Source organism: Vanessa cardui, chromosome 3 (assembly GCF_905220365.1).
Source record: "Vanessa cardui chromosome 3, ilVanCard2.1, whole genome shotgun sequence".
NCBI lineage: Eukaryota > Metazoa > Arthropoda > Insecta > Lepidoptera > Nymphalidae > Vanessa > Vanessa cardui.
The window spans coordinates 14,592,363-14,664,451 of NC_061125.1; positions in this window are offsets into that span (position 1 = coordinate 14,592,363).

The window sequence follows — 72,089 nt, forward strand, 5'->3', positions numbered from 1 at the left end:
TAACAGACATACGCAAAAAGTAAATTCATGCTTTTTAAATATTTACCTTAAAATTTCGCTAAAGCAATGCTTAAACGAATATTATTCATAAAAATATTTATTGATATATTTTACAAAGTATTTAATTTAAATGAATTATAATGTTTTACTATTAATTAAAAATCTAAATTATTCATTGTTTAAATTCAACAAAGCTGATAACAAAGTTAAACAAATTCTAAATATAAATAGCAATACATTTGAACAGTTTGACATTGTATTGGTATATTGTGTAAATTTTGGGTTTATCGTATAAGTTATGTCGACTACCTCGTCTACCTCCGGCTGCAGATAATGCTCAGTGTGCCAGGTTCAAGCCCTGGGCTAGGTTAATAGAATTATTTTGGTTTTTATTAAAGTTATTTATTTCGGGATATTTACTATGTTTGTAAAATGTCATGTTCAAGAGACTCGTGTACAAGACATTCGTAGATAATGTCGAAATATCGAGCTCCACCGAACAAAAATAAAAAACATGGTAATATACCGAAATTAATAACTTTAATAATAAAAATCACCATGTTAATTTAAAAGCTTATATTTTGGTTTTTATCTGTTAAAATATTAATAATAGCGATTTGTAGTCAGAGTTACACTACAATCTCATGCCTCGTAAAAAATTCTGAAGCTCTCGCGTCTGGTCTCTTCCAGTCGTGACTGATTACCATTTCATTAAATTACGAGTGTTGCGCTTTCGCCAACATTTTTATAGTATAATACGTCTTGCACTCCATTTGGTTAATATTTCTATCGTCAAAGTCAAATACAAATCTTATTATTATTATTCTAAAATCTACCACTAGTTCGGAATTTAACTCCACAGACCTGAGAAAACCGGCGAAAGAAACACAGCGGGATCTATTTTTTTAATATCATGTTACATATACAATAACAAACTGATAAATAATGATAAAGACTGTCGTGGTGAAGATGGTTCCGGAGGACATCCTTCTATAAAAAGAATAGGATATGCTAAGGGTAATTGTCTTTAAAAAAATACATTTGTTGTATATTCTTCCACGTTGCTCCAATTTTTATTGGTTGTGAGAGATTGACAAATGTGGAAGACTTACAAGACACGTAAATTTCCTTAGGAAAAGTTTCTACACCGTCCAATATGAAGTGAATTATACACACGAATAAGCACATGAAACTTTGCTGACTGTCCGTGTTTAATCTTCGATTAAAATTGACGTGTTCTAACCACCGGACTATATCGGCATACGTTGAAATGTACACGGATGTTTTGAACAATTAATCCAATTGACATATTCATCTAATCCTCTTTGTCGTTGCCGCAGTGTCTGTATGCATTGGATTTTCTGACTTTGAAGGATTTATTCGAGCATTTAAATTTATGAGTATGAAGGGGCAGCGATTCCATTTGAAATTTCAATATGTCATTGATGTTCTATTCGTTTTTCATGATTGCTCAAAAACGAGTGCATTTTTTTTGGGGTCGTATGTATATGTATTTGTTTTTTATTTCGGCCAGAAATATTTACTTCCTGAACAGATTAGGAAGTATAGACTAATATTTCAATTCAACGTCCAAAATTACACTCATCATCATCAGTCCGTTTTTGTCATTTTTGACATAGGCCTCTCCAAGTATACGCCACTGTGGTCTATCTCTGGCTACTTGTATCCAGCTCCTGCCTGTCGCAGTAGGCCTGTCCTCAAGGTTGTTTCTACCCAATCGCAAAGTCTGCCCGAGGTAGACATATTTTTTAATAACTTCGAGGACGGTATGAACATGTTCATTGAACATGACCTTGGTTTTATCCAAGTTCATCTGTAGGCCGATACGCATAGAAGAATCAGCCAGCTCGTTCAGCATTTGTTGTAGGTCCTGCGGCGTTTCTGCCACGATGACGATGTCGTCTACGAATTTAAGTGAGAGATGTATTCGCCATTGATGTTGATGCCACGTCCTTTCCAGTTCAGCGTCTTGAAAATATCCTCCATGGCATTAGTGAACAATTTGGTGGAAATGATATCCTTAAACGATTTGTTTGCTGATTTTGTACTCGGACGGACATGGTGGTAGCTTCGTAGAGACATCTCATCACTTGGATGTATCGCCAATCAACTTGGCTACAGGGACTCCAGAACAGCCCAGATTTCAACCGAGTCCAACGCCCTCTCATAGTACACGAATGCGAGACACAGGGGCCGATTATACTTATGGGACTTCTGTATAATCTGCCGCACTATGTGGATGTGGTCTATGGTACCGTATCCGGTCCGAAACCCGGCCTCTTCCGGGGGTTGGAATTTCAAATTACACAAGCTAAATAAAAATTTGTCCATTAATTCAGGGCTATCAGTTTATCCAGTTGGGTGACATAATGGATCTTTTTTTTTTTTCAAATATATTATCGTTTGAAAACAAATGATGCGACAAAGTATATTATACTATTTCACATAGACATGTACAGAAAAAAATGTAATTATAAAATATAGCTGTGCCTGCGACCTTGTACATCTTTTTATATAACAGAAAAAATAGTATTGTAGCCTAAGTTACTCCCAATTACATCAGTTATCTGAGGTTCCAGAGATAAGCCAGAACAAACAGACCTACAGACAGACCGACAAAAATTGTAAAAAATGTTATTATGTTATATGTACCGTGTATAAATACATATTATGTACTGAGTAAAAAGGGCTATTTTAATATTACAAACAGAAACTCTAATTTTATTATATGTATAGATTTTATAAATGTTGCTTCTATTTGTGCCGAGAGGGCAGATATTGTTTCGCCAAAGTCACGTGCGATGGAGAAGACAAAAAGGAGATTGTCTCAGACGAGATTATATTTTAATCTACAGATATTACTGAACCTAAATGATGGTAGCGAATAGCAGACTAACCAAAAATCAAAATCAAAGTATATTTTATTCAAGGAGGGTTTTACAAGCACAATAGAATCGTCATTTCACAAACTATATTAGTGGAATCTACGATCGGTAAGGAATGTAGATTTTTTTGTTTTTCTTTTCCTAATAACATGTTTACACTTAAAGCAACTAAAAGTGTGAGTTGAGAAGGATGTCTTACTCAAAATATAATCAAATAGTCTTTTTTTAATACTTATTGCACAACACATGAAGGCATGAGATAAACAAACACAAAATATTAGTAAAATGCAAAGGCGGTCTTATCGCTCATAGCGATCTCTCACATACAATCTTTGGCGGTACGAAGGCAGATAAGTGCAAATAGATAAAGAGAAGAGATAAAAGCTATAATATAAGTATATTTATAGATGACATAGAAACATAGCAGTGTCTCAGTCTCGCACAGTGGCGGATTTACAAATTTGCTGCTTGTAAGCTATTCAATTTTTGCCGCTCTTACTGACTTTTGAAATTTAATACGTTAGTTTTGTTCACAATCATAATAATTACATTTATTCTGAAATTGCATCTTTATGACTTATGTTCTTATGTCCTCATTACATCGGCTTTTTACCGTTATTAGTATGATTATAAACTAGGTGATATGATATGATTTTTTATTTCTATAAGATAATAACAAATCTGGGCTAAATTTGCCGCCCCTTTAAATCTGCCGCCCTAGACTCCAGCCTACTTAGCCTATTGGTAAATCCGCCACTGGTCTCGTGGATAAGACAATCGTAGATAATGTCGAAATATCGATTTCCTTCATATAACAATAAAAAACATGGTAAATATTCCGTCTTTAATAACTGTAATGATAAAAATAACCATGTCAATTTAAAGTTTTATACACCCACTTATATTCAAAAGTATATTATTTTAAATTTAGAATTTATCAATAAACTTATTTACGTAAACGTATAATTTTGTTCGAACTATTTTTACAATTTTCCCAGACCCTCGTTTCATCGGAGAATCCGTGTTCTCTGTAATTTTACATTCAAATCGATGTTTATTTTAATACAGCTTCCGTCGTAACATAAATAAGTCCCAAAGGATCGAAACGTTTGACATACAAATTGAGTCTATAGGAAAACATTTTCTAGACAAAACATATATTTTTAAAATCCATATTGCAGCTTGACCAGCTAAATAAGGTTAACTCTTGTTTGTATATTTTGCTGAGAGGCAATCTGCATGTGTCTAATTCCATAGAAATTCTGCCACATGTGTATTCCAGCAACATGTGGAACAGCGTGGTGGAATATGTTCTAAACCTTTTCCTCAAAGGGAGAGGAGGCCTTAGCCCAGCAGTGGGAATTTACAGGCTGTTGTTGTTGTTATAATATTTACAGATAGGTAACAGATAAACATAAATGGGAATTATTAATTTGATTTAATATTAAGCGTGCTCACTACAGTACTAAATCAGAGTGGCTGTAGTATTTGTCTAGCGACTGGCTCATAGGGATGCAAATATTGAGGTTTTGGGTGCAAACACCGCAGATCGGTGAGAGTTATTGGGTTTCATACCAATAAATTCTCAGTAGCATCCCGGGGTTTGGTAGAGTGTTTACATTCCCGTGTATCGGATATCGAGTGAAGTCATTGGTCCTGCAATTGAACTCTTTCCGGTTGTATCAGATGATCATTAATACAAAATCAAAAGCAAATTCCCGGTAATACTAAATTCTACATTTTCTTTGTTTTACCAATACATTCCTCAACAACAACAGCCTGTAAATTCCCACTGCTGGTCTAAAGGGCTCCTCTCCCTTTGAGGAGAAGGTTTGGAACATATTCCACCACGCTGTTCCAATGCGGGTTGGTGGAATACACATGTGGCAGAACTTCTATGAAATTAGACACATGCAGGTTTCCTCATGATGTTTTCCTTCACACCTGAGCACGAGATGAATTATAAAGACAAATTAAGCACATGAATTAGTGGTGTTTGCCTGGGTTTGAATCTCTCATCTCGACTCTTATACATTCCTCACATTTTTATTATTAATTGCATAAATATGTTAACTAAACAATAAATCCAACTCACATGGCCAAAAATATTAATTAGATTTAGAAACAATTGACGATTCAAAAACGCTTCATTGTGAAGTTTACTTGAATAAAATTGATTTGATTTGATTTACATTCTGATGTTGTCCATATTATAAATTCTCGTACCAAATAGTAGCAGCAGTTTATTACATTGATTCTATATATGCAGCTATCTAATTATACATGAGACCTTGTTTATACGTCGTAATGAGGCATATTGCAATACAAATCTGTTTGTGGTACTTACAGTTGTCGAGCCTCATATATTATTTTTAGACTTTTCATTTATGATTTAACGCATAAGTACTTCTGTATTTTCTTTTCAAATATGGATCGTATACGAGAATCAGTTATGTACTAAGATATATATATATATATATATATATATATATATATATACTGCATATAACAAACTGTGGACTAGTAGTACACGACATTGAAGGCGGATGCCTAATTCTAAAACGTTCCTTTGGTCCCTCCAAAGCCATGTCGATAATGGTAATTGAAGTAGATAGAACTCCCATATAACGACCTTATTCTATATAATTTAGCGTCTTCTATTTTCAACAATATTCCTGAGTATACTTGTAAAAATAAGAGAGGTGACACCCACTTGAAATAAAATTGCTTTCGATTTATTTTATGTGTGCGTTGTGCATAAGAGGGAATGCTCGTAATCGCTACGCTGGGCAGGCGTGTTGGAGATCGCAGAACGTAGCTTCTCGCACTGGTGACGCTACTGCCCGTCACCGGCCTGTGGTAATTAGCTACGTCTATTTTGATGGTTAAACAGCCATTAGTCGGTCGCCAGAGCCTCGTTTGCTGGTCGGCAGGATGCACCACCGCCAGGTGAGGTGGCCTTGGAGCACTAAGATGTAGTTTGCGTCCCCTTACATCCCGTTTAATATTTGAGTTAAGACAACAGTGTAAACCGTCTTTTAAAATTTTAAGTCGCAATGATTTCTATCTATCCTAATATTATAAATGTAAAAGCAAATATTTCTTAAAGTAAGTCTGTCGCTCTTTGACGACCAAACCGATGAACCGAATTTGATGAAATTCAGTATGAAGCAAATATGAACTCTTACTACTTTTCTGCCTTACACATGACAACCAACACCCTAAAACAGAGAGAAGCCGCGGGCGACTACCAGTATTATATAAATACGAATTATTGGATAATATGAAAGTGGGTGATATTTGAACTGCAACACATTTATTGGTACATATAAGTTAATTAATTTCTGCAAGATACGAAGTAATAGCGCAAGCTTTAATAAAAATCCAGCCAGTCCGTATTTTCAGACACCGTATTTTTTCTCACGTTTAATTAATAAAATACAGTTAATTGATTTATATAGTGGTTTATATTTTATTTTAAATCCAAGCGTAATTGAATAAAAGTATAACAATTACAAGGCTTGAACCAGGTGTTATAGAGAAACTTTAATTAATTTTAAATAGCTTAGTCGCGTAACTGTTTTGCGGGCGGTACTGACACTCGTAAATTGTAAAGTTGAATAACAGCGTACCCACAGACTAATAATAATATACATGAAGCATGTGTTGAGGCTTTACGTAATGGTATCATCGAAATTGATATTTTTAGGGTTCCGTACGTCTGAATACAAAAACGGAACCCTTATAGGATCACTCGTGTGTCTGTCCGTCCGTCGCTTACAGTCAATTATCTCCGAATCTATTAGACCGATTAAGTTGAAATTTGGTACACATATCAATTCCTGTAACCCAAACACAGAGGTGTGACGTGAGTAGATGAAATCTGTATATGGGGGGTCATTTTGGGGGGGAAGGGGAAAATTAAAAAAAAAATATCTGAAAACTGCATCGTGTGGCATATCAAATGAAAGGTCTTGTTGAGAAGATCTTAAATGTTTTTTTTTGTAATTTTAAAATAAATAGTTTCCAAGTTATTCAAGAAAATAGACGAAAATCGACCATTCCCCCCCCCTTATCTCCGAAACTACTGAACCTAAAATTTTGAAAAAAATACAGAAATTAGTTTTCTCCTTATAGATTATAGGAAAACCTATAAGAAGTCCATGATATTAAAATAACATGGTAAATCACTCAATATTGTGCGTACCAACTTACATTTGCAGGTGGAATGTGTGGGAGAACATATTTTTAACTCCAATGTTAAGTTTTGTTAAATCGGTTTGTAGATGAATATTTAACGAAAAAAATAAGCCCATAATGAGCATTCTACGACCAATGTTTTAGGAGATATTAATTAATTTTTTCAATTTAATTCCGCCCGCGGTATGACAAATAAATGCTTAGTAAGGCGCGGGCCCTTACTACGGCATTATGAGACATGACCTTCACGTTGCTCTACTTGAGACAGATTTGTGCGCTAGTGTCTTGTTTCAATAATATAGTTGTAAACAAATCAATGAAGACATAAAAGTGTTATAGTATGAATCGTTTAGAAAAATTAAAAATTTAAATGTAGAATTTATGGGAAAACCGATCAGGATGAAAATGTGCATAGAAGTAGTATTCGAGTCCATAATTAAACTTTTTTTTTTAAGTTATTCATATTTTTTTTTCTTTTAATTATAAGAATGTGACTGATTCTTTTTTATTTTTTATTATTATTTTTTTCCTTCAATTATTCGTAAATTTTAATTCATCTATTATTTGCAGTTAAAATTATAGGTAGGTGAAAAATAAAATGTAATGTGTTATACGATTTTTTTTTAATTTATTTAAAAATATTATTTAATTATAAATCATGATCAAATGGTACATGCTTCCGAATAATAATCATTATAAAATATAAATTGAAAATATTTCGTATGGGAGATTATATTTCATTTTCTACTTACCTCTAATTTTCACCGCAGATCATAAATAAATAGAAATTTACAAAAAATAAAAGGGAAAAAATTAATAATAAAGAATAACTAAGAAACAGTCATTTTTATAATCAATGAAAGAAAATATAAATAAATAATAATATATACATATATACCTATATTATACAGTATATACATATATACATATATTATACAGGTAATATATACATATATACCTGGAATACTACCTTTACGCACATTTTCATCTCAATAGATTTCCCCAAGGTCGTGCCCTCCACTAGTCAGTCCGATCAAAGTGATTAAAATATATTAAAAAATTCATCTCTACATTATATATATTTTCATTGGTCGGTAATCTTATCAAATACAAAATTTTCACAGTTTGAAAAGAAAACATATTTCGATTACACTCGATTAAAATTTAACATTCTCATTGCTTTATAGCGTCAAAAATTCGAGGTATAATTAATCTATTGTTATACAAATGTCTCGATCTCTGATAAATATATTACAAAATATTGTAATAAAATGATTGTTTAAGCAATTGGTTTTTTAAACAATAAGTCTTATAATTTTCTTCAGGGGTTGTTTGTTTTTCATATTCGATTAATAATTTAAAGAAAGAAAATTAAAAATCGAACGTTTTTGAAGCATTTAATGACGTATTGGCTGGAGTAATATTAATGTGATGCGCGCTGCGCTGCGAGTGTGGTGGGGATTTCGAGTCTATGTCACAGACACAAGGCCCGCGCGGCTCATTCGCGCGGTCGGCTCCCTATGCTGCAGACGTATCCCAGACTTCTATATATTGATGTGATAATTTTCGTCGTTTCTATCGTAGTAAGATTTATTACAAAAAAAAATATTTCACAAAAAATATTTTTCCCTATTGAAAATGACTTCTGTACAGTTATCATATAACTATCTGTTGGATAATGGTAGTTATGTTGAAGAAGATGTTGTGGAGGAGTTTAACTCCTTACTTAGAGTAGTTCATGGGTATCAAAACCGAAGTGTTTATGAGATAACAACAGAGAGATTGCGCCAAAAAGCTCTCCCTGTTGATCCGAACTCAAATTTTCTACAGGTTTTATTTCGTCCTGATTCTGACGATTTTTCGAAAGTTGGGCATTGGGTTTGTGTCTATTATTCATCTCATACGCTCAAAGTTTATGATAGTTTGTATAAAAATCTTAGTGAAATACAGGCAGAGTATTTGAGAAAATTGTTTCCTTACATTCTAGAAAATGAAATCATATTTCCTGTTGTACAAAAACAACCAAATTTGATTGATTGCGGCTTATACGCAATAGCATTTAGTACTTCAATTGTGTTAGGCCTTGATCCATGTAATATTAAATTCAATGTCGAGTTTTTAAGAAGTCATACTTTAAACATTCTTTTAACACATAGGCTAACAGAATTTCCGTCTACAGTTATTAATCGTGGTGGACGTCCCCAAAACAAATACTGTGGCACTAAGTTAGAAAGAAAACGTATTGGTGAAAGAAACAAAAAAAGGCGCCAAAAAATCAATAAACTATCGAACTGTAGTCAAATAGAGGTTTTAGGGAAAACTGTTCTCTCGATTACTATTCCTGTTTCCTATGAAACATTGGAAAATCCTAATTGTTCGTATGATCAGAACGCCCCTATAAATAGTAATTTCAGCCCAGTAAAAAGTACTTCGCTTATTGCTTGTAAAAGAAAATCGTCAAGGATATTAGAGAATAACCTCAAACGAGAAAGATTATCCAGATGTAGTGATGACACTAAAAATAGAAAAAAAGAGCGAGATAAAGAGTCGAAAAAACTGCAACGTTCAGTACCTCGTAGACGCAAGACGGAGCAAAAACGCAATACTGTTTCGCGTCGCATTTCACGTCAGGATCGTACTTACAGGGAACGCGAACGGGTACTTAACACTGCATCACACCATATTTTACGTCAGGATCCTGCATATAAAACGCTAGAACAGGAACGTGATACCATAGCGCATCGTTTATCACGTAAAAATCCAGAATACGCTACTCGTGAAACCGAAATTCGAAATATACGAAATCAGAATATTGAAAATGATTGGGACAAAATTGAAAAACAATTCTTTGATTCTATTTTACATGGCCACACAAGCATTTGTTCGTGCTGCGGAAGATTGTGGCATAGAAACTCCCTGAAGTCATTAAAAGTAAATCATCTGTCTTTTTTCCTAGATGAAGTCATGAGAAACATAAAATTAAGTACATTTTCTGATAATAATAATTATATGTTTTGCTACACTTGTCATAATAATTTGAAAGCGGGAAAAATACCGAGATTAGCAATGAGTAATGGTTTACTGTTCCCTGATATTCCTGACGTTTTACAAAAACTTACACCACTTGAGGAGCGATTGGTTTCACCAAGACATATATTCCTTAAAATAGTAAGAAAAGGGCAGGGCCTTGGTTATCAACATGGATTAACAGGTGGAGTTGTTAACGTGCCTGTGGATGTAAATACTATGATTTCAGCGTTGCCTAGACATCCATCTGATAATCACATTATTACAATAGAATTAAAACGGAGAATGTGTTATAAGCATGGTCGAAAAGAGCGAATCCGGCCGGACGTAATCAGAGAAGCTGCAAAGTATTTAGTGCAAACTGATTTGTTTAAGAAAATAGGTATCAAATATGATGAAGAGTGGATTTACGATGACCAATCCGATGACGAAAATTGTCTCGAAAAATGTACGTGTGATGTTTTGGCACAAGAAGAAAAAAATATTAACCCTGGAAATGTAGAAACTCTATTAGATAATGAAAAAGATGTTACTATTACAATGGCGCCAGGAGAAGGTAATCAACCAAGGTCACTAATTTATGATGAATATATGGAAGAATTAGGCTTCATTAAAATACACGGAGGGGTTGAGCGGAAATTCAAAATAAATTTGAGTAATTCCGAAATTATGAAATCAGAGATAACAAGATTTGACCGGAGAGCCATGAGGGCTGACTATTTATTTACTTTGTTGAAAAAACAACAAATGTTACAGCTGCGAAATAATATTTTGACCTGCTTACGAAAAAAAGTAAATAATTCTGTACCTATTATAGTTTCCAATCTGCTGAAAGATGAGTATTTGAATAATCTTATACAGCATGATGACGGGTATAGAGTTTTGTGCGACGTGAGAAATTCACCAGCTCATTGGGAAAACGAAAAAAAAAAGGTACTCGCTATGGTTCGACAATTCGGAGTGCCAACCCTTTTTGTTACTGTGTCAGCTGCAGAGGCCAAATGGCCAGAACTTATAAAACAACTTAAAAAAACTGTTGATAAGGGAGAAGTTAGTCTTAAAGAGGCACGATCTATCTCTTATGAGGAAAAGGCACGTCTTATTCAATCAGACCCATTTATTTGTGTCACATTTTTTGAAACAAGGCTTAAAGAATTGATGAAGACATGGTTAGTTCCATCAGGACCATTTGGGGACAATAAGATTAGCCATCAGTACCATAGGATAGAATTTCAACATCGTGGATCGCCACATGCACACATAATGTTGTGGATAGAAGGTGCACCAATATATACTCCCGAAGACGAAACTTCTATTGAAAATATCATAAAATTTGTTGATATGATCGTATCTTGTGACAGTAATGAAATAAGTAACGATCTTGTAGCAATACAAACACACAAACACACTCACACATGTCACCCAAAACCAGACCGACCATGCAGATTCGGAATACCTTTCTTTCCAATGGACAAAACAAGATTGTTGACTGAATTGTATAAAGACGATCCTTCCACAGCAAAATGGAAAAAAAATTCTAAAAAGTTAAAAGAAGACCTATCTAATGTTTCTAATGATATCACATTTGATGATTACTTGAAATCCACTGGATTAACTATATCCGAATATATTTTAGCCGTAAGAGCTACACTCAAACGACCAAAAATATTTTTGAAAAGAAAACCCAAAGATATCTTGTTAAATCCGTTTTGCAAAAAAATATTAGAACTACAGCAGGCGAATATGGATTGCCAGTTTATATTAGATCCTTTTGCATGTTCAGTTTATATTGTAGACTACATTAATAAAACTGACAGAGGTATGTCCAACTTACTTAGAGCTGCTGTAGAGGAAGCTAAAAATGGTAATGCAAATATAAAAGAATCTCTACGTGCGATATCTAAAGTGTTTCTCAATTCATCAGAAATTTCTGCGCAAGAAGCTATTTACTGCCTCGCAGGATTGCCTTTGTCTCGTGCCAGCGAAGCTGATATTTATATTAATACGGGTCATCCAAACGAACGAGTAGGTATTCTAAAGCCGATGGAAACATTGAAGTCATTGAATGCTTCCTCTACTGATATATTTCAAAAAAATTTGTTAGACCATTACATCAATCGACCACAGGATGATTATTTCGAAAGAATGAGCTTGGCATATTTTGCTGCCTATTATACCTATTCAACTAAGCTATCAAAATCGTACGAGAATGAAAATATGGAAGAAAATACCGAAGATAGAACAACTGGTAGCTGGATACAATTATTAAATAATGACGGCTACATACGAAGAAGATTAAAGCCTAAAATAATACGTTTTCGACGATATAATCGTGAGCAGGACCCAGATAACTTTTATAGAGAGCAGATTATGTTATATGTACCTTGGAGGAATGAAGAGTCAGAGCTTGTAAATGACGAATTAAATTTAGAAGAAATTTTCCTCAATAAATGTAATATGATAAAATCAGAAAGTATACAGTTCAATTCCTTAGGAGGGCCAGAAGAATTTGAAGCGTTATTAGCAGCGGTTCGAAATGCAGAAAATGATGATGAAGAAAATGATAACAATCGAGCTGAAGCAAGAGCCTGTGCTCTAGGTGAATATGAATTGGAGACCCAAGAAATTGATCCCGACCATTGTTTGCAATTACAAGGGGAACAAGGCAATGACTTGATATGTAGAGTAATTGCTCAACCATTATTAATGAACGAAGATCATGTGCTCGCATTACTAAGAATGTTGAATAGTGACCAAAGAAATTTTGTTTTGCACCTAGGAAATCTGTTCACGCAACAATTAGAGCTCCCATTTTATTATTTTGTCAGCGGCGGTGCTGGAGTTGGTAAAAGCTTGCTGATAAAGGCCCTTTATCAATATTTAATGTTAATCTTTAATCGTGAGCCTGGAACTAACCCAGATGAAATAAAAATATTACTTTGCGCCTTTACTGGCAAAGCCGCGTTTGGTATTGGAGGACAAACTGTTCACAACGCATTCTGTTTGCCAATTTCACAGTGTGGTAGTACTATGCCGTCTTTGTCGGCAGGCACGGCTAACACATTAGCTAGTAAGCTATGTAAAGTTAAATTAATAATTTTAGACGAAATATCTATGTTGGGAAGTAGGACTTTCAATCAGATTAATCGCAGATTACAGCAAATTTTTCATACAGACGTCCCGTTTGCTGGTAAATCTATTATTTCTGTAGGAGATTTTAATCAATTGCCGCCAGTTGGAGACAACTGGATTTTTCAGCCTAATACAGGACGTAATCCGATGGCAGTTCTAGCTGGTGCACCATTGTGGGAACCATTTCGGCTGTTTCCGATGACTAAAATAATGCGTCAGAGGGATGATCTCAATTTTGCTATTGCTTTGAATAACATGGCTACTGGTAATATGAATCACATTGATATTCAACTTATCAAGTCGCGGTGTTTCAAAATGAGCAGCTTACCTGCTGATGCTGATGGTGCTATACATTTATTTGCAAGTAACAAAGAAGTGGACAATTACAACAAACAAAAATTATCACTAATGAATACTGAAGGTTGTTCTGTCAAGGCTATAGACATAGTTTCCGGTTCACCCAATCCGATAGCAAAAAAAAAAGCATTACAATCAGTGAACGCATTACCAACAATGAAGACATACGGCTTGCCTAAGATACTGTATGTGAAAATAAGTGCCCGATATATGATAACAGTAAATCTAGATACATCTGATGGACTAGTTAATGGCACTACAGGATTACTGAAAGCTATAGAATATGGTCGCCATATCACTACTAATGAAAGAAGACCTTTGCGATTGTGGTTACAGTTTGATAACAATGTCGGTATTGCGACAAGGAATAAATTTGAGGTTCATACCCGGAATCACCATGCATATATAGAATCTCAGTGGACACCGCTAGAAACTTCTACGTATACAGTGAAACAATGGAAGTCATCGAACCTCAAGGTACATCGGTCTCAATTTCCAGTAGTACCAGCTGAGGGAATGACGATTCATAAATCTCAAGGCTGCACTATGGAAAAAATAGTTGTTCATTTGAGTAGAAATGTGAAGCGATCAATGTTATATGTAGCCTGTTCTCGAGCTACTTCAGCTAGTGGCCTTTATTTGGTTACATCAGATGGTAATTTCAATCCCCCAGCAAAGGTATCAGAAAAAAGTGCAGTTCATTTGGAAATGATGAGACTGTTAGAAAATAAATTGATACCCCAGTTCGAAGTTTTACAGTCACCAGGAGATGAAATTCAAATAATCTTTCATAATGTACAATCATTGCGTAAACATTTACTAGATGTAAAAGCTGATTGTATAATTCATTCATCTCATATTACATTATTCGTAGAAACTTGGGGCTCTCGAAGCGACAATTTTGAGTTGGAAGGTTTTGAGCAAGTGTGCAGAATAGACGGTCCCAATGTATTGAATGCAAATCCCGGAAGGGGTGCAATAGCATATATAAATTGTAATTACGTCAATGAATTAGATGACGGTTCCAATAAAGGTTTATTTATAGATAGTCCAGGAGGTGGACACTGTGAATGTCTTCAATTCAAAGCATTTGGTGTTCAATTTTTAACCGTATATAAATCACCAAGATGTCTTCCGAAAATTGCAGTCGAATGTATTAAAAAGGCTATTAGTGCAAACGAAAAGATTATTATTGCCGGTGACTTTAATATTGATTTTAAGGACAAATCAAAAAATGAAATATCAGAATACCTTCTGTCACTCGGTCTTACTCCGCGTATTCAAGAATATACAACAAGACAAAATTCAACAATAGATAATATATTTAGTAATATCCCTCTCCAATCAGGGACCATTCATACTTTTTTTAGTTACCACAAACAAATTTGGGTCAGATTTAAAAAAAACATATAGGTAACATCGTACGGAACCCTCTTCACGCGAGTTCAACTCGCACTTGCCCCCTTTTTTTTTTCTTTATCATCATTACTTAGTGTTTAAAATAGTTTGTATCATTTGTGTCAATTGTCAATTTTATTGGTCATATATGTATATATATATATATATATAAATCGCGCTGATGTTTTCTACAACAACAACAACAACAGCCTGTAAATTCCCACTGCTGGGCTAAAGGCCTCCTCTCCCTTTGACGAGAAGGTTTGGAACATATTCCACCACGTTGTTCCAATGCGGGTTGGTGGAATACACATGTGGCAGAATTTCTATGAAATTTGTCACATGCAGGTTTCCACGCGATGTTTTCCTTAACCGCCGAGCACGAGATGTATTATAAAGACAAATTAAGCACATGAATCAGCGGTGCTTGCCTGGGTTTGAACCCGCAATCATCGGTTAAGATGCACGCGTTCTAACCACGGGGCCATCTCGACTCATTTCTACAAATGATTTACATATGAATATTGTTTGCGAGTTTATAAAAATGAGTTTTCAAGAGAATGGAAGTTTAATTCATATAGTGTGATCAGTAAAATAGTGCAGTGTTGACACATAGTATAAAACAAAGTCGCTTAACGCTGTCTGTAAATATGTATGTTTAGATCTTTAGAATGATGCAACGGATTTTGATGCGTTTTTTATTAATAGATAGAGTGACTTGAGAGGAAGGTTTTTGTTTATAATCGACAATGTCGTAAAGAAAGAAGGAAAATTCTTTAGTGTATTTAGTGGCAGCATTGCACCAGTTCGAAGCCGGGGTGGGTCCGTAGTACTAAATAAAGCCTTCTCAAGATTTGTATTGCGACACATGAAAAATAGTATAGGCCATTGTTACTACTAGAAAATTTTATAATTGGCCAGATTGAAAAAAAAAAGTCATATGTGGAGCGCGAGGAACATTGCAGTGGAGCAATAAAAGCGAATACAAATTCCCAGTACTCGTCCTTTTGTTAAAACGCAATGTAACTCGTTTGACGTATTTGTAGTCGCTTCACTATAATTTTCCGGGCGCTCCAATTACCCTTTGTTTTATCATCTGAGATAGCAAGACTGGAAAATGATTAGCTATTCTGGAGTTCCTGAGACTTTTTTATACGATTCAATTGAAAAATTCTCAAATATAAATTTATAATTAGGGATTAAAGCAGAAATTTGTTCTAATCAATTTGTATCGAATGGAAAAGTTCGGATGTAATGCCATGGCAAAGCTCTCATATTTACAACTAAATGAAAATTTCTAATAAGCTTTATAACAAATTATTTAAATTAATTAAAATAGATTTTAATGCCACTTGATGGTAGGGCTTTGTGCAAGACCGCCTGGGTAGGTACCACCCACTCATCAGATATTCTACCGCCAAATAACGATTTGGATGAAATATTACAGTAATATATACATCAGAATAGCACATAGGCTTCAATTTACAATGGTATTATGTAATATGGTTATAATATAACGATTCAAATCAAGTATCCGTGTGAAGCCGGGGCGCTAGTACAGTTAATATTTTTCAGTCTTAGTTTATCAAAATTATATTATATTTCGATTGACTCGAAGAATATGAATAAAAATTCAAATTCAAATCGAACCACTGAATAATGAAAGATGCCCATAATATTAATAAACGTCTTTTCTGTCTCTTCAAATCGATTTTAAATCTGAGCAACTGATAATGTGATAATTAAAATCGACTCATTATAATTCTAATGAAATTCAAAATGTAATCGATATTTTGATTCAGTCTTTGAATTTCATTTAACTGTTAAATTATGTTAAATTATTACGATACGAGTACAAACCAATTTCAAACAGAACAATATGTACGATAGTGACACTCTCGGGACCGGTCGAGGAATACAGTATGGAATATCTAATACACTGCTTCTTCTGGATACAATGCACATTTATATTATAATATGTTATACTTAGATTTGTTCAGGGAAAAAATACAGCAGTGAATATCGTAGTAGAGTTGTATGTAAGTCGTATATATGTTCTATATTCTACAGCCAAATAAGTATCCTTGGTATCGATGTATTCCAGTTTAAAGGGCGACTGACCCTGTGTAAAAGCTCAAGGCTGGAGACGTATGGGTGTTGAAGAATTGCTATTAATGCCATTATGTATGGTTATATGTTGATAGTTACCATAAGATGTCGTACTCGTCAGTTCGCCTACATTTTCAATTAACTCAATATGTTTTATTTTCTTAATGAGACATATAATAGACCTACGGACTAAATATAGTAACAAAATTTAATATATTCAATTCAAATCAAAACGTTGCCCCTTAATTGATTTTTCATTCTACTAACACAACGATTCTGTTGTGGTGCAGCCACAGTAGTAAAATTATCCCCCGGATATAATATTCACCGCACCGAACAGAACCTCCTCTCCCATTAAGGAGAGGGTTTGGAACATATTCCACCACGCTGTTCCAATGCAGGTTGGTGGAATGCACATGTGGCAGAATTTCTATGAAATTAGACACATGCAGGATTTCTCACGATGTTTTCCTTCACTGCCGAGCACGAGATGAATTATAAACACAAATGAAGCACATATATATAGTGGTGCTTGCCTGGGTTTGAACCCGCAATCATCGGGACAGACAGACACGACAGAATAATTATTATCATGAAATAAGCCATAGTTATCACTGAGCCAGTTCAGCTAATTTTGGGTATACAAACTTTTTTGTTAAAACTTATTGCTAGGCATATTTTATGTCGGTGTATCTAACGTGAGCAAAAAAAAATAAGTTTATTATATTTTTTATTAAAGCCGTTAGGTCAATCTCGTCGGTCATTTTTGGGACGTTGAAAATATTTTAGGCCGTTTGGATTATCGGGCGATGATGGATCGTGCCCGTCATTTGCAGTCCCTTTTCTTAACTTTCCGCATTATTTTTTTACGATCTGTACATCTGAATTATGCTTATCTAAATACGCGATTAGGTATTTTATTGAGTTTTTAGAGCGATAAATAAACGTTCCTCTTGGTTCATAAAAGGCGCCCATAAATATTATTGGCTTTGTGTTCATTTTAATCAAAAAATTGGACGCTTGATCGAGACGTGTTTCCAATAATTATTGTTTGGCGGGGTCGTTTGGGGAATATTTTTTTATACATTAAACAGATAGGTACAATATTGTATCTGCAATTATACTGGCTCACTCGATTGAGTGGAGGTTTATGGTGCATACTACACGGGCTTGCCTTGACTACCTATTTTTGTATATACTACCGGTTTTGATGAGACTATAAAATCTCTTCAAAACCGATCCAGCCGGAACGCTGGAACCAGCGATTATCCGAAACAGACAGACAAAAATATTAAAAAATGATATCTACATAGGTCTATGTACCGCGTATACATACGCATTTAGTAAAAATTGATTATTTTGATATTACAGAAAGCCACAGATTTTATTATATGTATGGATGACAACACACGTCATTACAAATATTAAAAATGAATAACGCCTTTTTTGACATTTCTTTTTAATGATATAATGATAAGGATTTATCTAGCTGAGTCTTATTATTCATATCCTTCGAATTAATATATCTTAATTTTTATACGGTTGAATTACGAATTTCATTCATCACCATGGTTTCAAGACTTTGTATCCATCATTTAATGGAAAAGTTACATAATCAGATATAGTAATTATTAGATCAAAATAAACATAAAAATTTTAAACTAAAACATTAATTTATATATAGCACTGTTATCGTTATAGATCTATACAGTCTCTATGGCGCGTCCCTTGTCGTTAAATTATTGGCGTAAATTAGTGTGAATAAGTAAAGCAAATGCTTACATGTCTTTGTGTGCGTGAGATGACTAAAGGAAAAGACTGCAAAAGAAAACAATTTATATTATTTGTTAAGTTTATAGTAGAAATTTATTCACTTATTTGAACCGGAGGAGAGCGTCTTCGCGAGTGAATAGATCTTTAATTTTATGAGGAGTAGTTTGCTCAGTTTTAACAAATTGAGTGAACAAACAAATTTATTTCCTGAGCGTTGTTTCCAAACGTGATTTTATTAAAACACCGCGCGAACTCGTTCATGCAAAAAATTGCAAATGGTCTGACTAATCAACGACTATTGTTTAATTGTTTGTTCATTTGACAAATGACTTATGTCTGATCGCTTTATCGAGGAAATGTTTTGTTTCATTACTGGACAGTTCAGCATAAAAAAAAACCAAAACAGTATGGTATTGAGAGAAATTATTATTAAGTAAAGTAACAAAAAAATATTTTTCCTTTATTTTATTTTTTACTATTATATTACAACGAAGTATATAGTATACTTACCAAGTGTCCAGAAGAGAGCGTTGGCGTTACGGTATAAGACAGTATAGCAACTTCAGTCTATATTAGGCACTCTTATGACGCGCGTATTCTGAGCCCTTAAGTGGGTTCTCAACATCCAGGTTTGAGTCTTTTAACTTGCCTCCCGCGCACAAAATACTCCGTTCGAAAAAAAAGTTTATTGCCATTTGTTTTTCCATGTCTAAATGCAAACATAAATATCTCTTGTAAATATGAGAGCATGGTAGGACTTTTTGCTTTTCCATTTGGGTTGGAAGAGCAACTCATAACAATTTCTTTCGCCCAACAACAATAGTTGGTTTTAGTATCTTTCGGTTTAAAGTTTTATGTTTGCCAATGTTGGTGCCGCACTGGGAATGGATAGTATATCTTCTAGCACCAATGTATAAGTTGGTAGTGACCACTTGCCATCACTTGCCCATTTGACAAAAAATCAACTGCATAATATTTCTGCACAATATTGTCCAATTAAATGCGATGAGCAGTAAAATCAGAATTTTGTGCCAATGTTTACAAAATAGAGATTATAGTGAAACTGATAATTGAGTATTTTGAGTAATTAGTTTCGATTCCGAATTCCGATGAACTGAATTATCATTAATTACATATATAGTTCAAAAAGATATTCAGTTAGAAAATGCTAATAAATTTTTGATTATTATTTACTATAAATGCAAAATTTACTCTGTCTTTTCGTCTGCCTGTATGAATGTTGTTTTAAAGTAAAACCAATAAACCCAATTTGATGAAATTCGATATGAAGTTATCTTGAAGTAAAATAGGCTTTTGTTATGTGTAGTCGGGGAAAGAAAGGTTCATCACCTTAAGATCTATTTTCGTGTGCTCAGTGTGACCGATAATCTGCTTTACCGATCGAGAATGACATATTGCGTCGCAATGATTTGATGTTTAGATTCAAAAGGTACAAAGAGTTTAAGACTTGATAAAGAAATTAATTCGAAAACTGACGAAGGTTTCCTACCTAGCTCCTGACGACTACATTTTGATTATTTTCATTTTTACGCATAAGTTTTCGTTCAAATTTGTTATCTATTACTTCATTATACAAAAATAATGTCGTGTCCTCAGATAAAGTAACTCTCAATTTTTCGATTTCGAAAGTCAAAGTGAAAACTCTACTATCATAAACAATATAATATGATAACAGTATTGATTACACTAGCGTATTGAATATCGAAAGTCTAACACTGGTTTACTGCTTGTAATAACTTAAAATAATGACGTAAAATGTTCTATCAAGTTTGTATGAAGGTTGATAAAACACATCGATGAAGCTATATTGGCAAGGGGCACATAGTTTGCAGGATCGATGGGTCCCAAGGTGTTCGAACATTGACCACAAGGCGACAAAGTTTACATAAAAGCCTTCAATAGCTGGACACATGATACCATTAAGTGAAGCTAGCTAAAAGGTTCATGATCAATAAAGTTTTAAATGGTTCAAATTGATTATAAAAGTTATAATGATATATAGAGAATAGTTTTCATTACTGGTTTTGACCAACAGTTGAATAAGAAGATAATATATGATATATTTAAAGTAACAAATGAATCTTTTCATCGTCGATTTTGTTGTTTACGAGAAGCACTTGCATATATTTTTATTATTCACAATTTATTTTTCATTTAATAGAAAAAGGTCATAAAAAGGTACACATGGTTATATAAAGTTCTGAACAAAGTAGAAATAGTAACTCTGTAGGATAAATCCATATTGAATTAACAACTGTTCGATGCGACCCCAAGTCCCTGGGGAGAAGCTTGTGAGATTTCAGTCAATGAAATTTGCGACGCTGAATAAAATCAACAAAGAACGGATTCAATATAGAAGTTCTGCGTTACTGTAATTTTAGAAAACGTTAGTTTTGCGAGACCAGAGGATGAATAGAACGCAAGGATTATTTTATCAAAGACCACAACTCCTCATTCGATTGAGGACCAGTACTATTTTTTTTTAATTTATTTAATCAACATCCATGGGCTCGCAGTTCTTTTATACCTTTTTTCGTTTTATATTTTTATTTTTAGCAGGACTTCAAGCTTGTCTACTTGGAAGACGTGGCCCACACTGACTTCTTCTTCATTTGTAAAATGTAAACATAATCCTACTACCATTACTATATTACATCTTAATGTTTGTGTGAAAAATTTATGTGATGTATGGTAATTTCCAAGTTTTGCTTCTTACAGGAACACAGAAAATAAATATTATTTCTGATAAAAATTAAACCAGGCACTTAGAAGTCTTCTGGCTAACATCTTAGTTCCTCGAGTTAATGGAGCATTATTAATACACCAAATCTTTGGGAGGCAATAGTTCATATAGTACTTATCATCAGGTGGCCTATTTGTCGTCTGAATAATCATATATTAATGAACCAGAACATTCTTAAGATGACAATTAACGTAATTAAAATTCAGACACTTAAGACTCAAAATATGTTCCTGAAGCTGTGAGACAATGCAGAAAGGATACATAATTTCGTTAGTTATCTTAAGTAGACATTTTAAGTCCCCTATTAAGCCCAATAGACAAAATGACAAACTTTGAGTTTTTTTATGTTCGAAGTCAAAATATCAAATATTATATGAACGTCATTTTGACAATTAAAATATTTTATTACGATTATAAAATAAAATAGAAAAAAATTCAACAGCCATATATTTCATTACTTTTTTCTTATATTAGGGAAGATGCATTACTAAGTTTAAATATTTCAAACGTTAATTTTACATTCGCCTTCATTACTGTTTTTATTCTTTTCTAAATTTATGCTACATAGATATAATAAAGTTTTAATATTAAAATGATACACATATACAAAAATAGCTTTTATTTTGTCTGTCTTTATATGTTTGGATAGGTTTTGACGGGACTTTCACAGGCAGACAGCTGATGCAATAAGCAGTAACTATGGTTACAATTATAACTTTTTTATTAAATTCAAACGCGCATTAAGTCGTGAGCACAACTAGTTGACAAAATACTTTTCCGACAATGAAAAGAACCAATCTAAATGTCTATACGATACAATTGTTTTGAATATTAGCACCTTCATGCTCCACTGTTTTTATTACCACGTTGATGGATTTTCGGAATCCAATTTTAACCTATGTCACTCCCCGGTCCATAAACCATCTCTAAAAAAAAAACATGCCGATCTCTTCCTCCGTTGCGGCAACAAAAAGCAACAAACACTTTCACATTTATAATGGTAATAAGAAACTCAGCGTTGAAAATTATGGTGTAATTTCACGTATGATTAAACTCTTATTCTGTTGACTTACATTAATTAATTAAATACCCACTAAAAAGACGATATGACCTCGAACTTCTGAAACCTAAACGAAGATAACAACAACTACAACAGCATGTGAATTTCCCACTGCTGGACTAAGGCCTCCTCTGCCTTTGAAGAAAAGTTATGGAACATATTCCACCACGCTGTTTCAATGCGAGTTGATGGAAATGGAAGTTCATCGTGATGAAACCTGGTTATATCGAATGAAACGCTACTCTTTTGAATCTCTGAAGATCTAAGTGGATACATATATATATATATATATATATATATATATATATATATATATATATATATATATATATATATATATATATATATTATGTACCACTAAATATATATATCATACATATGATATAATAAGCTTCAAATGCCCTCGAAAGGAGAAGACATCCAACATTGAAATATTTACAAGCTATTAAATTACTTTTACTCGAATAACTGCTAATTGATTTGATTATCAGATTAGTTAACTGACGATTCAGCGGGGAAAGGATCGTGGATCAATTGGATTGTAGAACACGTAGAATGGGTCACAGACCGCTCAGCACATAATCCTTGGTCGATGGTCTTAGCCTAGTTGTACACATAGCTGTTTATAACTTTAATTACTTATATAAATGTCATATTAAATCTTGGACGAGTATACATAGATTAAGATTTATTTTCATAAATGGAATACTTGGCTGGAGAGCTTAATTGGTATATATAAGAATAGATGAAAATATGACCATTACGAAAAACAATATCGCTAACCCGTTGCATTTTTAATATTGTGTATTTATAGATGAAAAAAAGGGTGGAGTTAAAAAGACTTCCAAGCAGGATATATTAATTTAAATAATGTTTTAATTAACATGACTTTGTATTTTTTAAATATTGAAGAAGAGTAACTACTGAGTTTCTTGCTGGTTCTTCTCGGTAGAATCTACTTTCCGAACCGGTGGTAGCATCACTTAATTGTAAAATGACGATTCAAAAGTGCTTGTAAATGCCTACTTGAATAAAGTTTATTTTGATTTTGTTATTTACTACTTTACTAGAAGTAATGAAGCGGCATATGTTACGACGATTTTTATCTATTAAAATTAAAATTATTTTTTGTAATATACTATATATTTTAAGTTAACATACTAACATTAAGTTAGTTTCTTCATAGGAAATGTTATTTGAATGAGTCAATCAAAACGTTCATTTATTTGAGTATTGAATGCTCAGCGAAAGTTTTATTCTCAAAAACTCCTGCAACTGTCTTCCAGATCGATCGTTTATTTGAAGTAGGAACAAATTTGAATAAAGGTTGTTCTTAAAAAAAACAAAAACGTTTCTTTCTTGTCTTTTTGGCTAAAAATATACCGCTAAACAACAGTACGCAGTATTGTTGTGTTCCGGTTCGAAGGGAGAGTGGGACAGTGTAACTACAGGCACAAGGGACATAGCACCTTAGTTCCCAAGATTGGGGGCGCATTGACGATATAATAAGGAATAATTAATATTTCTTACAGCGTCATTGTCTATGGGTGATAGTGACCACTTATCAGGTGGCCCATATGCTCGTTCGCCAATCAAAAATTATGTATCGAAAAACGATCGCAATACAAAATCTATAACTATATATTATCATGAAGGAAAACTAGTAAATTTAATATTAATATTTCGATTCAACTCCCACTCGTATCTTGTCGGCAATATTTTAGGCTTAGAATATATTTTAGCACGTTTGGATTATCGAACATGACGGATAGCAGCTGGGATATGCCTTTTCCTTTCATATTCGCCTTGAGCTTTATTGCTATCTTCCTACATCAAAGTCACGATGATTCAACTGTGAATTACAAAGTACGTTTAAAAAAGGAATCGAGCATTCTTTCGAGAAATATATTTTTTATGTAAATTTAACGAACGTAACTGTCTCGAGTTACTGCAAAGGAATTTAATAAGGATTTGTCTCCGTGATTCGATTGGACTGATTTTGACGTTTGTTGCATTTAATATGTACATATATCATAATATTAATAATAAGGGGATTATACTGCAGATACATAAACAATTCATTCAAAGACTATATACATATTTTAAAAAGTAACCGATTTAGGTAAAGGAAACATTGTGTACACCCTTAAAAAAATCAGTTCAATTCAAAGGCAATACACTTTCCTAAAATACAACCAAATTGGTAACCTCCACCTTTCTTTGAAGCTTAAATACAAACTCCTGTCTCATTTTCCTCAACTCGAAGATTCACTCGTTACTTAGTGAAAATTTGAATTATACTTAATCAGGCTATGGACTTAAATCTGTTTGAAGCAAGCCTAAACAGTAAATTCAATTTGTATCGTTCGAATTATATAGAAACTTTATCTAATAAGAGATTATGTTACTAAATCGCAGAGGTTTCATAAAATCTTTAACAGCGACCCGTTTAACACATAAATATCGTAATAATAATTATAATAATGTCTTCCTTGCTACACAGTATGATGTATATAAATGTGGCCCTAAACTGGGAGACCCGTATCTTAGAGGCCAGAGACTTCTGAAACAGTTACATTTGTTAGACTTATTAAGTTTAGAAGTAATGTGGTTATTTTTTTATGTTTTGTATGTATATAATATAAGCATGGATGTGTGTTTATGCTTGTGTGTGTCTATTTCTTTATAGCATAGATGATTCAGCAGATTCTGTATATATAAACACAATTTTGGCTACTTTCAGCAACTGATACCTTACCTAAATTATTCCAATTATAACGACGGAATATGTGAGAGAATTGTATTCGATTTGCAGGTATACTTACGATGTTTTCCTCGCGCCATGGCACCGGGCACATGAAATATTATAGATACAAATTAGGTACACAATTGCGCTTGACTAAATTCGTCCAAACAACCCTCCTAGTCAAGTCAAACGTATTCTTTCTTAGATATCTCAACCAGAAAAATATTATTAAGATCGTACTACCATCGTGTTTTCTTTGCAGCTTTAAATATATTTCCGTCATAAAATATAATCAATCTGTGTGATCGCTGTATTACTAACCATCAAGTCATTGGGTGATTGATGAATTACGGACAACCGCCGACCGGAGAAGCCGTCATTCAAATCGCTGATTAATTTATAGCATCGCTATTTAATGAGCTTGTCCATAAATACATCGTTAATTTTTTTATTTTTTTATGAAATATGTAGGCGGACAGGAAATGGTCCTGATGGTAAATAATTACCACTTAAATAGATATAGGCGCACAATAATAACAGCCTGTAAATTTCCCACTGCTGAGCTAAGACCTCCTCTCCCCTTGAGGAAGGTTTGGAACATATTCCACCACGCTGTTCCAATGTGGGTTGGTGGAATACATATGTGGCAGGATTTCTATGAAATTAGACACATGCATGGTTTTCTCACGATGTTTTCCTTCACCGCCGAGCATGAGATGAATTATAAAAACAAATTAAGCTCATGAATATTCAACGGTGGGTTGTGCCTGGGTTTTAAATCGCAATCCGCATTCTAGCCACTGGGCCATCTCGACATATTTATTACTTGCACCTCTATTGCATCACCAAGCTTGGTAGTTAAGTAGATGTGTCTGTACACTGGTTTATTCACCCTTTATACCAGAATATAACAGTACAGAGTACTGTTCGGTGGTAAAATATATGATTAGAAGTGTGACTAGCCTTACACAAAGTCCTACTACAAAAAATCAAATGATTCGTGTATTTTATACTACGAGAACACATCAATAGACCAGATTTTGGACGACCTCTATAGTCGAGTAGCGTGTACACCGGTTTTCATGGGTACGAAAGTCAGTCAAGCCACTCTGAAGTCCCGGGTTCGATTCCCATCCGTGTTGAGGACGATAAAATTCATTAGATTTCTATATTGTCTTGGGTCTGGGTATCTGTGGTGCCGTCGTTACTTCTGATCTTCCATAACACAAGTGCTTTAGCTACATACATTGAGATCAGTGTAATGTATGTGATGTTGTGCAATATTTATTTATTATTTAAAGCGAACTTATATTTATGTTAACCACCTTCTCCGAAATGCACTACATCTGTTAGTAGTAGTTTACTTTAGTAGTTTTATATGTATATATTGTCTTAGGAGCTTAACATGCACAAATAGTGTTTATATTTCATATGATTTTTTTTATATTCGAAGCACAAAGTGCCAATACTAAAGCGGTAGGTATATTAGAAATTCTTATTTATCTCCTATTCGTATTGCCTTCTTGAATAATAATGGCAAATTTTTGTCAAGTCACTAGCCTCTATAAGGTCTATACAAAAGGAACTTCAAGAATTCGTAATTTTGTGCTGAAGTGAGTATTTGCTTTTGGAGTCAATTTTTTTTTTTTTTTGCTTACAGTTTATCTTTTTTTGTGACTAAGAACAAAATAATAATTTATTTCGAGAGAATATTTTATTGTATAACAGCCTTTTTAGATTAGATTGAAACCTTTTTGGAATATAAATAATACGGAAATAGAATAATTCTATTCCCGAAGAGTCTTGAGGGCGTATCTTTTTCTTAAATACTATTACAAAATTATAGTACTGTAATTTACCTTACCTTTTTGTATTGACAGCCGCTGCTTGTCCGTGGAGTAATATTTAATTAATTAAGGTTCGGCTACGGTTAGTTTCTCGTAAACCAAGATGCCTGTGTGAGTTGACGTTTATAGCTAAGATAAGAGAGTTATAGAACGATACAACTTAGGTGTAGCATCGGTAAAATTCGTAAAACCGATCACATCCGAATTAAGTACGCTATCCCAAATTATCAATATTTATTTCTTATGTGATTATGATCTTTACACAGACGTAATAACTTTTTTAACGTATTTGACACGTCGATTTACATACTCTTGATTTCTCGGGTTGAACTGACACGAGAATCTATAGCGACGAATAGCGTCGTATGGCGCGATAAGGAGCTAGTTTTATTGGTTGTATGAATTGGCAGTAATCGATTTGCCGATGCTACATCTAAGTTGTGTCGCACTATATGTGGTTTTAGGTTACGTGAACAACTTGAAAGTTCCCTAAAGGCAGTTTAAACAGTCCATACATTTGAAAGTAACGGAGTGACACTTTTCGTATTTGAGTCACTGATACCATATGAATGACTTATGAATTTCTGAATAGACGACCGGTTATAAAAGTTCTAGAAAACTAAAGGTAAGGCAGCATTTTATCTTACATTTTAAACTTGTTCGAGCTGCTTTCGTTTGGAGTCGTACGTGCATCGCTTGTGTAATGGAGATCACTCAATAATAGCAGGTTACGATAATGCTAAGGTGTTAGTGACCCAATAAAGGAAATTCTAGTATGTCCTTGTGAAATATAAATTTAACCTAGCTCTTTAATATTTCTTACTATAATTAACTTTTTTTAAAATATAAAACCGACTTCAAATGCGTGAACATAAAAAATAATAATCGTTCAAATTGGTTTATAATCGGTGGAGATATTGCGTATAACAAAGTTCATCCCCAATTTTCCACCCTTGGCGGTTGTTTTTTTTATTATTAAATTTAACCTATACGCCGAAAAAAGATTTGTTCAAATCGGTTTTTGAAGTCGGTTGAAAATATATTTCATTCAAATAGGCTTTTACCAGCACCACTGAATTATTTTAGATTTACGTACATAGTTATTATTATTCTCCTTACTAAAATCGCGATACTATTACTTCAGGCGTCCACAAGAAGGCCGACTATGCCAAATCCATTTTAACCCCAAAAAGACACACGCCTGAATATCTCCACGATTTGAGAATATTCCCGTTGTTACCACAGCTAGTATCGTAATACTTGGCGTTGATGTATTTGACAGCAATCTCGTATATTCTATCATATAGGCTGTTTATTTAAGGGATTATAAATATTATCATTATTGAATATGGAACACTAACTAATTGATCACGAAACGAATTGATCAAGAAATATCAATAATCCATTAAGTAGTACAATATTCAGTAGATTGCTGAACATAAATGAACGAGGATCGGTTAAGCTATTATACCTATAAATCACTTGCCACCTGTATTCTGTTGTAAAGTCCACAACGTTAACACGACTTCGGACAAAGGATTTAACAGCATTGTTGCGTCGCGTCGGTCGCTGTAATCGATGGCTTACAATTTGTACCTATTTATCTGGAAAATCACGTAAATTGGGTGAACTTTAACATTCATTATTTAAATATGCGTTATTATCGACTATAATTATATTTACATGCGATGTTTTTAATGTAAATTTTTTTCAATTATTGCTACATAACTGATAATTGTGTTTTCTAAGTATTCTGCGAAATTTAGTTCATTGTATTATTTAATTAGATGGATCATATTATTTATTATTTGTTACTGGAAATGTAAATGGGAATAAAATTGGCGGATAGAATCGCAGCTTACCAGTAGCAATTAAATGAAGTATTTTTTTTATTTATATCATTTATTTATTTATTTATTTATTCGGGTTTAACAAACAGCGTCACAATAGGTCTAAATACTAAGCTTAGATTTAAAAATACATAATTGTGAAACCAACACCGTTAACCACAGATTACTACTAAAGTTATTGAGAGATAGACGATACAATTTTTATATATTTTTCTCAATTTGTATGTATAAATAATTTATTTATTTAACTGAGGAACAAAAAAAAATAAAGAGAAATAACAAATTTTAAAGTAGACAGAATAAATTAAAGTATAGTAAATAAATAGAAGAATAACAATTTTGGTAGCTCAAAAAAAAAACAGAAAAAAATAAACAGAAAATAAAATAAAAAAGAAAAATAAAGTGGATTAATTACTTATTAGTTAAAAGTTGTTTCTAACTAGGAACTTACATAAGTTTATTTGACTTCTGTTATAACAGTGCATTAAAATCTTGCAACTTATCCAGAATAGATTTTTTATAACAACCAGGGGTGTTCATAAAGATATCTACATCATTGAAATATTTATTGTATATATTATGCCTCAAATAACTATATAACCTTAGCTTATACTTAACTTAAGTCAAATACTGTTGCGATGTTCATTGACTTGTTTTGGTCAATCTTTCTCAAGGAAGAATAAAAATCTATGCAGGATACATCCTGCGTAGATTTTTCATCCAGCAGTCTGAGTGATGATGAACTTGATATTTTTGGACCTTTAACTTCGAGTAGGCAGCCTCACAGCCAATTGCGCTAGGTCCTTTGCTTAAGACGCATAGTAGTAGCTCACATGTGAACGTGCGCAATAAGTACACTTTCTTCTTCCTCACACTTATGATCTAAAGATTAAAAAACCAAGACGACCGGAAGGAGATTAAGCAGGCAGAACAGATGAGATTTTTTTCTTGATTAAAACATTCAATAGTCTCAACTAATGATATTGACTGAAAAAGCTGTGAATGCATATTTAATATGCATAAATAAATATTTTGGAGCTTATTAAGTAACATCATCGCACCCGTGCGCAGCTAAGGCGGGTCTAGTTGATAATAATTCCGGAATTAATATCAGGCCATTTTTTTTTTAAATAAATATATCTTATTCATATTTTTTTAATTCTTAATTTCACCCGTGCATCGCCGAGTCAGGTCGTTAGTTGCCTGCATATATTATATTGACGAACATATTTACTTTAATCTCAAGACTTAGGAGTGTAAAGTAAGTAACTCTTTGCGTTACAAACTCTGAGTTGATAGTAAGTATTACAAACTAAAAAACCACTTATGTTAAACTTAAACCAATAGCCATGTATGTAGGTAAGCAAGTTAACACGCTAGCCGTTAGGCAATCGAATTATTGTTATTATTATATTAATAACTCAGAAGAGACAAAAGGTAACAGATAATAGCTAAGACCGCAGTAAATAGGCTTGAAAATGATTGATACTTGCCGCGGGATAATGTCACGTAGCAGTGTTGGGCATTAATCAAGCAATTGTCAATTATTTTATTAATTGACTAAAAAAGTAATTGCAATTAAATTAATTACAATTAAATTAATCGCAATTACACTTTTAATTGCACCTTGCAATTAAATTAATTTGATTAACGTATGTCAATTGCAACTTACAATTAAAATAATTGCAATTAACTTTTTCAATTGTTTTATAAAACAATTAAAACTAACAATTAACTTTATATATCAAAATGAAATTAGTAAAGATTAAGGAAAATTAAGCTATAAGTATTAGATTTCAGACGAAAAAAAATGTGGTCAAAGGCTCTTTAAGTATAGCTTATTTTTTCTAAATCTCTCTTTCCACAGAAAAAAAGTGTTTATTTTTATATTATATAATATAAAGTTGCATTGATCAATATTTCCGCAGCGTAGGTGTAAAACAAAAACATTTCAAGTCGTCGTCTTCGTTCAAGTCTTTTATTGGTTGCTAACATATTTATTTAACTACATGAAAAGATGGGGGGCACTATTCTACTACCCGGAACCACACGGGTATATTGTATATTTATATGTACCAGCTTTATATTATAGCAGTATTTTTAATTGTTATTTTTTAATTAAAATTAACAAAACAATTAAAAATTAATTAATTGTTAATTGTTACTAATACAGTTAACAATTAATTAATTGTTAGTTGTGATTTTCCACAATTACAATTGATTAATTGTTAACTGTATTAGTAACAATTAACAATTAATTAATTGTTAATCTTTAATTGTTCTTGCAATTAAAATTTGCCCAACACTGTCACGTAGACATAGTTTAATGTCGGTACACACAGGTAATGGAAAGTGTTCATATATAATATTAGCTAATACTCAAGGCACATATATATAAATTAAATCTTACCTATCATAAAATATCGATTAAAAACACTTGGGCCTTGTAAAAGTGGGAGAACTTTAATTATAAGTACAGCACCTTTTATTTTTCTTAGTGATGACGGCTAGTTCAGTTCTTCCCAGAAGTGCGGAATGCGATACAATGGGAAACTGTGCTAGCGTTCTTGGAACATTGCACTAAAGGACCAAAAAATTATACTATTAATTTAAAAAGTTATGACTTTTTTCCATTCACTTACTAAAAATAACGATGGAAAAATCAACGCAATATTAATTTTATAAAGATCAAGTGTCTTATGGTTCTTTTGTTTCATGTCGGTATTAAAAGAGCAACTATAATTTATAAAAGTCTGTATTATTAAGTATAATTTAATTTTAATAATAATGTAAAATAATTTTAATTGCACAACAAAATTTTTTTTTTCACATTTAATTACATCAAGTTCTTTAAAATAATTCTAACAAACATTATTATTTTAATGTATTCTTAAATTTTAGGAACTTTTATTTATTTTGGAGTTTAGTTTTACTTTCAATCTGTTTGTCACTTCAATCAATGAGATAGAATAAGAAAATAAGAGTCATCATGCAGTACTAAAGTCCATTTAGAATTTGTAAGATTGTTTCATTGTCATCATTTTCTTAATCATAATTTTGGTTTTCTTTGCATTGACATCTTTCTCTTCTATTTTTTCTTTTCGACAGTGTCAGACACGATGGAAGACGACATTTTCCTATGATTGTGTTTTTCTTGACTTAGTAAACGGTCTTATCATTGCCTTAAGCATATCTAAAGCAAATAATTTATTGTATATAAAAAGCGTAGGTAATATTACTTAACATTATTTACATAATTAAATGCAATGTTATTAAAGAGATATTTAAAGGACTAAAAAGCCGGCTCTTTTTTAACTTTGCATTTTTTTTGCCTTTAGCTGTTCATAATATAATCAAGTTAAATTATGGAAAATACTTACTTTTTAATACAAATTACTTTGATTCAATCCGTTGGCTTTGGCAGAGTATCAAATATTTGTGAGTGTAATGATTATATTACCACCTAAATCCGTGGACAAACTATCAAAATAATGCTTCTTCATGTCACTGCCAATATAAGGGTACTATGCATTATTTTATAAATCTTCTGATGCATCAAAATAATTAAGAGCATTTTTAAGCACAAAGGTAAATACTGTGCTATCTAGAAATAACATAATAACAGAATAACTTATCCATGTCTAAAACTCTGCTTTCTTCTTTTCAACCATTCAATTATTTTGATAAGATTTTTACTGATAGTAAGAGTGTTAAACGAGAGATATTTTAATATATAATTTGTATGTATAGTAATAAATATCTGAGTTATGACGGTGTTCATCAAAAAACTTTTTTGTTGGTGCGTAACAGAAACCTTACATTGGAACAATAAATAATAAAGAAAAGTGAGGATAATTTTGAATCTTAAAAGGCCAACAAAAAGGTACACTAAGAATACATACATATATGAATCTTCTTAAGTATACAATCGTGTCTTCGCAAATGCATCGGTTTTTCCTAATTTGTAACGGGTAAATACTAACGTAACGTTACAAATTTGCAATAGGGTATTTGCGAAAAATTTTGCCTGCAAATCATTGTTAATATGTGTTTACTTGGTGGTAGGTGCTTTGTGCAAGCCCGTCTGGGTAGGTACAATCCACTTATCAGTAATTCTACGGCCAAACAACAGTACTCGGTGTTGTTGTGTTCCGGTTTGAAGGGTGTGTGAGCCAGTATAACTACAGGCACAAGGGACGTAACATCTTAGTTCCCAAGGTTGATGGCACATTGACGATGTAAGGAATAGTTAATACTTCTCACAGCGTCATTGTCTATAGGTGACGGTGACCACTTATGTGATGCTCGTCCGCCAACATATTCCATAAAAAAAGTTTTCTTGTTCATTTAATATAGAAAACTATCACACTATATTATTCAATTGAATGTGTAAGCTATTTAAATATAAATAATATGTATTTTACGTAAATATGATTATGATTTGACTATTTTTTTAAATGTGAAAATATGAGCAAGGCGGGTAGTCAAATAAATTGTAAATGTAAGAAGGGTAATAGCTTTTAAAAGCACTGGGTGAATAGATTCACTCTCAGTTCGTTTGGGGTTTTGATGGCGAAAGTAATTTAAGGTAAGATCATTGTACTAATTGTAATGTTCATTGTATTAAGTTAAAAATGTGTTAATGTTTAAAATGTGTTGTGTAAAATAAATATACTATGTGATGTGTTCTGTTTTATTTTAGTATAAAATATTAGTAAAACGTTTACAAATTCAGAAGCGGGATAACTCTTCGCGCTCAAAATAGATACTAATTTTTTTTTATTTTTTGTGTTATTGTGTAACAAATTATGTCCGAATATTTTAAATTTGTTTCAGTAAGAACAATGAATAACTCAATGGAACAAATTCGTCAGTCAAAATCTCCAGTGTTAAGCATTGCCAAGCGACATCGAAGCCGGGAGGCCTGTGGCAGAGTTGTCTGCACGCCGCCCCGTCGTAGTCGACAAGCGAGAGAAATCGAACATCGAAGTCGAAGTCGGAGTCGCAGTTGCAGCGGTCGCAGAACGCAGCATGTCAGCAGGGAGCGACATCGTTCATCGAGACCAGCAACACGAAATCGATCCCGCACGCGTGGAAGGTACACGGATCCGGCTGATATACACAGTGAGTTTATTTCAAAATTTACTGATATTATTCAGAGTATAAATGGCAGTCACAGTAAGGAACATTTTGTGAATTCAAATGTTGTCCCAGAGTTCGATCCGTCTCAAAAAAATCAGACAATAAGTAATTGGATAACTAAAGTTAATGAATGTGCTATTTTGTATGGATGGAGTGATAGACAGATTATACATTATGCGTTACCTAAGCTAAGTGGGGTAGCAAAAAAATGGTATGAAGAGTTATCTACAGTTTTATTCACTTGGGCAGAGTGGCAAACGAAACTCTTAAATGCATTTCCGTCAGATGAAAATTATGGTCAAATGTTATCAGATATGTTAGAAAAGAAAGCTAAATTTGGAGACTCTTTAGAGGATTACTTTTACGATAAAGTAGCGCTAATTAATCGTTGTGATATTAAAGGGAAAAGAGCCGTAGAATGTGTGTTGCACGGGATAGAAGATAGGTCGATTCGTTTAGGTGCAGAAGCGGCACAATTTGATAATCCAGATAAATTGTTAGCTTATTTACGAAATGTATCAACTAGAAATTTTGATAAAAGTGTGAAAAAAGGTAGTAAAGATATTAAAACTAATACATATAGCTATAAAACTTCAATTAAGTGTTATAATTGTAAAGAAGAAGGCCACCCAGCCTTTAAATGTCAAAAACCCTTAAAAAAATGTATAAAATGTTCAATGTTAGGACACCTGGATAGTGAATGCTTTAGTAATAAAAAAAATGAGCAAAAAAGAAAAATTCTTTTAATAAATAAAGATTTTCGAAATAATGAATTAGATAAATATGTACAAGATATATATATAAATAATATTAAAAAAGTAGGATTTATTGACTTAGGGAGTGATTTAACATTAATACGTGAATCAGATGCAAAAGAAATTTTCAAACAATGGGATAGCAATGATAAAAGGCCTATGGTAGGATTCGGTGGCACGATTATCCACTCGTTAGGATCAGGCATAGCTAATATTAGTATCCAGGGCGTAAATGCTAAGGTACGTTGTTATATAGTATCGGATTCATTATTAAAGTATCCCTTACTTATTGGTCAAACTTATACCGAACAATCACATGTTAATATTTTAAAGACAAACGATAAACTAATTATTATGAGCAATTATGATGATTACGACAAAAACCAAATAAAAATAAAATTAAAAGTTGCCTCTAACATTACAATTAAACAAATAGAAATAGTTGAAGTCATGAGTGACCCAAATATACACGGATCAATTTATGTAAAAAGCAGTTACCGGGGACGTCCAAATAATGAATATATAATTCAAGAAGGTATTTTTAAAATTGAAAATGGTCATGGTTATGTGTTAGTTATACCCTTAGTATCCACGCCGATCCAATTTATAAAAGGTAAACTTATAGCCAGAGCTGAAATGGTATTAGAGTCTTTCGGGTTAATTGAAGTAAATAGAATTGAAACGAATTTAACATTAATGCCGTTTAATTTGGATCAAATAAATGTTGGAGAAATCTCTTATAATTATAAATTGAAACTTTTGGAATTAATAAATTGTTATCGCGATTGTTTTGCAAATACTTTGAGCGAATTAGGCTGTACATCGATTGAAAAGATGTCTATTGATCTGAAAGATGATCAGCCAGTTATTTACAGACCGTATAGATTGTCTCATAGTGAACGTTATGAAGTACAAAGTATGATAGATGACTTAAGTAGAAACGGTATAATACGTGAATCAAATTCTCCGTATGCCAGTCCAATCATAATTGTGCGAAAAAAAACCGGTGATAAGCGACTCTGTATCGATTACCGTGCGTTAAATAGAAAAACCATTAAGCAACATTACCCCTTACCCCCAATGGAAGATCAGATGCATAGACTTTCGGGATATCAATACTATTCTACTCTCGATTTAGCTAGTGGTTATTACCAGATAGAATTAACGGAAGATTCCAAACCTAAAACTGCATTCGTAACCCCAGACGGCCAATGGGAATTTAATAGAATGCCTTTTGGTTTAGCTAATGCACCAGCCATTTTTCAAAGGACTGTTCATAAAGCCTTAGGAACACATAGGTTCAATACTGCTATAGTATACATGGACGATATTTTAATACCATCTGTAACTATCGATGAAGGCTTAGATAAATTGAAAACTATATTTCAAAAATTTAGAGATGCAAATTTAACATTAAAATTATCAAAATGTTTGTTCTTTACTACTTCTATTGATTATTTAGGTTTTCAAATAACATCTGAAGGTATTAGGCCAGGGAAAAATAAAATTGAGGCCGTTCTAAAGTTTCCTATACCAAAGTCAGTTCATTGTGTTAGGCAATTTTTAGGATTAGCAAGTTATTTTAGAAAATTTGTTAAAAATTTTGCGTCCATAGCTAAACCTCTTACATGTTTACTTAAAAAAAATTCTATATGGATTTGGGAAAAAGAACAACAACAAGCATTTGACGAATTAAAAAACATTTTAGTAACGCGACCAATACTTGCCTTGTACGACCCGTCTCTCGATACAGAGTTGCACACCGATGCTAGCAAGCGAGGATTAGGCGCGATCCTACTCCAAAAGCAAAAAACCAATGAACTTAAGCCTGTAGCATATTTTAGTCGTCAGACTTCTCCAGAAGAATAACATTTCTCGTCCTACGAATTAGAGACATTAGCAGTTGTGTCTGCTCTAGTTAGATTTCGGACATATCTCTTGGGAATCCATTTTACTATCGTTACAGATTGCAATTCTTTACGTGCTACTTTTCTAAAAAGAGATATAATTTCAAGGGTTGCCCGTTGGTGGTCACTTATTCAGGAATTTGATTGCACTTTCGTTTATAAATCTGGCACAAAAATGTGTCACGTCGATGCACTAAGCAGAAACCCTATATCAAACATAAATAATGAAATAAATATAAATTTACCTTCTATTAATAAAATTGATGACAATTGGTTAAAGACTGTTCAATCATGTGATAGCGAAATTGAACGAATTAAAAGTATACTACTTGACTCAAAAAGTAACGATATAATAAATATTAAAAAGAATTATTGTCTTAAAAATAATAGTGTATTTAAAATCACTGACGATGGTCTTAAATGGTTAGTTCCTAAAAGTGTTCGCTGGCAAATTTTAAAATCAAATCATGACGATATTGGTCATTTTTCGTATGAGAAAACTTTTTCAAAAATAAAAAATAATTATTGGTTTCCGAAAATGAGAAAATTTACAAAGAAATATGTACAATCATGTTTGCAATGTGCACATAGTAAAGTACCGTCAGGAAAAAAATCGGGATATCTTCATCCAATACCAAAAGTTTCTAAGCCGTTTCACACAGTTCATGCTGACCATTTAGGTCCATTTAATGTTAGTAAAAATAAAAATAAATACATTTTATTAATAATTGACGCGTATAGTAAATATATATCTTTAAAACCTGTAAAAAACACAAAAGCAAACACCACTATTAGGGCCTTTAAAGAGTTCTTTAGAACGTTTGGTGTTCCTCAAAGATTAATAACTGATAGGTATTCTAGTTTCACGGGAAAAAAGGTAAAACAATTTTTGACAGAATTAGGCATTCAGCATATAATGAATGCAGTATCTACACCACGTGCCAATGGGCAAGTGGAAAGATATAATCGTACCATACTTGACGCTTTAACTGCTATGAATCATGGACTTGATGAAACATTATGGGATAGTAAAATTTTAGACGTACAGTGGGGTCTTAATAACACGGTTAATAAAAGTATTGGTTATTCTCCAGCGGAAGTTTTGTTTGGTGTTAAATTAACAGGGATGTCAGATAGTAAATTAACGTCGGTGTTGGATAATGATAAGAATAGAGATGATAGAAATTTGTTAAAAATTAGGTCGGAAGTAGACAAACGAATAACTAACAATCAGGAAAAACAAAAGCAATTATTTGACAAATCAAGATCTAAGCCACGAAAATTTAACATAGGTGAACTAGTTAGAATAGAAAAATCAATTTCTTGTCCCGGAAAAAGTAAAAAATTAATATCAAAATGCTCTGGTCCTTATAGAATATTAAAAGCTTTTCCGAATGATAGGTATTTAATAGGGGATACTCCAATTACTAAACGAAAGGGTAGAGCAGTTTATGAAGGAATATATCCAGTAGAGCGTATATATCCATGGCTAAGTTTTAAAAGTCCTAACGATGATGATAAAGAAAGTAGTAGTGATAGTTGTTAAAATAGTAAGAGAAAAGTCTTTAGATTATTTGTATTTGTACTCTGAATAATACACACCAAATGAATATTATAATTCGCGGTATAGGAAATATAAGTATATAATTTGAAAGGATACGAAAATATGATGAATAGATTTGATAGGGATATAATATGGATATGATATGGATATGATATGGATATGATATGGATATGATATGGATATGATATGGATATGATATGGATATGATATGGATATGATATGGATATAATATGGATATGATATGGATATGATATGGATATGATATGGATATGATATGGATATGATGTGGATATGACGTGGATATGACATGGATATGATATGGATATGATATGGATATGATATGATGTAATACGATGTGATATGATATGATATGTGATATGAAAATGTTAAAATGATCTAATGTAAAATTGTGTGATATCAAGATTAATTTAACATAAATATATTAATTTATGAGATAAGATTTAGTTTGTATACTATAAACTTAAACGTTTAAGTAAAATGAATAACAATGTTATATATTTTAATTGTACTTAATTGATTTTGTATAATTATATCATATTTTCAAATTATGTTCACAATATAATTCTAATTAAGATAAATAAAAGGAATTAAATATGTTTAAGAGATATTATTTGATAATTTTGTTCACGAGGACGTGACAAGTTTGTCAGGATGGACGAGTTGTAAGCTATTTAAATATAAATAATATGTATTTTACGTAAATATGATTATGATTTGACTATTTTTTTAAATGTGAAAATATGAGCAAGGCGGGTAGTCAAATAAATTGTAAATGTAAGAAGGGTAATAGCTTTTAAAAGCACTGGGTGAATAGATTCACTCTCAGTTCGTTTGGGGTTTTGATGGCGAAAGTAATTTAAGGTAAGATCATTGTACTAATTGTAATGTTCATTGTATTAAGTTAAAAATGTGTTAATGTTTAAAATGTGTTGTGTAAAATAAATATACTATGTGATGTGTATGTTCTGTTTTATTTTAGTATAAAATATTAGTAAAACGTTTACAAATGCTTTAGAAGATATCGTCGGAGTCAAATTGCGTGTAACCGTCCAAATCGTTTGCTGTACGACGAACGATCCTATAATTGGCTGTAACAATAAAATTTTGACATTGATTGTTTATATTTATACCCAAAGATATATGGCATAGTAAAGTTAGTCAACCATTTTTGATATTTGATTGAGAGAATTTATTATTCTTATTTGTCGTTTATGACAAACATATATAAACGTAATAAAGTAAATATGCCTTCTTATTTAAGAAACTTTCTGTCCTTATACAATTATTACAACATATTAGTTTTACACCTTTATACTAAATTACACCCGTGCGAAGCCGGCTTGGGTCATTAGATATAGGAATGTATAATTTGATTAAAAGTAGTTTCTCTGCTAGTTTTCTTATTGAAAAAATGTATATTTAACTTTGTAATAGATGAAAAGCATGTAGTCTCGATCTGATTACGAGAAATTTAGGCGAAGAACGAAATATCTCTGCAATGTTTTGGTTCGGAAACAAACCATTGGTAATAATAGCTTTGAAGAATAATAGCTATTGCCAGCAACTACGATGACATTAATTATATATATTTGTATCCGACTATTTATAGATTTTGTTAACCTCATTTCATATTATATTGCTATAATAAGTTTAGCAGTTGATGAAATAAAAAACTGACTCACTCTGAATTAGTTCGAAACTTGTAATATTGGGACAGAATTATGTGTTTTAAGAATCTTAGTTCTTTATTACTAACTACCAGACCAGGCTGTGTAAGATACGATAAGGATATAGGCTTATAAAACGTTTATATTGATAGACAAAAATGAAAAGTCGGAACTCCAACATTTATACAACGATTGGCAAAATTAATTTAATTTTTCGAAGGAAATTCCTCCTCTTTGGTAAAAGTCTAAATTGGAAGAAAATAAATTTTAATCTGTTTTACTATATATCATTAAAAATGAAGACAAAAACACTTTTTTACTAAAATAACTAGGAGATTTCATTTTTATTTTAAGTAGCAGGTAACCTGCCTGTAGCAGGCGGGCAAAAGAACCACCTGATGGTAATTGGTGACCAGCACCCATAGATATTGGCAAGTAAGTGATAGTTAACATTTCTTGCATTGAAAACAAAAGCCCTTATATCATATATTTTTTTATATTAAAATATTCCATATGCATAGTGGCGTATTAATAAATATGAATATTGTGTTAAACATTTATCATTTTTGACCTTACGCTGACCCATATTTCATTATCGCCTGATTACCATAATTTACTATAATTTTGCAGATTAATATTTTTTAGTGAAATTATCATTGCTGTATAATCTGGTTTTTATTGGTGGTGGCTTTGTGCAAGACCGCCTGGGTAGGTACCACCCATTCTTCAGATATTTGACTGCCAAACAACACTACCTGGTATTGTTGTGTTCCGGTTTGAAGGGTGAGGGTGATTGCCGTCACATTGCCTTGTTTTTCTTCAGGCAAAATCATAGTCAGAATTAACAAAAACGTTTTGTATACTAAAATGTGTAAGATTTAGAAATGTTTTATCATAGTCGAATTACTCGTGTAGTTGAAATATCAAGAAATATCCGATACTATACAACAAGAAATATCCGATATAATACAACACTATTGCACTGCACTGTAAACATACATGTGGTATATTAAGATACTTTAATTAAGTTTTTATTTAATTTTTGTATGAACACCTCCTTTTTAGATGATTAATTTTTATAAGTAGTTTATACTAGACAGCTGTTATCGAACGAAACCGAATGGACGAGTTGATTTTTATTTTGGAAGTTATTAAAGAAATATGACCTTGAAAAAAGCGCTTGTTCACTACAATCCCACATACATAAATATAATTTTAATTCTAAACGGATAATGGATTAAAACTTCGCTGCCTTTGCATCGCTTTTTTATTCGAATCTTTAATAAATATAACGTACTGTAATGTACGTTATATTTATTAAAGATTCGTTTTAAGCTATTATTACAAATGTTTTATTTCCGAACCGAAACATTAGAGATATTTCGTTTTTCGCTTAAATTTCTCATAATCAAATCGAGACTACATACTTTTCGTCTATTACAAGTAAACTAAAGTTAAATATATTTTTTTTCATAAAGAAAATAGGAACTAGTTTTCTCGGTGGTAGGCTTTGTGCAAACCCGCCTGGGTAGGTACCATCCACTCATCAAATATTCTATCGACAAACCGCTAAACAACAGTACGCGGCATTGTTGTGTTGCGGTTTGAAGGTTGAGTGTGCCAGTGAAACTACAGGCACAAGGGACATAACATCTTAGTTCCCAAGGTTGGTGGTACATTGACGATGTAAAGAATTAATATTTTATACAGCGTCATTGTCTATGGGCGATGGTGACCACTTACCATCAGGTGGCCCTTCTCCAACCTATATCATAAAAAAAACATATACTGTTCAAGACCTCGACACTGATATTTAAGATCAAAGCTATTTAATTTAATTTTCTCGTCTTTTGGTTTTCTTGATAGATTATACGATTGAATAGGTTCTCTAAGATGGTATTGAAAGGTGCGATTAGCACATAATGTCCTCTACGCGACTCTATCAATTATCGAGTTGTGATAGAATAGTCACTAATACCTATACATACATAGTCTTCTCTACGTTCTTGCAAAATAGATGTAAAGCAGATGAACATAAAAAAATTTCATATACTCATCATCAGATATTCACCTCGCCTCATTGCCTCCACTGGTGACAGGAGGGCTGGTTCGTTTTTTGCCCAGAGGATCGGAACTGCGATTCGACGGGGAAACGCTGCTAGCATTCTTGCCACCATTCCACGCGGTCAAGATTTGTACAGTAACTAGTTTTAGTTCATATTTGTATATATTTAAGCATTTAATGTTATTAATTCTTATGTTAATACAGTCATATGAAATGGTATAATCATCAGCATCAAATTTTCGGGTGGCATATATTTTGCCATATATAACTAAAAAAAATGTGTCTTTAAAATACGGCTAGCGCTGTAGGATAGAGTAAAAGAGGAGAAGCCTGGTTACTACTCTCGTATGCGTAAGAGAAAAGGAAACTAGACAGACTGGTAACCCGTAACGCGTTACGTAACGAAGCGGCTTACCTTATAAGAACTTGTCACTTCAATATCATTATTTTATTATCATTAAAAATACTTTTTGACTTGACTCATCAAATATTCTACTGACAAGCAGCAGTAATAATTACTTTTAAATTACTATAATTACAGGCACAAAAGGACATGAGAACTTAGGTTCAAAGATTGATAGCGCTTTGGGAAACCTAGGACTGACTAACATTTTTTTCAGAGCTGAGATGGCCCATTGGTTAGAACGCGTGCATCTTAACCGATGATTACGGGTTTAAGCCCAAGCAAGCACCACTATATATCTGTGCTTAATTTGTGTTTATAATTCATCTCGAGCTCGGCGGTGAAGGAAAACATCGTGACGAAACCTGCATGTGTCTAATTTCATCGAAATTATGAAATTGAGCCACATGTGCATTCCACCAATCTGCATTAGAACAGCGTGGTGGAATATGTTCCAAGTGTTTGGAACTCCTTAATGGAAGAGGAGGCCTTATCCCAGCAGTGCGAAATTTACAGGCTGTTACGTTTTACAGCGCCAATGTTTATCGACAAAGACTATCGCTAATTAATATCAGATGGTTCATTTGTTTGTATTATCTATGTATATTATAATTAAAATAACTAAGCTAATGAAAAAGTCACCTCCAATTATTATACTAACAATATGTAGCTTATAATTTGTATGGCATGGCAATTGGTAAATACAGCAATTGTTAGCCTTCTATACTATATCATTACTGTGAAGAAAGATCCAATATGGAACATTTTTAAAATGAGATTTAGCGTAAAAACATTAAACTTCACTTTCCAATATCACCATATTGGCGCTTTAGTTCTTCTTCCACTGATATTTATTTTTGTAATCTCAAAGTGTCAGTACCAATTCGATATGTTTACGTTTATATACCGCTTGCTGAAACTAAATAGCAGAATTCGATTGATATTTGAATACACTACGTAACATTTGAGTATTATCAAGTGAGAAACCAGTTGTCCATGACGCTTGACAATGGAAATGGTATCGTGTGATTTATTGGGAAAATAGCTGGATTACCTACGACTTTGCGGATTCAACTTGTGGAGTACGTGCCAAGTTATACATGTTCGGATTAATGATTTTCCGCAAACCATTAAGTTTGCCTATGTTCATTTATTATCAATAGAGACCCGCAGATTAATTTATATAAAAAAAAAAAAAACAAAAAGAAAATTCACATACATTACTTCAATCACAATGTAAGTAGCTAAAGCACTTGTGTTATGGAAAATCAAAAGTATCGACGGTACCACGAACACCCAGACCCATGACAATATTCTATATTGTCTAAAGAATTTTCTACATCGACTCGGCCGGGAATCGAACCTCGAGAATTAAACCTCGGAGTGGCGTACCCATGAAAACCGATATATACACTAGTCGACCACGAAGGTCGTCAGATTAATTTATGTAATATTGAAAATAAAATAAAAAGCATGAAAGGTATTTAATTTTAAGCTGATTTTATCAAAAGGAGGTTCAGTATTCGACGCATGTTTGCTACGAACGTTTATTATAATTAAAAACATTTGTATGAAATAATTAATTTATTTTATTTATCTTCAATGTTTAATAAGCGTTTTCGAGGAAAGATCTGAAATCAAATTCGTAGAATAACTGTTTAAGCTGGCGGGATAAAAACGACTTAAAAAAGCTTATAACCTTTATTCGATTATGTTTAAATAAAAGCTTTATTTGACAATATATTCGCATGGTAACACTAACAACATTATTGAATAAATAAACACCAAAGAAAATGTAAGGAAATAACGAGAATATTATGCGTGAATACATACATACATGTATTGAATTGCTAACGACAAAATATTCGAGTTCATCGTACAAAGTTTGTGAATAAGATATTTTTTTATGCTTACATTGACGTATACAGAACAAGACAACCTTTATGTAAAGTATACATTACATTCAAGAATCATGTGGCTCTTATATATTGTATAGAACTAGAAGAATCTCTATTTTGATATGTTAGCCTAGCTGCTGAGTTAAACTAAAGAAATAGCGTGTTGCAAATGTCAGGCTTGTCATCATTAAAGTTGCTTTCAAACGCGGGCATGTTAAGTGCACACTCCGACATTACAGCCCACTGAAAAGGTTCAAGTAGGACAAACATAGATGAAAAAAATGTATTTATATGCTTCATTATACATTGAATTAATCAAATTTGAATTATGATTGTGATGATTCTTAATGTTAAACAACTATAGTGATCCTACCGAACGGTTAGATTCAGACCAATGACTTTACGTAGTTTCGAAGCTACGAGTGTGTGTGTGTATGTTGTGTGTGTGCGTATGAGCGTACGTGCGTGTTTGTGAGTGCATACATGCGTGCATGCTTGGGCGGGCGCGCCCGAGCAGCGTTTGCGCGCGCGATTGTGTGTGTGTGTGTGTGTGTGTGTGTGTGTGTGTAATAGATCGTTAATACTTATATCATTTATCAATATATATGGACTATGTTGAACATTTCTCAGAAGTTCCATATTACATTTAAATTTAAAAATTGAATAATTCTTACTACTTATTAATAGCTGATTATAATTATTTCGGTATGATATTGAAATATAAAAACCTAAACAGAGGATCATCGATTATAACAGAACCATCTAGCAACCGTTGGATGACAAGTCATTTGTCGACCTCTCCTCAAGACAAGTGTTATCAAGTGAAGTGACAACCATAGACACGTGCTCGCGTTTTAAATTCAAATAAGAAAATCCTACGCGTCCTGGCATATTGATACTGGAAGGCTGTTTGCCAAATTCCAATGAATATTGATGATTTTAGATAACGTGATTTATGTGAATTTTAGGGTTACTTCATGTTATAATAAAAAACCTAGAAGGCTTATAAATTTGAGTTATATTATAAAACTGATGAGTTTAGTTTAGCAAATGACTACAGGTGTTTGATTGCTCATTTAACGAGAAAAGCTATACAGTATATAATCTACGATATATAGGGGCGGATTATTATGGAAAAGTTACAAACACGAGGACTTTTTTTCCTTTTGAGAAATCGCATCGCAAGCGGTAAGTAACCGTTTACCTGTTTAAGTTTCGCAAATATCATGACTGACATGACATGATATTTGATAAACCAATGCTAGTAAACATTTTCAAAAATCAATTAAAATGATAGATATATAAAAATAGTGGACTCGCACCTAAAAAAAGCCAATTGATTATTCTCTTTGGAACGAAATAGTTTTACGCGGCTTACTTACAGAGTGAACTGGCAGAAATCGTCACGTCACGAGTAAAGCGTCAGTGACGTCACAGGTAACTTTTCCAACTCTTCCTTTTGGTTTTGTCTTTCTCTATGCTCTATATAAAAACGAATGTCATGGGTTATATTTTCATCTACCCTCGAAAGTATGATATTAAGCTCAGAAAATATTCTTCTCTGATCTATACCAAGCTGAGGAGGCCCGATCGCTTCGACGGCTCGAACAAACCATGTCGATCCTGGCGAGCACTTGGCCTTTTATAACAAAATTGTGTAAGAACTATTCACTCATTCACACCTATTTGTGGACGTCAAAATATTTCAAACAAATTTATCAGAATTCACTAAATATTATTAATTTAATAATCAAACAGTTTTCAATCATTAAAATAATCAGATTTTAAATTAACATGGTTATTTTTATTATTAAAGTTATTAATTTCGGGATATTTACCATGTTTTTGTTCGGTGGAGCTCGGTATTTCGGCATTATCTACGAATGTCTTGTTCACGGGAGTCTCGTCATGGTAAATATCCCGAAATTAATAACTTTAATAATTAAAATAATCATTCTGGATACGAGTTTTTCTTAAAAAGGTTTTCCGACGATATATTTAATTTTATTTAAAATAATTTATTTAGATATTGTTTTAATTTAGGCGGAATTTTCAATTACAATTTTGTCCTTACCATTTATTTATTCTCAAACGTTGCAAATTTATTTCATTATGTTTGTTATTATTACATAACATATAGTGAAAGCAAGTACGTTCCAACCGCGCGTCCCTTGATAACTCTTATTTTTATTTACGAGAACATTGAAAAACGTATTCCTTAAGGGAGTGATAGGGGCAAGTATTCATAAAAAATACGAGTACAAACCAACATTTTGAAGCATTCTGTTTATCGCCACCCGCATCACGAACGAAATGCTTCAACGATGGTTTTAAACCTTTTACTATGACGTAAACAAGGTTTCGTGTCGTAAAAAACTACGTTGATTAAATCATCTTATACATTTTATGATTATAATAATGAATTTTTAGTAAACTAAAGTAACTAATGCTAAGGCCTCCCCTCCCATTAAGGAGAGAATGCCTTAGCATTATTCACAGGTTTGGAACATATTCTACCACGCTGTTCCAATGCGGATTGGTGGAATACACATGTGGCAGAATTTCGATGGAATTAGACACATGCAGGTTGTGTGTTTGTTTTCCTTCACCGCCGAGCATGAATGATGAATTATAAACACAAATTAAGCATATGTGCTTTCCTGGGTTTGAACCCGAAATCATCGGTTAAGTTGCACGCGTTCTAACCACTGGGCCATCTCAGCTCTAGAATATAATTTTTAGAAGGAATTATAAATTAACGTTTTATCGAATACAAAGTGTTTGTATGCTCCTCAGAATCATGTCTTATAAAGATCAAAATTATTATAAGACATTATTGTGTAAAATTTTGTATGGAAACATAAGCTCTATCACTTTTAATCCAATAGGGCCGAAGAGAAATCGAGCAGAATCCTTATGTTTCCGGCCATGAGAATGTTAACACCGTCAAATAGATTCCGGACTTATCATTTTCCCTGACCTTGGGTTTGTTTCGAGATCCGTGGACTTATAAGACAGCCAATGAATCAAAAAATAAATATAATACCACAGTTTGAATAGCAATAAAAATGAACCGGAAAAAATACGTATTTTTTCAGCTAGATCCAACATTATGTCGACGCGATAGGCGACATTCGACTATACGGAGGGATTAACAACGTTATGATGGATTGCTCTAGTCTGTTGCCATTTCTTCACTTTATCGCTTTATTTTTTATGGCCGGAAAATCTCAGATACACTTATTCAGGCTGGGTTTTGTGACGTCTATAAAATGTAGGTTACAAAGATTAAGCTCGTTTTATTTCGTATGGTTTTATTATCGTTTGATCTAAGCCAGATAAGCGAATGGGATCATATTGTTCATAAGCCTAGCATAAGTTGTGTAATTATTTCGAGAATCAGAACTTTCTCTGAGCTATAGAGTCAATAGATTTACGTAATTTCCAAGCATGTAGTAACAAGTACAGTACTACTAATTTTCCAATTGCGGCGTACTAGTAGGCGGTCGGAAATACCTTGACATAAAAACTCAATAGCAAAACCCAGGACATGTCGATTAGCTTTATTTTAAGTCGGCTACTAAGTTGAATGACTTGAAAGAAATTACTTATGGGGATAATATGTGAATTCTAATTTCTAAGTTTTTTTTTCTTACTATGCTACCTGGAAAATATTTACACAACATGGAAAAAGATAATGATTTGCCTAACTGTTGAAATATTACTGAAGTTAATATAATCGAAGAAATTCTTAATACACATTAAGAATTTCTTCGATTTTATTAACACTTCTACTTCAGTCTAACTGTCTGAGATATATAAATCATAGCACTTTTATTTCTGCATATAAGATATCGATATTTAAAAACTGTTCATTTTATTATCTTGCTAATGGTTTTATGTTAATAAAAAAGAAACAAAAATTTTCGACACGCAAATATTCGGGCAATAAAATACGCACAAATTACATTATTATCACACAGTTCCTTACAAAAATAATCATTGAAACAAAACATTTCATTACAGCGGCATTTTTATTCACTCGTGGAATTTCCCCTCTGGTCCGTAACTGTGGGAATATAACCATATGCTTTTACTAGGATTAAAGGTAAATGGCTTTGCAGATTAGCCTCTTTTTCAATATGTCGTTGTGCACATTTTTTTAGAGACATTGTTTGTTTATTTTTTTACATATAGTATGAAGGTTTTGGTATAGTAGATTTAAAATATTAATGGACGAAGCTGTATACGGTGAACCGATTATTAATATTATCACCCTGATTTCGTCCACTCCAGAAAAACTAAAGAAAGTCCAGACTTCTGAATTTCACCTTCAGAAACCATAGATATCCAAAATCCACAACGGCACAATTTTTAAGACATTTTTAACTCGCACAGACACTCTATGGAACAAGCTTTCTTCGGCGGTTTTTCCAAAACGACGACGTACGACTTGGGGAACTCTTTCCTTGATTCCTATCAGTATGATGACCATGAGCAATGCTAATCTCTTTCCATCAGGCGAGCTTCCGCGTTTACCATCTTTGACCTAAAAAAGAATATACGTAATATTACAACGCACAAGTGTGTGGGCAAACACAAGTGGAATTTTTATTCCATCACTCACATAATTCAAGGAGAAAATAATATCTATACGGTTAGCAAGAGTTCGAGTATGGAACAACTTTCCTTAACGTGCTTTCCGGGAACAGAAGTGTACATTACGAACTCGCAATATCAGGGATGTCATTGCGATATTTTGTTGGAAAAACCCAATTACTGTTTATCTGCCTGACTTGAAGTTTGATCCCAGAACCTCGGGATCACAGGAATTTTACCTAGCCCACAGAGCAACGATGAAAACTAATTATCTAAACAATCACGTAAAAACTTCGACAATCAATCATGGGAATCTTTTTATGGCGGATTTTATACAGTACACGGTACCTATTGGTACCACGATACCAGCCTGTAAGGTTTTATTTTGCTCCGCAATTATTGGATAAAACTTATTATCCAGTAAATTATTATTTTCCATATTGCTAATTTTATATAAACGTCTTTCATCATCATACTTTTCATATTCAAACAGATTATAGATAAGTATAAATGCATAAGTTTGAAGTTATGCATGATAAGACCTAACAACTTGAACTGTGGCATGTACCTAAGTTCTATATTATGGTGCAATAACCGACCATTGATAAAGGATTCTGTGGAAATTCACGAGCTTTTAGAACAGAACTTCAGTCTCGAGAGAGTGACAGTTACTTGGAAATCAATGTTATAAGTAAATAATTTATTTAATATAATTTAATCTCAATAGCTAAAATGTTATTATGATTAGTAATGCTTAAAACTATTACTTTATAAAATTTTCTGACCTTGAAGGTAAGTAAGGGAGATGGCCTAGTGGGTAGAACGTTTTAATCGTAACCGAAGGCCTTGAGTTCAAAATCAGACAAGCGTCACATAATTATTATTTAACAAATTTATATTTGTAATCAAAAACTCATATCTTAGTAGAAGATCCAAAACATTGATAGCAGCGTACCTTGGAGAAGCGTAGCGGAATAAATAATACCCTCAAAAGAATGCAATTTTGAAGACCTCCGTGGTCGGTCGTGGTGCACGTCGATTTTCATGGGTACGCCACTCCGAGATCCCGCGATCGATTCCCGGCCAATTTCTACGTTGTCTTGGGTCTGGGTGTTTGGTACCGTCGTTACTTCTGATTTCACATTACACAAGTGATTTAGATACTTACTTTGGGATCAAAGTAATGCATGTGATGTTGTCCAATATTTAAAATTAAAAAAAATTATAAACATGAATGTAGCGATATTACAATATGTCATTAAGTCGCGTCATTTTACATTTCGTTCGAATTTTAAAACAACGATTATCTGGCTTCATGGAAAGCAATATAACATCTCGCTGCCGTTACAAAATGCTCGTACATCCAGAGAATAATAATTGTCCGGCGATACAGAACGCTGGCTTGTAACCGAAATACAATGAGTGTAGCCAAAATGCAATCATCATCAAGTACATTCCCGATGCATAATCGATTCGGCATACACTCATCGCTTCTATCTGTGATTTACGTAACCGTTCCGCACGCATCGTTCCATATCGTTCATTTACATATACTTTATCATTCAAATCATTTCATTTTCATTCATTCAAGTACTTTGAAGACTGGAAATTGTCTGCGTATTTTTAACACTACAAATTGACTTTATATTATTTATAAATATATAAATAGATAAATAACCCGACCATACCTGAATTATCTCAAAAAAATATTTTCTTTATATATTTGTCCTTCTATATGTATAGTCCTAAGAATACCTCGTTCTACCCGAGCGATTAGCACTTGCTGGGCTAGAGTACTGCTCCATCCAACTATCGCTGACCCTGGCCTATCGTCACTGTTCAACGCCTCCGCATAACACGTACGCCTTCTTGAGCCTGGAGATGCACCTGGAGCTTTCAGTGCGGCTCACCAGCGAGATGGGTCACCACAGTCCAGACTACAGTCCGATATCCTCTAAACCCGTAAGATGACTTGGGACGGCTAGTTATCTATACTAATAATATAAAGAGGAAAATTTTGTTTGTTTATTTGTAATGAATAGGCTCAAAAACTACAGGACCGATTTAAAAAAACCTTTCACTATTTGAAAGTTACATTATTCGCGAGTAACATAGGCTAAATTTTATTTTCGAAAAAATTTAGTTCCAAATGATAGTTGGGTTTTTCCGACACATGATGTAAAAAATCAACCAGAGTCATTTTTTTACTTCTATTTATTTAATTATATTCTTTTTTGTCTTTATGAGTTATTTTGATTTTCTTTTGAGATACATAATCCTGTCACAAATCAGAAATCTACGGGGACGAAGTCGCGGGCAAAAGCTAGTTTTACTTATAAGATTAATAATAAAACTCATGGAAGTTAATATTCACGCTTACTAGTTTATTAGTAATCTACTAATGCGCAGATTTTGCTTTCATTGATTAAATCGTAAAAAATATCTTTTTACGTTCCGTGAGCGTAAAAATACGAGTGTTCATTTCTGCAAGCGAGGTAATAATCGATACTGGCTCAACGAACCAAGTTTCTTACTGGAAAGCTTAAAACGGTGCAATTACAAGTTGAGTGTTTTAATGAACACATCTAAAAAGAAGTTTAACGATAGCCCATAAATAATGCATTGCTGGCTTCAGGGCAAACAAACAATGAACCAGTATGGTACGTAGTCAGTTTTGCTTACAGACATTGTACGATATGATAATTGTCCGCCGTCATTTTCAAAAGATAATAAAAATATAATCAGGACATATTTTTGTGCACAAATATGTACAAAATAATCTTTAATAATTCGACGTGACAGCAAATACGACACGTCTAGAAAGTGTTTAGGCATAGAACCATCGGCTTCATCTACTTTCAGAAATCTCTGAAGCACGACGTTGTCCTTACTAAACAACTATTTCTTTTATTGAAGTTCCTAAGTAAGATACATCAAGCATTTTGTCACTGAATATTTAATTTTGGCAAGCACCGCTGTTTCATGTGCTTAATTTGTCTTTATAATTCATCTCGTGCTCAGCGGTGAAGGAAAACATCGTGAGGAAACATGCATGTGACGAATTTCATAGAAATTCTGCCACATGTGCATTCCACCAACCCGCATTGGAACAGCGTGGTGGAATATGTTCCAAACCCTCTCCTTAATGGAAGAGGAGGCCTTATCTCAGCAGTGGGAAATGTACAGGCTGTTACTTTACTTTACTTTACTTTATTTAATTTTGTATATCTATACCTATCTCACTCCGTCATTTCGAGACTATTTTTTTATAATCTACATACTAAATAACAATAGGACAATTACAACAATAACGGCCTGTAAATTTCCTATTGCTGAGCTAAGGCCTCCTCTTCCCTTTGAGGAGAAGGTTAGGAACATGTTCCACTACGCTGTTCCAGTGCAACATACAACAAAAATACAAATGTGGCAGAATTTCTATAAAATTAGATATTTGCAGGTTTCCTTACGATGTTTTCCTTCACCGTCGAGCACGAGATTAATTATGAATAAAAAATAAGCACACATATATAATTGTGCTCATCGGTTAAGATCATCTCTAAATAACAACACAAATAATTAATTCCTAAGCGTTAGAGTGACAAGTATCATTTTTTATGTACCTATATTTATACAACAAGAAAAACTCATTTGATTTTACAATAAATGTCAAAATATTGGTTATTAGTAATATTTGTTATTCCACATTTGTATTCAGTTTTAATATATTTTATAGGAAACAACTACATTTAAGTTATAATTAACTTTCGACTCAAGGGACGCCTCACCTATCAGATTTATTGGAAGATAGATAATAATTGCATTGACCAATATGTTAATTGTAAAATATATTTAATTGCATATGCATGTAATATAGTTTTAAATAATTGCATTCATTTTGATTATTATATACCTTAATGATATTTTGCTACAATTTATTTTTATTTTATACAAGAAAATTTGAGGTATAACTATAATTATATCTATTTATGTAATATATAAAAACGCGCTGTATGCTTTCGTGTAAGTTTTATGTACTTATGTAAGTATTACTACTTAGAACATTTTTCAAACAGGTATTACAAAAAATTACCTGTAAATCTTATTACACTTATATATATATATTAGTAATAAGTATAGTTAATGTTATTGTTTTTTACATAATTTTAGAATCTGCCGATATCGTCAATGCGTGTATTCTTAAAAAACAATTGGTTATGTTCTTTTTTGAATTTATAACCGTTAGGTTAAAGTTATATTTTACGTGCGTATTCTGTGCATCTTTTGCATGCTAATTCTATTTAGATAATGTATAATCCGTTATTGTACTGTTATAGTATACTACCGACCCACCCCGGTTTCGCATGGGTACTTGATATATATTGTTGATATTACGACCAAATTACATGAAATCAATATAAATTTTAGCCTATGTGTTATTCTGATGTATATACTATATTACAGTAAAATTCCATCCAAATCCTTTTAGTACTTTTTTGTGAAACAGTAACAAACATACATCCAACCTCACAAACTTTCGCATTTATTATGTTAGTAGGAAGCCGATTCTCACGTTACTTCTTTCCGAAAAGTTACAATTTAACATTATCCTTTTTTACAAAATTTCATGCAATAAAGTGAATTTTACTTTTATTTCGATTTAATTTAGACTAATTTAAAACAATTTCCTCTTATTCATATAATATACTGCATATAATAACTGTGGTGTGGGTACGTGTTATATCAACATAAGTAAGATTTACGCATTCAAAGCGCTGACGTGACGTATGTCATTCATACATGTCGGTTAGCGAGCTCAGTCTAGCTAATGAAAGTGACTAAACATTTCACAAGAACACAAAAGACTATCTATATGTAAATGTACTCTGAATGATGAGCTCTCTTAAACGGTTTCACGTCGTAGGGCTTCGTGGAAGTCTGGATAGATCGACTCAACGTATCTTCAACCACCAAATAGTAATACTTACAAGCTATAAGAGCATAATAAGTTCCCAAAGTTGGCGTATTGAACTTTATATGTATCACTAGGTCTTTCGCGAAACTTCAGGAATTTCAAAACCTTACAACCAGTTTTGTTTTGATTTCATTGTAAAACTGTCAAATTTGGCGCCAAAATTTGACATTTTTAACATTTTTAATGTCAAATAGTTCATTTAGAGCTCGATTTCGTAGACAAAAGTTTACTTTCAATTTGTTTATTTTTAATTTTTTATCCAGCCGTAATATCGCTCTCAAACTGGCCAGTAACTTTTTTCGCTCTCTAAAATTAATTCTTTGTTAACTCGTAACAATTTAGTAAATTACAATCAAGAATCCTCTTTTCTTTTATTTAACACATACCTACAGCGCCTTTATAAAGTTCGATAATCAGCAATAAATCCTGCAATAGCGCTTTCTTCTCATCTCGTCTACTAAGAGTCACTTTTGTTGCTGCGTCAGCGAAATGTGTAATGATCAAGCACTAATACACACACACATTTCCTGGTACGTACATACGTGTGAGTAAATATAATTTAAAGAAAATATGGCAATCTAGCTCTGGATAACAGCTGTTGTTTAAATTATATAATACTCAGTTTTGATTTTATATTAATTACTATTTTGTATTATGACCGCAATTGTAACCATTTCAATATTTTCCATTTTGATAGGCATTAACATTTTAACGTAATTAAAAGCCGCGTGTTTATAAAACTAGCTTACCCCCGTGGCTATGCCCGCAATTAGTAGTCGAGACAGTCTTTAGATGTTACAAGTAATGAGCTAAGACCTTATCTCTATATGATTAAACGGTTTGGTGTACAATAAAAAATTGTAATGTTGGTAATACCCATGCATTCTCAATATTTTCCTGCTAAGAATAAACTGGGATTAAATTATAAATACAAATTAGTCATGAAAACTCAGTGGCAGCACTTTTGGTTAGATTTAAGTTTGAACCCTAATATTCCAATAAGATACGTACTAATACTTGCTTTATCATGGCCTCGCCTGCAAATTTTTTTTATGGTATAGGTTGGCGGACGAGCATATGGGCCACCTGATGGTAAATGGTCACCATCAGCCATAGACAATAATGCTGTAAATATTAACTATTCCTTGCATCGTCAATGTGCCAAACTTGGGAATTAAGATGTTATGTCCCTTCAAACCGGAACACAACAATACTGAGTACTGTTATTTGGCGGTGGAATAACTGGTGTTACTTACCCAGACGGGCTTGCACGAAGCCCTACCACCAAGTGTATCACTAAGTCAATTATCAGATATTAGCCGTCGTTAATCATAGACTTCTTACCTATACTTATAAACTGACTATCTATATTATTCCTAACTGACTATAATGTCCAAAACTACTAAATAGAAGATTGAAATTAACTGAACGGAAATGAATAACTGAACGGAACTACTGGATTTTCGGATATATATAAATATATGTGTTTGTATTTAATCCAGCGTCGGGATATCGAAGTTTCTTTCTAGCTCTTTCATTTATGTAATTCTGGTGAAATAAAGTTTTTAATTAAGTTCATTGGCATTTAGAAAATCGTTGAATATTATTGTGTGAATTTTGGGATGATTGATGATTTTTGGAATTGAGGATTATAATGTCAATCAATTTGACAATCTTATATTCAAAAATTCAATTGTCAATTCAAAATGTTAACTTTCAAAAATATTTCTCAGTAATTTAAATGTTATATTCCATATATAATTACATAACTTATTAAACTGTCAAAAGAAACCGAGACCTTTTCACTAAAATAACACTTTTCGAACGTGTTTTATTATAATATTTTTCTATCTGTGATTCAGATATAAAAAGATAGCTTCTCTTAATACTGCTATGAGTCAATAATAATGCAAATACGCAAACTCGTAGCGCATCGGTAATATCAAGCAAGGAACATCTAATACATAATGTCCACTTAGTAGTTATTACCTTTCACCTTTATTAAATCGAAATAAATATAATACAACATTTCACTCTGAATAAAAGTAAATCATCCTGCTTAAGTTTAAATAACTTTTGGACAAAATTATTCACGAGAGTTGAAAAAAAATTAAAACAGAGGGAAATCTTTTTTGTCGGTTCAAATTCAATTTTCTGCCTCCCGTTTAGATGTAATTCAATAAAGCAGGACTGAATCGTCACTCCAGAAGAACGCTAAAGCGAACCTACTCACTTAATTTTACAATTTGTTTCAATGCTATCCAACGACCGCTATCATTTGCCGCATAAATTTGAATAATTTCTTTACAAGGCAAAATGCCTTAAATAAAAAAATATATATAATTGCTACAGTTAATATCGATTATTATTTTACTGCTTGTAAAAATACTGCTAAAAATATGCAACTTTCTCGATGGAACTAGGTAGGCAAATTCACATATTAATGATATAACTTAATTATACACGTGAAATTTATTATATTAGCGCTATAATAATAAGCATGATATCAAGTAAAGTGGATCCAAAAATTAAATCGTTAAACTTACCCGGAATTAATTTACACTGCAGCCACCTGAAGGTTGATTAATTTGAGCCATAATTAAAACGACCCTTGTTAAATTTTCCAATTTACATGTGACCCTACGGAATGGATTAATGACTTCTAATAAAGTACATTCCTGTCAAGTTACGTGTAATTTCCAATGCTGTTCGACACTGATTATGTGTTTTGGAAAGATCCTTTTTTTATTGACAGATTTATAATGGAATAGAACGATTTGAATTTGAATTATTTAACTCCAAAAATAAATTTATTTATGATATTTAATGATGAAATTTTTTGTTCAGCCACATGTACTTTTTTAAAAACAAATCGGTCGATCGACAAACAGGTCCCTTGGTGGGTATTTGTCTTTGTCGACCAAACTGAGTCACCGTCAGAAATATAAATCAGTAACCCGTCTCGATTTCACACACATAAAATCTATACTTACCACATGATATATTATTTTTGTATTAGCTACTAAAAATTATTACATAACAATTTATTTTAGCTTATTATACATTTTTAAACGGTACGTAAAAATATGAAAATCCCAAATCGTTGGAATTGGTAGTGTTTTATTAAGGGACAAAAACCCAACCAGTTATATGCAATACTAGCAATCCGCCCCGGCTTCGCACGGGCGCAATACTCATACTAAAATACTACTTAATTTGTTTACTCGTATTTACGACATCACAGTGCAAATTTCTAAAATTATCAGAGTTTCTTTACGATATTGTTCATGTATTATATACAAAACCCTTCCCCTTGAATCACACTATCTATTAAAAAACCGCATCAAAATCCTTTTCGTAGTTTTAAAGATTTAAGTGTACAAAGGGAAATAGGGACAGAAAAAGCGACTTTGTTTTATACTATTTAAAGATGGGAATAGTTTATATTGACATCAATGGTATTTATTCTTAAAGCAGAAAAATAACTAATTAATTGTTGTATACTTTCAAGGCTTATAATTCATGTTATATCAATAAATGAAGATATAAAATGCCCCTAACTTTATTTTATCATGTTATCTCAGAAGCTGTGATCACGTTTCAAGATTAGTTACGCGGAATCATTGATTGCTTGGCTTATAGTATCCAGTAGGTGATGTTTTGGCAAATGGGGATCGTATTCGTGCTTAATTTGCCTTCGATCTAATTTGTGATATAAAGTTGAGAACTGATGAGAGCTAAATAGATAAAGAAAAGTAATTGATCTTGATGTTTTGAACAAATTAATATAACACGTCTTGTGCCATGCTGATAAGTACTGCGAGATTCATATTTCAAACCACCAGCTTACCTCAACTTTCAGACATAGGTACGCTGTTTAGAGTTTAATATTTTTTATCGATTTAGTTCCTCATTTACACGTGAATATGGAATCAAACAGTAACATTTTGTTCACAAATTATCTGTTTTTAATTATTACAATCGATAATAATAATAATCGCGTTGAAATTTGGACAAAAATTAGCTTGTGAGCGCAAAAACCAAAGCTACCTGGTCACTTTTAATTCCGGATAGTTAAATATGAAATTTAAAATAGTTACAATATCCTCTAAACTAAAATCTAGCCAACTATGTGGAAGAAATTAAAGTGCGCAAATGTGTGTCTGCACGAGCACAAGTGCGCTGTCTATTCCCTCTCTTGCTATACGAGATAGCAAATCCAACGGGTGTGAAAGGGATGGAATGAGTTACGTACTTTCAGCCTCGTGTATATACGAGAATTAATTTTAACAAATAAGAACATCGAATTAAGTTTATCTAAAGTCGAGCAATACACTTTTAAAGCAACAGAAACCGAATATTTTAATTAAACCAAGTAACTTTTGAACGCTAATTAAAATTTCCTTTCAAGTCCTAGTTATTGATACTCAATGATTCGATTTCATTGACCACAATACTTACGGATGTTATGAAATGGTTACTAATACTTCATAACAACGTATAGAGAATGATTTCTCTAGACGAGATTGTGTATGATACGTTTTTGTTCTGAAACTGTTACGTGAGTTTATAATAGGGTTTTTCTATAGAACAAGTATCAATCGCTAATCCGAGTCACTAAATTGTCAACAGAAGGCGCTCACTCATAAATTAAACAATCTTTAGATCAATGCGATTCGTACTTCTCAGATCTCAGTGAGCAAGTAACACCTTCAGTTCTGCACTTTACTTTAATGATTTATTTCAGAATATTTTGCCAACAAAAATGACATATAGAGAATATACTGCACCTGTATTTCAGCATAAATTTGTGCACTATTATGAGCACTGGCTTTGTCGGCTGTCACCGAAATGAATCTTGTCAAAATCGTACAATCGTTTTTACTCATCATCGTCATCACAGTTTGAAATTACTTTAAAACAAATTACAAAACCAAATAAGAAAATTTAATCAATTTATAATCAAATAACATTTAACTAAAAATTCTCAAATTAAAATTATTAATTTAAAATTTTAATCGTCGAGAAATCTTAAATTGATAACCTTTGATAAGTTTTTAATGGGTATTAACGGGCACTTGTAAAATTTAATGCTTTATTACACATAATTACGAAAGTTTTTACATTAATAACACGAACAATCTGAGACTTTCTAGACTTCTTCATTAATCATGGAAATATAAAGACGCGTGTTGATATATTTATGTTTTAACACCATACTAGACACACTTTCTGCCTCACAACCGCTCTGCGGAACCAGCTTTCGCTGGCGGCTGTTCCCGATACGACTCGGGAACCTCCAAGAAAAGGGCGCACTCTTTCCTTAAAGACCGGCAACGCACCTGCAAGCCTCCTGGTGTTGCAAATTTCAATATGCGGTGGTAATCATTTTTTATCAGCCTCCTGCTTGTTTGCCAGCTAATAAATGAATAAAATATAAAAGATACTGTACCCTGGACTTCTAACATGGCTACATAGTATAGACTGTTATAACACTACAATGTGAATAATATGTTTCTTTTAACTATGCTGTTGCATAAATTCAAATCATTTGTTGAAAATACATTGGTAAAGAAAGCATATTATCCAATACAAGATTACATGGATAATAAAAAAGCGTGAAGCTAATACTTGTTGACTTCCAGAACAGATATTTTAAATAAATACCTATACTGTATTTAGCTAACATGAATTTATATTTTTAAATGTTGAAAAAGAGTAACTACTGATCTTTCTAGCCGTTTTTTTCTCAGTAGAGTCTGCATTCCGAACCGGTGGCAGCTTAATTTAATATAGTTTGTTAAATGCTAATTTAAAAGGGCTAGTAAAAGTCTACTTAGAAAAAATATATTTTGATTTTAGCTAACCTTGAAAGAAAAATCACATCAATATTAAAGTTGTGATTTTTCTTTCTGTGTGTAACTTTAATATTGATACACATTTTATGAAATAGGTAGATGGGCGGTCAAATGATCCGCCTGAAAGACAGTCACAATCGCCCAAAGATATATGCACCAATAACTTGTGCTAAATAACCCTTGTTTCTGTAGTCAATTTAATACTCCAAACCGATAATAGTATTTCTCTGTGGCGGTATAATCTATAATAAGTAGGTGGTACTTACACAGAAGGACTTTTACAAAACAACCCTAAATAACAATTATTTCAGCGGAATTTTTAACCCAAGAGGGTTTATTAACCCAAAAGGAAATTCATTGTAAACTCATTTAAAGCAGCTGCGAAATTTCCCACTCAGATAATCTACAAAAAAAACTAACTTTGCTGTGTCAACATCTAACTTTTTTCTCAACTGGAAAGCTTTCTATTACCTGTAGAAAGACATTAATGAGTTGTTAAGCTTTGATCTGTTCCACGAAGCGATCTGCACCGATGATACAGCTTACTTTGCTTCAATGTAAATAAGTATTCAGTTATTCACGCTTACGGCTAATGTTGTCGGAAAATAAGGGGAGGAGTTTCTTGTTTCTAGCAATTTAAGAGCTTTTAAATAATCCATGTTTCGTCTAAGATTTACTCTATTGAAGAATTTTGGAGATTCCATCTATGTGAGCTTCCTCTGGATATACAAATTAGGTACATATTATTTGTAACCTTTGTTAAAATTCAAAGTTCAAACCAATACGCTCATTCAAAAAAAAACATTTTTTGTTTTTTACTATAATAGTTTAATCGGTATATTTTTATCGATAATATTGCGATCGGTAAATCAAATCTTCAGTAAAACCTTTTTCTTTTACATAATAATCTTAAGTATTTAATTTGAGTACATTATGTACAATTATATAAAAAAAACATTCCTCCATTTTATTTATACTCACATTAATCCCAGCTACTATTTTATTGCTGACGGTAGTTATCGATGCGATGGTTATATGATCAAACAAACGGCGTGTGTAGATCGTTATTCGCACGGTGCAGGAATGCCTGGTTTTTATTTTCCAATTAACCAGTCACGTTCTCCCAATAAAACTGCACCATTTTCAATTTGTACTGCTTCTAGCCAAAACAGAACGAAACATTGTTCTGATACAAATCTATGTACTTATATATAAACTAGTAGTCGCTCGTGGCTTTGCTCGTGTTTTAGGGTTTTAGAACAAATAAGTAGCCAATGTCCTATCTTGGAGTTCATCTGGAGTTCTTGGAGTCAAAAATCTTTATTGAAAATAGAAGTGATTACACTTTCTTATTGATAGTCAAAAAATCTACCACCGGATCGGAATTTAACACCTCACCTGAGAAGAACCGGCGAAAGAAACTCAGCGGGATCAATTTCATCAAATTCGGTTCAGCGATTTTATCGTGAAAGAATGATAGACAGACAATGTTACTTTTACATTTATCACATTACTATAGATAATATATTGATTATTGAATACATTTGTAAATGTGATATTAAGATCGGCAATACTAGTGAGTGCTCAGATGTTGCACCTTATATACGACTTAAAGCATATCCAATCATCTATTTTAAAGTATGATACTATATAGCACATAAAGAATAAACAAATGCCTTCATTAATGATTAAAAAATCGTGCCAGAAGTGCAATAATACATTGCTTATCATTTTGAAATTACGATAAAACCATGACTAAAATTTCTGAAAAGATATAATAGACGCAAGCTGATAATGTAATGAAAAGAAAATAAAAATATACAATGGAATTTAAACAATAAAATATAGGTTAGACTTAAACCAAATACTGAAACCGTAATTACCGTAAACACAATACAGATTTAATGTGTCTCTTCCATTAGTTATGAAAGCAACATGAGACATTTGCAATTTGCAAATGAAAACTCCAGAAAGCATTATGCAAATGTGATGAGCTATCCAATCCTTGACAAATTGTATACGGGTACTCGGGATATCAGATAAATGACATTTATCGACCGCTATCAATTAATTGAACTCATTGACTTAATAGCTGTGTTATAAAGAAATGTATTACGAGGTTTGGAGTTCGAGGATCATTTTAGCAGCTTGGAATGGGAGGTTGGTAGTGAAATTTAATCTGTCTTATATTGCGATGGAAAATGTCCCAAACTTTCTCTTCAAAGGGAGATGAGGCCTTAGCCCAGCAGTGGGAAATTTACAGGCTGTTGATGATGTTAGATGTTTGATCTAAAAAGGTAGCCTATGTTCTTCCTTAGAAGATTCTATCCAAGATGGCTCCATACCAAATTTCATTAAATTCGGCTTCTTTCTTGTTTATAAATTTAGTATAAACACTCCGAAAATATGAAGCCTTCATTATACAACATACATACAACATTACATAACAACATGTTGTTATGTTGCTAAAAATAAAGGAAAGGATGGTTCTCTGTTGGAACCACACAATGTTCAGTCAAAAAGTCAAATTTGTCATACCTACATATGAAAAAGATAAATGAAAATGTGATGATGCAAATGTCACTTGCAATATATTATGCGTAGTTGACTAATTTCCCTTGAGACACCGCTCTGGTTGAAATCGGTCAAAAGGACATTATCATCAATTAATGAGCTTTGAAGTCATAAATTGAACTACTGATGGCATATTAGGCAAATTAGTATCTAGCTTCGTTATTGAAATCGTCATTTTTTTTTAATTCCGTTCGTAATAAATTCACCTTTCTGATGTCTCACAAAAGTCTGCAAGATCGTTTCGCAACTTCACCCCTTTACTTTTTATTTTTGGAATTGGAATTTTGCAATAGATTTGAAGAAAAAAGGCTTTTTAAAACCTCCATTGTCATTTGAATCTGCCATAGGAACTGCAGATTTTATTTCTTTTCATCATGTGGAAATTCGCCTTAATTATATATTAGTTCATCATATTCTATTTACGTGAAATATCATATAATAAGGGAAATTTATTTCATTTATCGTATTTCTTACCAGATTCCAGAAGCGGTTTCACCCACGCGAGAAATACCCTATATAATTTTTTGTCAATGGATATGAAAAACTTCATCAAAATCGGTTCAGTAGGTAAGACGTGAATTCCAGCCATTCATGACTTATTTATATCGATGACAGCATATCGAATAACAACATGTGTACGATCCAATGAGGCATTAGCCAATATATCAACATTACGACCCCAAAGTAATTCAGAGACGTATTGAACACAAGAACAGTGCGAGTTTGATTAATTCAGACTCTTTACCTCTTTTCTTAATTAGGGGAAAACACTCAATAGGATTCCAACCATCGAAAACAGACCAACGCAATTTCGTCAGTTAATTAATGTACTAGGACTTGACATTTAATTGCGGTGCCAGCTTCTGGTCCATTTTAGAGGTATCATAATATAATTTATAATTAACTTTACGTGATTTTATTGGTCCCAAAAGCTGAAAATGTCCAATTGCTGGCCTAGAGCCTGTTCTGCTATATGGCACAGGATGAATTATAAAAAACATAAATTACGCACATAATAATACAGTACTGGCCTCTCTGCCTCAGTAATTACAAATGTGTGTTAATTTAACTGAACAGTTGTTACTTGTGCATAAGACAAAAAAATTTGGAAGATATATCAAAATTTGAATATCAAAACACAGAGTGACAGAGTCACACGCATTGAAATAATTAACGTAAAAGCAAATAACTACTCAATACCAACACTTAAGAAAATATTGGCACTAAAAGTGCTATTACAAGAACATTTATAGTGTAATATGAAAATGTCCTTGTCTGATATGTCTGCATACAAAACAATTAATAATTATCATCGAAAAAGTAGACAATGTGTCCATATATCATAATTTATTCTGTAGAATTTGTGACCGAATGTCACTATAATAAGTTGTTTAAATTGGAATATATTTTATAGCATGGCACTACATTAAGCACTATGGCTTAAGAGATCATTGTGATGAACTGGATGAAATGGATTCAGTAGTAGAGTTTTATTATTTTTTAAAAATAATAATGGCTGTTATTACCATATGTTTATTCATGCTGCAAAATAAACATTTTTCTAATAAAGTTTTTGTCTGTATAAATTCGTATATTCGAATGGATGTCTAAAAAAGCGTCCACTTTTTCTAGATAGAATAATGGGAAAATGCGCAGTGTGGCATCAAAAAGGCGGTATCATTAATTCTGTATTAGCAAAAAATGTTCCGTAAATTATCCGAACGCCGACAGCCGCCTCTTTTACGCCTCACAAACTTTAGCTAAGGTTGCTTTTACCATTTAGCCATTATAAGTTCCGTGCTAAAGTTAATAAAAAATGTGGTGAAATTATATGGCTTTTAAAAATAATTATTCACAGTAAAACTTGTTCATAGTTTTTTTACACTGTATTCAAAATTGTTGTTGGTTGTTCTTTTGAAATATCCATCCGTATCTTGAGCTACTAAATTGTACATCGTGACGGAAAACAGCATGATTCTATTATGACGTCATACCCTCTCTCTCTCTGTTAATAAAAAATATAATATATTATATCAACAACAATATTTTCCATTCAATCGTATAAATTATCTCAATTCTAATCAATGTGGATGTTTCAGTTCATACCGGCGCGTTCTATAACATTGTTTTTTTTAAATATATTTTTTTACCATTTGTGTAGGCAAAGGTTAGGTTTAATTAAAAACTAAAAATATTTGCGCTGATTTTCCAATGGCAAAATGCTTACTTTTGATGATAGTAAGAATGGAGCTTAATTTAAATACGCTTTATTTTTATTTTTTCAGAACTTACTAACGTCGGACAAACATTCAATATCATATATCATGGCTGTTATGAGAAGTAAAAAAAAAAACAAAATGCTTCGTGATAATTTTTGAAATGTCTATGACAGAAAAGCATAGGCTGTATAATTAACGTAACGCTTGTATTCAAGTACAATCATCGAATAACATATATAAGTTTGACAGGCTGTACGAGTTTCTAAGCTAGAATTTAGATTTAATCTGTGGTACGTCGCCGATTAGTCTCCTAGAACACTATTGTTACCTTCCAAGAAGTGAGGACGTATGAGTGCGAGATCCTTACCAATAATTTTATATGAATTTCTCATTGTACGATTTATAATGTGTATAAAGAAAACAGCCTCTGTAATTGAATGGATGTACTCGTTCTGTCTGTGTACGCAACAATAAACATTTTTATATTTGTATTTGTAATTAAAACTGCAAATTGTACAGGGACTTTCCAGTCGCTGGAGATTGAGTTACTCGTAAATACGTTGTAAATGCAAATTACTCTTATTTAGTTGGAAAATCTGTCACGATATTTGAGCGAACGAAAACAATTTGTGATTTAGAATTATTATAAAATTGTAGACATTAATTTATTCTATTACAGACACGAGTAATGTTGGTAAATGTTGTTTAATATAATGGTGCAACTTTCAATTGAATATTTTGCATATATTGTTGGAAACTTAAAGTCAACCACTCGACGTAAAATGTTGGTGACATAGAACCTGCCAATTTTTCTTACTTGCTATTGTAATTGCAAAATTGAATAACTATTTTTTTAATATCATGATATAGGTTGATAGACGAGCAATAGGTTACCTGGTTAAGTGGTCACCATCACCCATAGACATGGTTCTGGAAGAAATATTTACCATTCTTTACATTGCCAATGCTTCACCAACCTTGGCAACTAACATGTGTTTCTTAAACTGGCTCACTTACCCTTTATACCGGAACAGAACAATACTAAGTACTGCTGTTGTCGGTACAATATCTGATGAGTGGGTGGTACCCAGACGATTTGCACAATGCCCTATTATAAAATATTCAGACATTTATAGTTAGAACGACTGTTTTTCACGCCCGAATAAAGTTTTCAAGCACAAACACAACGACTCCATAAATGTAACCGATATCACATAGTTTGTTCGATCGTGCATTTGTGGTTACTTTTACGACTGGAATATTTTTCTCACGTTCTGAAATTGTCATAGTCTACTTTGTTTTATGGAATTCGATTCGAGTTTCAAATCAAATAACAATCATTGTTATTTTATATCTAGTGGAGTCACTGTTATTGATCTATCTAGCTGATTTGTTCAAAGAAATAGTTTTCCATCTAATCTGATGTAGCGATGTAGTTAATAATATTTGTATCTATATAATGTAATACTTATATAAATATTGATTACTATTCTTACATTGCCATTGTCAATGGACGGTGGTGACCACTTACCATCAAGTGGCCTATATGCTCGTCCGTCAAAAAATACTATAAAAAATGCTTTGTTCTAAATGAATAGTATATTAAAATTAATATTACGTAAAAGTTATTCGTTTGTTTCTATATTTACATTTAAAACCAAATTATCTCTTTAATTTCTTACATAATTAGTGTTTTGTAGGCTGAGTCTACTGTTTTATTTAACTTTGTAAACAGCGCCCTTGAATTTGTTTAAAGGTCAAGGTTATGACAGTTATTATTAGGACAGTGAATATATGAGTGTATGTGAATGTGTGTGTGTGTGTGTATTTGTTTGGTAAAATCGATTGTTCATTAATTTTTAACAGTAAGTAAAAACTTGAAAAAGTTTTCTTTACTCTATAGAGTGACATACGAACTAAACAGATTTTTATCTGACATAAATTTCGCCCTTTTGGGCATGAGATAAATTATAAATGAAAATTTGGGGGAGCTTGCTCGGATGCGAGCCCATGATCTTCGGTATAGATTTATGTGTTCCAGTCATTTTGCCATCAGCTCACTTCAGCTGTTTACACAAATAGGGAAATATAGTAAAAATCTTAGATTTTTAATTTAAAAAGCCATATGAATCATAAAAGTTTTAATGAATAAAATATAAAGTATTTTGTATACATAAAAACATGTAAAAGAAAAGGTGATTCACAAACGAAAGGTTATAAAAGCGTTATAAATTTTAATGTTCTTATATATTTCTGCGTACATAAAAATCCTTTAAATCTTATAAAAAATTGAATAAAGTTGTCTCACATTAAAACATTACTTTTACTTTATATGTAAAGTGTAATATAAAATTAATCCCCGTGCCAAGCTTAGGTCGAAATTGCGCCTTCTAAGAAATCTTATCTCAGAAGGTTCTAAATAAATAAGCTTCCGAAAGAGACAAACATACGCTTGACCGACTTTCTTTAGACGATCTCGCCGAGATATCATTCACTTTTGTATACACCTTTTTGAAATGTTTTCGACAAAAGAATATATATCAGTTATTCAATTTATTCTTTTATATGTCCATAACATAAAATTTACACTTGTTATGCCAATGGTCTCAATTTAAACTGGAATATTGTATAACAATATTATACACAAAATCTGCTCATCCACAAATCAACGCCAAACAACAATACTTAGTATTGTTGTGTTCCGGCTGAGGAATGAGTAAGCCAGTGTAACTACAAACACACAGAACATAACATCTCATTCCCAAAATAAGTGGCGCAACAGGAATGTTTAAAATTTATTACAGCACCAACGTCAACATCAACAGAAGTGGTAGGCACTTATGGTGGTGACTGAATAGCCAATCTTCTTACCAATATACTAAAACTAATAAAACAAATTGACACAAAAAAAACGGAGTATTTATTTTGATTTACAAACCGTAGTCATATATGATATTACCTGAATTTAAATTATTCAATTGAATTAGACATGGCTATTTCATATAGCTTTAAACATTAGTTGGCATTAATAGCGTAATTTAATTCAGTTCGTAATGTTTTTCAATAAACAGAGCTAATAATAACTATTTAAGCCAGACTTATGATTATTGAAATATTTTTGTAAATAGATACTGCCTTGGTTTATGATACGAAGTACCTTATAAATAAGGTGTTGTAAACATGGATGGGTATAGAGGAACGGGACGACCAAAGAAACGATGGATGGATTGTGTGAAAGACGATATGGCTGGAAGGAATGTCACTTGTGAGATAACGTCAGACAGAGGAGTATGGAAGAAGAAGACATGCTGGTCTGACCTCCAATATAATTTGGATAATTGCAGGTGGATGATGATGATAACGTTATTAATAAGCAAAAACCTGTGAATGTGTGTTTGCTGGGCAAGAACACGAACCTTGAGGTAATTGTCAGCGTATTCCACTACGATACTCCAATAATTAGTGGAACTGATACAGACGTAACATAACATTATCCGTGACAAAAAATCCTTGATGAGATGAATCATAAACACCTTGTCTTAAGCCTGAAATCTTTAGCCACATGTGTACTTTCACCCACATGTCTGAGGGGGGTGAAATTGTGTATGTACATTTCGGTAGATTTTTTCTTTTTTAACTATTCGTTTCTCATTCATAATATTAGTAGGATTCACATATGTTACTTGTTCCATTTGGTGTCGGTGCATTCGTATAATTAATAATTAAATAAATAATTAACGGTGATTTAACATCCACAGTTGTGGTTTAAAAGTTACATAAAATATTTTGATATTAATATATTTCAATTTTATAAGCTTCAAATATATTTCTCATTTATTATTTATACGTCATGTTTTTATTTTCAATCTTTTATTGACAGTAATCAGATTTCGGATTTAGATAAAAAATTCATCAGTCGAACGACTTAGTCCAATATTATATTTTTACATGAAGTTTTTTTTTATACTAAGTTATCTAAATGTTTTATGTACAAAATTTTATGGTAGGAAAATTTTCAATATATGGAAATCTTTCCAAGAAACTTGTAAACAAGAAACTAGTGTTGTAGCAATTTTGAGGCATAAGTTTCAAATCTCCAACCTCGAGAAAAGGACTCCACTGTCTGAAATTTAAAGCATCATGCCTTTTTGTATTATTTTGTCTATGTCGTTTAATAAAGATACATAATGGCATTTTTAGATTGTAAGGCATCTGCAAAGTATCAAAGAGTAATGACACAAGATTTCGTGTCAGTAATTTTGTACGAGACTCCGAGCATCCTCAACAACGACTTGCAAACATAATATGGTCATAAAAATTTTCTCTTGCGCCACATTTATGAATAATTTCAGATTCCATTAACTTCCGGCGATATAATGCAGCGAATTTACTAAAAGAACAAAATGTTACATAATAAAAACATAATATTTTATAGAATTCCTTAGATTTTCTATTAAATTATTAAGTTAATATTCTTCAAAAAAAATTTAAAGATTATTGAAAGACAAAAAGAGACGAATAAAAATTCAAGGATCTTAGTTCTTATAAATTTTCATCTATAAAATTTATGTGTTAAGAATTACATAATCTCTTGACAAATATTATAAAAGCGAATTTGAACAAATAAATATCAGAAGCACTTGGAGTGAGGTGGGTTGCATTTTACACTCCCGTGAGTCGGATAGTGCCTGACATCAGCGTTCGTGTAAGATTGCCTTCACATCAGATTATTAATGTGAGGAAGAGCATCTGTGATTGCACACGGCAGATCATAAGGACTTACATACGAAAGTGAAATATAATTTACGGTTGTGTTTTAGAATAGAAAGTATACATTTCCAATTTTAAAATGAATGATATAATATCATCAGTTTTCTCTAAATGCCAAGAGGCTAAATTGGTAGAATTGTTTCTTACGCTACACAAACGCTCGCTAAGAACGGATTTTCCGAAAATTAACTCTCAAGAGGACGAGCGCGGATGGAATAGAGATTCGAGCACATTTCAATCTCTCTGGAACGTAAACACCTACATACTTGAAATTCGATAGGTACCCATATGTTCCGCAATACGTAAACGTATATTGAGAATAGATGGGTACAGAAATGATGGAGGATGAACGAAATTGGATAATAGAGGTAATTATGCAAAGTCAATAAATCCTTCCTGGGTTAATCGATTTCTATAATAAAATTCCTGAGATATTTTTAAGCTTAGTCGATTTAAAAATTCAAATTGTTTTTTTAAAAAGTATTAACAAATAAGGCACATTATTTTAATCGAGTTGGCTTCTTGACTTTAAGGTAGCAAATATTATATCAATTTAATTGTATTTAACTGAAATAACTTTGGACCTCTAATGTTGGAAATGAATAACTACAAAGTTTCTTACCGAATTCCTTCAGTAGAATCTGAATATCAAAGCGTTGACAGCTTTACGTTTAAAACAATGCCGTAAAATGATGAATCAAAAGTTTGTGCTTGGCTTGTGAAAGCCTACTTGAATAAAGTTTATTTTGACCTACGAATATTTTTTTATGCTATTCTCAGTCACGGTATGAAGCTATAAGAGCATATCCCAAAACCAAGGTCCTCATGAACTATGGACTACGTCGGACATCCCAGAAATAAACCAGGTAATATATGACAACCTGATCCAAGGTGAAACTTTGAGCTGTAATTAGTCCAGCTGAGGCCAAAGCCAGCCAATTTGATTATTCTCTCTGCTCTATTGTTCTGAGCAATTCTCCTTCTCCTCTTGCAAGCAATCTGTATTGCAAATTTCACCTACGTTTACTGTGGATAGTCACTGTTACTATAGGAGAATCCAACGAGAGCTCTAACCTAATGAGTCTTGATTCAAAGGCGGAAGATCCTGGGTAAACAGACCTGAGTTAAATGTGCGTTGAAGATTCCTCTATGCATAAGCTACTTAAGACAGAAAGAAATATTATCCAAATCAACAACAGGCTATGGCTGTCTTTACGGTGGAAAAGTAGTCATCGGTTATCATTATTCCATACTTCCTGACTGTGTTTTCGTTCTTGTGTCATTTATAAGAAGGTTGTCTGAAGGAGACCGCTAAATTAAATAAGAACGTCCTACACAGCTTCCATTTTTATGATTGTTTATAATTCTATTTTTATCTTTGCTTATCTAAATATATTTTATCTTTATTTATATTTATTTATCGTTTGCACCTAAACTCACTTAGGTAGGCTCACATATACTTTAAATCAGTAACCAACCATACCAAGTCTTCCTGCTTGTTGGTCCAATATAATTATGACAAGTGGCATTTCCATCTAAACTTAATTGCATTTTACTAATGATTATTAAAAAAAAAAGTATTTTAAAAACATATTGATGGTACCGTTACGTTGCAAGGAGTGGTTTATACTCTTTGCAATGTCATTGTCTGTGAGTGATAGAGAGTACTTTCTTTTAAATTATAATTTTTTTCAGGCATATTCATTTACTAACAACAATCTCCCATAATAAGACTGAAAACATGCATGTAATATATACTTTTATGTATTCTCTTTTTCCTATACATTCATTTGAATATAAAAATTAGCTGTAACAGACCACGAGTGGGATGGCAAACATTAGAAAAGAATGGCAGGCGTCTTGCTTTTCGAATGTAACGTTTCTTTTGTCGTTACATTTTTCTATCTTCAGCTTTTACTAAAATACATATTAATGAAATGAGTTTGAAAATAAGTAACATACTTTATGTATTCTATAAATGAATTATTAAAGTTATTCAACACAGTATATTTACCATAGTTTCGACAGAGATATTTCGACATTATGAACGAACCTGTTTTTTCACGAGACTCTAATAATAAAAATAACTTTGTTAATTTAAAACCTTGTAAAAATAAGTATTTAAGCGTTTTATAGTAAAAGTAATTTTTTATTCCTTCACCCGATAAGTAAATCGTTTTTGTCTCGGAAAGTAGGGGACGAGGGCTTCACCGTTGATAAACGTGCGTAAGATTGTTGACTGCAATTTCAATTTAAATCGAATAAAACCTCTTTTTTAAAATTCCTAAAAAAAAACTCTTTTATAAATGCGAAGTTTCACGGGAAACCTACTAGTACATAGTTAATATAAAGTCCAGTCGAAATAAATCAAAAACAGGGTTGACATCGAAAAAATTATAAATAACGATTTCCCTTCAGAAGTCGTTGGGGGACTTTGGCAATCTCTATTTTTGTTTTCGGATTTCGTACCCTGTTACGTCATCCGACATCTTGAATTTATGGTAAT